Raw genomic sequence first — 64,078 nt, 5'->3', positions numbered from 1 at the left:
AGCAGGAAAGAAACATTCATTTGAGGTTTACCCATGTATTGTTTCCCTTATTTCTATTAATTTCAAGCAATATTAAACCAAAAGAACTAAGATTAGTATGGTAATTGTTTTTAAAAGTTTTCTCTTATGTGTATGGAGAGATATTCATGCAATGTTAGCAATAATTATTTCTGATTAATGAACTTTTGAACTGTGGTGTTGGAGAAGACTCTTGAGAGTCCCTTGGACTACAAGATCAAACCAGTCAATCCTAAAGGAAATAAATACTGAATATTCACTGGAAGGACTGATGCCGAAGCTGCAATACTTTGGCCACCTGATGCGAAGAGCTGACTCATTAGAAAAGACCCTGATGCTGGGAAAGATTGAAAGCAGGAGGAGAAGGGGACAACAGAGGATGAGAGGGTTGGATGGCATCACCGACTCAATGGACATGAGTTTGCACAAGTTCCAGGATATGGTGAAGGACAGGGAAGCCTAGCATGCTGCAGTCCATGGGGTCGAAAAGAGTCAGACACAACTGAGTGACTGAACAACAAATGAGTCTTGGAGTGGCTTTTAACTTTCTTATTTTTCTAAAATACATGAATCTTTTTGTTGAGCAAGTATAACTTAACAACAAAAACAACAAAGTAGAAAAAAGGTTGTACATTTCAGTGACTGGGTGAAGTGCTAATATTTCCCCTACCAAGTCAGCTTAAATTCTGTTGATATTCTGAGTACTTTAATTCACTTTAGACATCCCTGCCTCATCATTTAGTCATTAGTGTTCAATACTTAGCTTTCTTCCTAAAGGTAACGTACAATGAATAGAGGGGGTAAAAAAGAGAAAAAAACTCAAATTGTAATCTTGAGACATTTTCATTATAAAAGTAATTTCTTTATAAAACTTGAGTTATTACCGGAGATTCCTACTATAATATTAATAGCAACTGTACTCCAACCTTTTCTTGAATATGTAGCCAAGTATAGCAATGTGCTGTGCGGTGCTTAGTCACTCAGTCATGTCCGACTCTTTGGAACCCCATGGACTGCAGCCCTTCAGACTCCTCTGTCCACTGGGATTCTCCAGGCAAGACTGTTGGAGTGGGTTGTCATGCCCTTCTCCAGGGGATCTTTCCAACCCAGGAATCGAACTCAGTTCTCCCGCACTGCAGGGGGATTCTTTCCTGTCTGAGCCACCAAGGAAGCCCAAGTATAGCAATGAGTGTTGCATTTTCCTAATAATCAGCACTTGGGTATTATCGACAGCTGAACAACGAACAGATGAAGGCTCTGGGCCCATTGATCCTTGGCCGAAATTATCTCATGAAAAGTTTTAAGAATCAAATAGTTACTTCTGTTTTTGTCTTTAGTTTTTAATAAGCACCATTTCAACTGGACTAGGGTTCTGAATCTGTTATTTCCTCCATAATGTTTCATAGCTGTATCTAACAGATACAGGACACAGGACACAGATACTGCTCTAATACACCTCTAATAAGGTGGTCTACCAGGTGACAGAGTTAATGATCAGCTCTTCTCTTAGGTGAGTTCATACACTGACATTTGCTCCTCAGCAGATACTAGCCATCATTTTGTCTCTACAGTGTATATGAATTACCCAGTGGAAGCAAAAGTATTCAATTATTCTGATTTTCCAGTTTTTATTATTCTCTAACAGATCATGTCTTTTTGGCATTTTCATTTCAGAAACATAAAAGCAATTCATTACTAAGTAGAATGTTCTTGATTAATATGAAAAGACAAGACCATTGTCTTAGTCCAGTGCATTACATGAATAAGCAACATGGACAATAGGTAACAAGATATTTTGAAAGTAGCACCTGACTACCTATAGAAAAAGAGACCCTCAAAATGTTCACACCACTGTCTAGTCATCTATGCTTAAGTAGTCTATGTCAGCCATTCTCCAGGTGTGGCTCCAGGACTATCAGTATATTACCTGGGAATGTTAGGAATGCAAATTCTCAAGTCCTAATACTAACCCAGACCAACTGAATTGTGTTTTAACAAAATGCTATTGCATGCTGTTGTTGAACCATTGCCTAAACGGTGCAGTTTCTAGGCAAGGAGACAGCAAGGAGCTATCAGAAGGCAATTTGCTGTGAATCTCTTGCCACCTTTTCTGATCTCCTGTTCCCCCCACCTCAAACCCATCAAGGGCTGATGTAAATTCCAGAAGGAAAATGGCTATTTTGCTTATGCTCTGTGCAAGCCAACACTGTTAGTCACAAAGATCTCATACAGAGTTGACTGTAGTCTGTGAAGTCAAGCTCTCTGGTTTCCAATACTGGCTTCACTTTCCACCAGCTATTTCTCATCTCCTCATCTTAGTTTCCTCTATTTGTAAAATGACAGCTAATAATGTAATTACCTCAGGAGGTCATCCAGATGATTAAATGTAAAGTGCTTGGCATAAGTGATTCATAAATGATGCTATTATGTTACAAGGTTCCTCTCCTAGGCTGTACTTTGGTACAAGTATCAAGGTGGGCATCACTTCAGTTGTATAATTACATCATATTTAGTGTCATATTAGGTGGGAAAGTTAGGCAAACAATTATGAATTCACATGCTGCCTTCCTACGTATCATGTCAACAGAATTAGGGAAATAACGTTTATAGAACATGGAGTAGTTAACATTCAGCTTAGGTTTCCGTCTCCTGATGTAACAAACACATAAAGTTCAAGTGTTAAACTCAAAGCTGCTATCTCCAATAAAATCAGGCTAACTTTGAAGGTCACTTACTTGTAATTTTACATGACCATTATAAAACTTTTTCTATGTGAATACTGTCATGACCATCTGATCATTTAGAACAGTAACATTGAAGATGTGCATTAAAATCCACTTGATTTACCAGTGGACATTTTATCACATTCAGGCCTCAGTCAATGCTGTTCACTTATTCAAAGTATAAAGTGGATAATTAGCCTAGAAGATTCTCATATCTTTTTAAATCTTGAAATATTACTTCAAAATTTAATGTAGTAGGATCAGAAGCACTTACCTTTCCATGAAAGTATTTCTACTTTCAATATTAGGAAGAGGATTGCAGCCTATTTTTAATGGTAGGACTGTAAGATCCTTCTGTTTTTGTACATGTTCAAAAGGTTTCTAGGTTTTAAATTTATTGACATTGGGGTTCAGTTAGTTTCCTTTTGAATCCCAGAGGATACATGTGGTATAATAAAAAAATAAGTATCCTGGTTCCGGGCAATGAGCTCTTAAAACCCTTGTAATTTCCTGAGTGATATCTTCTGTTATTCCTCACGCCTCTACCTGAGTTTATGTAATGCAGCGACTTAGCTTCGGTCACCAGTCATCAACCATATGGATTAGAGGGCTAGAACTATCGCCCCGCCCCCAAGGGAAGTAAGTAAACAAGGTTAAGGGAGCATCTGGGCAAACACATCCATGTGCTGGGAGGGGGGAGCACCAGGCTAGGACAGGATGTGCTGTGCTCCCCCGCCCCCCACCTCACCCCTTTGCCCTATGGATCTCTCAGGCTGTTCCTGGTTTGTATCCTTTATAATAAACTACACTCCATAGTGCTTTCCTGGGCTCTGGATCATTCCACTGCATCATTTAACCTGGGAGGGAGTGGGAACATCTAATTTGTAGTTAACCAGGCACAAGTGTGGGTACCCTGGGGACTCTTTTTGGCTGGTGTCTTAAATGGGGGCAGTATTGTGGATGTTCAGTTGCTAAGTTGTGTCCGACTCTGTGACCCCATGGACTGCAGCATGCCAGGCCCCTCTGTCCTCCACTATCTCCTGAAGTCTCACATTCATGTTCACTGAGCTGGTAATGCTATCTAACCATCTCATTCTCTGCTATCCCCTTCTCCTTTAGCCTTCAATCTTTCCCAGCATCAGGGGCTTTCCAGTGAGTCAGCTTTTCTCATCAGGTGGCCAAAGTATTAGAGCTTCAGCTTCAGCAACAGTCATTCCAATAAATATTCAGGGCTGATTTCCTTTAGGATTGACTGGTTTGATTTCCCTTCTCACTTTCTGGAATCTGTGTTAATTTCAGGTACTGTCAGAATTAAAGGACAGCCAGTTGCTCTTTAGGAATCAAAGAACTGGTGTTGAACAGTGGAGCAGGGTAGATAGGAGAGGTTCTCCTATCATTTTCCAGTACTCTTGGGATTCCTGTGGGTGACCAACATCTGGCAGTACTACCCAGCTGTCACACTGCAGACCTAGCTAAAAACTCCAGTAGGAGTAAAGAGAGAACAAAACATCCAGTTCAGTACTTTAATATACATTATCGTTCCCTGGTGGCTCAATGGTAAAGAATCCATCTGCCAATGCAGGAGACTTGGGTTCAATCCCTGGGTCAGGAAGATTCCCCAGGAGAAGGAAATGGCAACCCACTCCAGTATTCTTGCCTGGGAAATCCCATGGACAAAGAAGCCTGGTGGGCTACAGTCCATGACATTGCAAGAGGCATGCAAAAAGAACATGACTTAGTGACTAAACAACAACATGCAAAATGCTTTAGGAACTGCAAGGTTTGCTACCAGTGGGTACCTTTCCTTGTCTTCTGTGATAATCTAATTTACTGGCATTTGGAGCACACACAGCCTTCAAACCTTTTGGGAAAAGTAAATAAACTCTATCTGTCCCTCAAACCTGCTTTGAAAGGTCTTGCCAAATCTGAAAACTCAAATGATAATTTTAATGCTTTGCTGTGCCTTTGTCCCTGATCTCTAAATTGCAGTCAGGGCTCTTGAAAAATTATGTTTAAAAATAAACCTTGTTTCATACCTTGGCTTAAGGGCACAGCATGAGTTATTTTCAGCATTCAAAATCCACTAGATACTAACTAGTAATTTATATACTTGAGACCACTGTCAGGAATTTTAACATTTTTAAAACTATAACTCAAGAACATGGACATCTTAAAGAAAACTGAAAATTTCAGTTAATTCTATCATCAGAATTTTCTGACTTCAAAGAAAAATACGTCTATATATATAAAACATAATTATGCCTTGTAGCATTATGCTTTGTAGCAATACCCAACTATCAAAGAGAACAGACTTGGAAATGCTCATACACTTCAACTACAGTCTCCTAATTCCTCTTATCTCTAAATCCATGAATTCTCCAGTCATGGAAAGCCACTCTCTTCAATATACTTCATAAATGTGATAACCATTTAACATCAGGGTTACCAAAATGTGTTACATGGAACTGACCTTTTAAATTTCACACACTCTAAGTGGAAAAAGGATTTTTAAAATAGGCTCTACTAAAATTCCACTGGTTACTGTGTCCCACCATGTAAAACAGCAAATATCAATCTCTTCCTTCTTTCTTTTGAATTGATTTTTGAGGATTGGAGATATATACTGAGAATGTTATATCTCAATTCATGTATCAGTCATATTAGTACAGATGAGAAGACACCTCTGATCACAAACCAAATTAAACACTGGTTAAATTGAAAAAAAAAAAAAAGAGTCATAAACACATCATTTTAAAGTTTACTTTAAAAATGTAAATATCTCCCAATATTTAACAGGTAAAGAAAATAGCATATTGGTTTATTTTCTGTAGTTGTTATATTTTATTTTCCAAGTAATACTGATTAAAAATATTTACACACCTACTTTTTAAGTCCACAGTTTAGCACTCTTATTTGTATGGCTTTAAAAGTTATAGCACAAAATCTTTACATTAAGGATTGGGGAAAAGATTCATTCAAAACAAAGCCTGATATATTATATACATGTTTTTCTCTGTACTTTATTTTAAATACATTAATTTTTAAATGATGCTCATCTTGTTTTCATCTGGTGGTAAAATTACTAGTGCAACTTTTCATCAAAATAAAGTTTACCACAGATATAAATGAATTTTCCCAATTGAAAATGGCCCTTCAGCTGCCATTAAATGAACTTTCTCAATCTAAGTGAAAAAGAATTGGTAGCTGTCATCATAGGAAAAAAAATATAAAGTACTACAGCATCACCTACACTGCTTACAACACAAATTTTGAAAGAACTAGAGATGCTTTATAGAAGTTTAGTTGGTTTTGAAAAGGCACATGGGTGTGTGTGTGTGTTTTTTTTTAAACATTCTAGAAATTCGCCACCACCACTCTGTTTCTGTTGCAGAGATGACATCTATTACTATCCATCAGGGCAGACAAGGATGTTGTTCAAGCTAAAGGAAGCCAGAAGCCAAAATTTAACTGCACAGTAACAATGCACTTTTCTTCATGCAGTCTTGTTTCCTATATATTCAAATTTTCTAACATGCATTAGAATACATAAACTTGTATTCTAATGATTTTACATTTGATTTTACAACATGGGGGGGGGGGGGGGGGACGGACGACTTGAGGAAGGACATGACCAGGGAAAGAGAGTAAGAACTCTTACCACAATGAAAATATACATTCGTACCCAACTATATAATAAGAATATAATCCATTTTAAGTTTTCTAGAAATATACTTCTCAAAGCTTCCCATTCACTTACGGGAAAGATCCCTCCTCTGTGGCAAAGTGGGGGGAAATCAGTCTGCTTCCATAGAAACAGTTCAGCACAACAGGAAAGTTTAACTTTGGTCCACATGTCTGTTAGCGTAAGGACAGTCACACTGCCCATCATCAGTTCAAAAACCCAACAGATAACTTTAAAAATATATGCATTTGTTATTTCATTCTAAAACTGGCATAGGTGTTCTGTTCTCATTTCCTGCCTTTTCGGCTTGGGAATCCACTGTTGATTTGGTCTCTAAAGCCTCAGCATCTTCGTGTTCTTCTGTAGCAGCCTCAGCAGCATCTGCCTGGGTAGGCTCTCTCTCCTCTTGGTTCATGATTTCAGGGGTCACTTGATCCAAGTCTGCTTCTAGAAGCTCAGTTTGTACTTCCACTGGCAACTGATTTACCCGTTCAACATGCAGCTCCTCTACATGGACTTCAGTACCTTCTTCAGTCTGAATTCGCCCCACTTCTAGATAACTTACCTGGACCTGCTCTGGAAGCTCACTCATGTGCGACTCGTGCACTTGGCTGTCCTGGAGCAGATCTGGATGGACCTGTTCCACAGTCACTTGTGCTGAGTCCACCTGAACCTGGAGCAGTGGTAACACATGCACCTTCCCAACTTGTTCTATAATAGTCATTGACGTCACAGGTTCAGTTTGCACACGTGTTTCTACTGAAAGAACTTCTTCAGTTACCAGGCGCTCTGAAATATTATGAGTATCACTGAGATGCCTCCTTAATTCATTTCCTTGCATAAACCACAAGTCACACAGAGTACAATGGTTGGGTTTATCTCCAGTGTGTATCACCAGGTGATCTTTGAACTGGTCCCAGCTGTTAAACACACTATTACAGACCTGCAACAACCAAATAGTTAGTATTAACACTTAACATTCAAACTGAAGAAAATACAGGATGTATTTAATCTGTGTAAGGAAAAAGTTGCAGATTTTTCAGAATATGTTATAAATATAATGTCTGTAAGATAGTCTAAGGGATTTCATAAATCTTTTGTTTATTTGACTTTTTAGCTGTTGTAGCTAACAACTTAAATCCTTTTTGGGAAACATTTTAATATTTCCTTCATTGTTTAAATGTCATAAATTTTAGGAATATAAAGGTAACACTATTATACTTTCTTACATAATATCAACATTAAGAACAATCTCACCATTTGGAATAAAAACACTAACCAAGGAAGAAGAGCCCATTACAGCTGGTGCCTCTTTCACCCCACTCCAGAATTCCAATGACTGCTCTATGGTTAAGAATAACCATAGTTTCACACTACCTGTTACTTAGGACATAATGTTAATAACATTGGTATCATCTAGAATTGGGTAAAAACAACAGTTTTCCTTATAAAAGCAAGACAATTATCTTCTTTAGTCTCATTTCTCTCTGAACTGTCAGTGCCATACTTTTGGTCTAGGCTTGTTACTCGTCACTTCTAACAATTTCAAACACAGACTTCTTTGCTCAGAATGGAGTACACCACATCCCCACATACCTGACATTCATAGAGCTTCACATACCTGACATTCATAGAGCTTCTTTCTCCCCTTTTTTGCTCCCACTCCAGTTTGGCATGCAGTCAAGTGACATTTGAGGGTACTATTTCTAGCAAATCGTTCATGACAATTTGGACATTCAAAAGGTTTTTCACCTGTTAGAATAAAAAAAAAATATTGACAAATCAAGAAAAACAGAAAATGCAAAACGTTTTTTTCTTTTTGGGTAATTCTGATAGGACTGTCTTGAATGGAAGAGCAGAACTTATAACTTTGATGTTCCTACCACATCTAAAAGACTATTCTAAGAGGTGGAAATACAAGTTTTTAATGATTCTTATAACTGTGCTCTGGCAAAAAAATAAAAATTTGGATCTGAATGTTGTTCCATGCTTTTTCATTTCTTAAAAAACTGTCTATTTTCCCTTAGATAAAAATCAAAGTCAAATTCCTTTTCGGGGACACGCAGGCCTCTCCATTCCACAGCAGTTTTTGAGCACTTATTGTATTGCCAAGCATGTGCTAGGTAATGAAGATAAATTGTCTTTATTTTAAAAAGTTTCATAGTATAGGCCAGGGTATTTCAGGAAGGTGAAATACATGGACATAAACAAATGCAATATACCATAGAAAGCCTGTTACAGAGAAGAGGGCAATGAAATGGGCTGTAGCAGCACAGAATGATGAATTCTGCCTAAAATGAACTAAAAGAAGTTCAGGAAAGAAAGTTTATTCCAGGAGGAGGCAGAGGGGTGTAAAACAGCATGGCGGGTGAGGAGTAAGACAGGAGGTATCATACTGACTCCCAGATTGCTGGTTTAGAACACCAATCAGAATAAAGAACAGAGATGTTTTAAGGAGGTGTGCAGTAGGATGTGCTGGGGAAGATTACAAACTAAGTTTTGAGTCTGGTGAGTTTGAGGTACTCAGAGCAAAGTGGCAAAGTCTGGTGGACAGAAGAACACTAAGGAAAGTTAAGGAAGAAATTTCAAGAAGATAAGGTAGTAAACAGTGTTCAACCGAACAGAAATGACAGGTAGGGTAACAACAGGGGGTTTGGGTCACGCTAGCAAGAACACTGGGAGTGGTACGGGGCAATCAGGAGCCATGCTACAGTGGGGGGTAAGGGAGAGTGAGTGAGGCAAGTCAATGAAAACAGTCAGTACAGAAATTCTTTCAAGAAGGCTTGGAAGTGAAGAAGAGAAGTGGCTCAATGGGGACAAGTCAAAAAGAGGTTCTTTCAGTTAGAAAAGAATCATTACTTATTTTCTAAGGAAGAAGGAACCAGTGGAGAAGGAATGACAGGTGAAACATGGTTTTGGAGAAGACATTGAGATGTGGGATTCAGGACTGGCCTTGAAAAACAGGAAAATATCTTTCTCTGTAATAAGAGGAAGAGACAATGAAGGAACCACACAGGTTTCTCCACAACTAAGTTGGGGTGTGGACGGGGGCTCGAGTACTGCACTGAAGGTCTAGAATGGCAATTAGGAAAGGAAAGATATACACCAGATACCAAAGGCCTAACTTAAGGTCTGATAAGACTTTTTGCCAGAAGTGCTCAGCAGGGAGCAGAAGTAAATGACTACAATAATTCCAGGATGTAGGGTTCAAAGCCAATGAAATGTGCTTAGAGCACAAGAAAAAGTGGCACAGGGAAGTATACAATGAGGATAAGATGAAGTAAGAAATGGGGCAATAAATGAGGTTTAAGGGATACAGAAGGACAGGCAGTCTAAATGAGGTTAAATGAGGTTGAGTCCCACATCCAGAGGAAGGAAAGCAGGAGAGAAGTCAAGAGAAAGGATGATGCCTGGAGAGAACAGGAGGAAGATTTCAGAGGTGGAGCCTCAGTGATGATCAGGTCCCAGACGTGACCCTCATACTCACGTGGAACCGACACAGTCAAGGAATAACTCTGAGCTGTGTTTTTTCCCTGAAAAAACAACTATAACTTATTTTTTATATAATTTTCATAAGATGAAACAATTAATGAGAAAAGATCTAATCACCTAGAATTACTGTTGGTACAGAAACTCTTTAACTAGAACGGTTTTAATAGTATATAATTTTTTACTATAAAATGAAGCCTACAAATAAAAATTGTTAACTTCTTTAAAGGGCAATTTGATAATATTTGCCAAGATTTAAAATGCACATATCCTTTAACTTGGCAATTCTGTCAAAAATTAAGTTACTTAAACATGTACACAAAAATTATGTACAGGTATGTTTGCTGCAGCACAGTTTGTAGTGAATGGCAAAAGACTAGCAACAACCTAAAATTGTATCATCACGAGTGATGAAGTAAATTAGGGCATGCAGGTAACTGAAATTCCATATGGTCACAGTGACCAAAAAAAAAAAAAGTACATTCATGAATGTTTCACATATTAAAAAGATTTCAAAATAAATTAAATGATGTAACACTGTACTGTATGTTGCTGTTTGTCTTTTTTTTTTTCCCCCAAAAGTTCTGTGTTCATGGTTACTTGAAAATGCAAAGAACATATCTAGAAAGATAAACTTAAGAAAATGAAGGCAGTAATTGCTTCTGGGGAGACCTATTTAAATAGCAAAGAGACTGACTTTTCAGTGCACATTATTTGAACTTCTGCTATTTAAAAACTTAATTTAATAAAGTCTAGAAAACAGTAACAAATTATACTTTAGATGTGTAAAAAGTACAATCTTCAAAGTGCTTTTATCAATTTCTCTTGTCATAACCCTATAAAGTAGGTGTCATTACTCTTATTTACACAGATAAGGAGAGAGATCCAACAATAAAGAGACCAGTCAAGTTCATCAGGCTGACAAATGTCAGAAATGGAGCCTGGGAATACCAGGGCTTAGGACTCCACGCTTTCACTGCGGGACCCAAGATTCAATCCCTGGTCATGGAACTAAGATCCCACAAGCTGCACAGTCAGGCCAAAACAAAAAAACTGGAGCCTGAATCTAACACTGGTTTCCAAACCCTTATTTTTTCCTAAGCTTCCATACTACCTCCCTGGAAAACTAGGGAACAATTATTTGAAAACATGGTTACAGGTCATCTTTAAGTTCTCTTTCACACTGGGTGTCCCACAGGTATAGCTGTCAGTATATCTGCTCTCTCCCCTCATCCCCCAATTTTACCCTTCTGTATTTTTCTTTCTAACTTATTAAACTTTCGATCACTAAGCCACCCAAATCAGAAAGCTGGGAGTCACCTTCTCTTTACCCCTTACTTGCTCAGTCATGTCCGACTCTTTGTGTTACCATGAACTGCAGCCCACCAGATTTCTCTGTCCAAGGGATTCTCCAGGCAAGAATACTGGAGCAGATTGCCATTCCCTTTTCCAGGGGATCTTCCCGACCCAGGAATCGAACCCAGTCTCCTGCATTGGCAGGCAGATTCTTTACTGTCTGAGCCACCAAGGAAGCCCCTCTTTTATCTCCACATCTCACCAGTCACCAAACCCTGCTGACTTTGCCTACTTCATGTTACGCCTTCAAGCCTTTACCATATTACTGCCTTTATTCAACCCCTCATCCTTGTTTAGATTACTCAAACAACTTCCTAATTAGATCCACTAGGCTTCACCCACTCCAATCCTGCCAGTTCTCTGTCTCTAAAGCATCAATTTAATCAGAAATCTCCCTGGGTTAAATTTCTTAAAAGTTTCTTAAAAGTGACCCCTCTTCCAAGATAAAATCTAACTCATGTGGAGCATTTATCTAACGTAACTCTACATGATCTTAGCCTCATCTCTCATCACTTTCTCTCTTCTGTCCTTGAACCACTGGCAGATGATCCATGATGCCAAAGTGCATGTCATACAGTCAGCCTCAAAACTCTTTAGCTGCATCTCCTGGCGTTCCTCTACTTGGGCCCAATTCTCTAGCCATAATAACCAGCTAACAAGTACTCCATGTGAGTGACTTTTCTCTCCTCATATGTGTACACTTAGCTTCTTTTGCTGGAGGGCTCGTCTTGTGGCTAACTCCTTTTCCTTTGAGAATCATCATAGGATAAACCCTCTAGGAAGTCATCCTTGTCCTCCACCATAAACAGCATAAGCAGGCATTCCCATAAGACTCTGTGCTTACCTCTATCAGCACTTAGCTGACTGTGCCTGCTTGTCTCTCTTCACAAAACTTTGAACTCCTTGAAGGTAGGTACTTTAAACCTCCATGACCTAAAGTACAGAAACCTTACCCTTTTCACCTCCCTGGCTGTCCACCAGTCCTGACATGTTTGCCTTGGAGAGATGAGGGACATGGGCAAATACTGCCTACCTATCTGCCAGCTCAAAACAGATAAGCAAATGTTCGCAAAGGTATAAACATGTTTGGAATTGTTTATAAATGTATTCATCTATGTAATGTGCTAACATAAGGCAGATAAAGTAAAAACAGTTAACAGTGAAGTTTCATAATTAAAATTTCATAATCAATAATCTTTAATAATAATCACAGTGTTTATGTATATCTTTTGAAAATACAAAAATTGGCAAGGTGTAAGAATGACAATTAACTTCAAAGTTAATACTGACTTTGCTTTGATAGCATCAATATCAACAAACTAGTATTATAAAAACACTGCTCGGCCTACACATTAGGAAACACATGAAATGGTTTCTATAATGCTAGTAAAAAAGAATTTAGACACTCAGCTTGAAGTGAGTGTGGAAAAAAAATAAACTTCTAATATAAAATATTTGTTACTTACCTGTATGTTTTCGAAGATGCTCTTTAAAATGTCCAAAGTGGTCAAACTGCTTCTCACAGTACTGACATATGTGTATTTTTTTCCCAGTTCTCTGCTTCTTACTGACTCCACCTTCTTCCAGGTGGTAACAACTGAGGTGCTGTTTCCACGCGCTCTCCCGAAGATACCTTTTATTGCATATTTCACACTTGAAACTCTCAGTGGAGTGTGATTTCATGTGTTCCTTAAAATGGTAAAACAATTTAAATGAACGGTTACATTTCTCACAATGGAACAAGTCCTTCACATGTGACAGCTGAAGTTCCACAATTTCAATACCTTCTACCTGTTTGCTTGTGGGGTCAGATGCACAGCCATCTTCATCTTTAATCTGCCCTTTTCTATCGCCTTGGCGGTACTTGCTGGTAATATCTGCCAACAATGCCAGAGCGGAATCATCAGAGGAACCTGTGCTCTGAATGTACTTTATGGACTGCTTGGCAGAAGCCACTTCCTCCAACGTTTCGATGCCTTCATCTTCCACTTCGATTGTGCCTTCGGCAATCTCCACCTCAATTTCAACAGGTTCAGATTCTGCAGATGGCAATGACTCAGTGATAACATTTGAAGTTTCTGCAATCTTTCTTTTTTTTGCTTCATTTTTCCCTGTGGTATTTTCCTCTAGTGGAGCTGAGTTTTCTTTGTTTCTGAAATACATAACACAGGGGTTTAAAAATTCTCTAAGACCAATCAATCCAACTAGGCTTTTTGGAAGAAATTTTTAAGCTGATAATAAAACTTGTATGGAATGGCAGAAAACAAGATTGCAAGACTTATATTAGCTGATATCCAGACTTATTACAAAGCTACAAAATTCAGACAATCTGACTGGCGAAAGGACAGACATGGAGATTAATGGAGTAAAAGTCCAGAAATAGACTACACGTGTATAGTTAATTGATTTTTGAAAAAAGGTTCCAAGATAATTTAATGGAGAAAACATATAACAGTAGTGTTGGAACAACTGCTATCTGTGTAGGAAAAATAAACCTTGACCCTTACTCACTTAACATACACAAAAAAAATTAAAAATGGATCACAGACTTAAATGTAAGAACTATTACACTTTCAGCAGAAAACTGGATAAAAATCTTTGCAACTTCAAAGATTTCTTAAGTAAAACGCAGAAAGCAAAAACTGTGAGTAAAAACTGGTAAGATAGTTTTCATCAAAATTAAAAACTTTGTCGTTTGAAATACATAGTTATTAACAGGAAGGCAAGCCACAGACCAGAAGCAAAATATTTGCAAACATATTTGTCAAAGCTTTTATATAGACAATATAAAAAGAATTCTTACAATTCCATAAACTCAATCTCTTCAGACAACTGTTGGGAAACAATTCCCCATGAGTCCCTCGTGTTTCTGCGTATCTTGTGAAGACAGCTTTGGTTCTGGATTATTTTTCAAAGGTGTTTGCAGAAAGGCCAACAGCCTTGGAATACAGAGTGGCTCCTCTGGAGAAAACAGCTTTACTTACTGTCCATATAATAATGTCCCTGATATGGGACAAAGGTCAGGCAGGTTTGTCTGCAGCCCATTCTAAAAGACTTTGGTTTCCCAAGCTGGGGCTTCTTCATCTGTGATGAAAACCAACCACATGCAAGCCACTCTATGTCGCCTCTGGGACTTGAGGAAGGGAAAGGTGGCACAAATAGAGTAATAAAGTTCTTTTTTCTGACCTACGAGTCCTGTTATCTTCTATCAGCATCCGTAAGATCATGGCAGATAATATGCTGGCATGCAAGTAGGGTACCATCTCTGATCCCTCACAGATCTTGCCAGATATTGGCAACCAAAAACAGGATGCTGAAAAAGATAAGACTTTATGGAACAGGAAGGATCAGACCTCACAGAGCAAATGGAATTTGAGGAAGTCTGCTGGAGCTGGCATCAAACACGTTTACCAAATTGTAAGGTCAACAATTGGTTCTCTACTGACTTGCCTACTGCTCTGAGCTGAACTGTGCGCCCTCAAAAGATATGATGAAGTCCTGACCCAGTAACTATGAACGGGACCTTATTTAGAATGTCTTCACAGATGTAATCAAGTTGAGGTCATCAAAGCAGGCCCTACACTATGTCCTCGTAAGAAGGACATTGGACCCAAAGAAGAAAAGGCCATATGAAAACAGGGGGAAGATGGCAATGTGAAGATGGAGGCAGAAACTGGAGTTATGCTGTCACAAACCAAAGAACACCTGGGGCTACCAGCCTACGAGAAAGGAGAAAGTCAAGTCAAGGAAGGAAGGATTCTCCTCTAGAGGCTCCCGAGGGAATGTGGCCCTACCAACAGCTTGATTTAGGACTTCTAGCCTCCAGAACTGTGTTAAGACATGCAGTGTGTGGTACTTTGTTACAATAGCCCCAGGAAACGAAAACACCTATGAATAAGGAAAGGTACACTCTTTTGAAAAAGCCATCACTGCGGAAGTCAAGTCTGAGTCAGTTCAGAGGCAAAAACCACGTGGCCCCAAGTGGAAAGCAATGTGGATGGGGCTGCTGAATCAAGAGAACCCCCAAACAGACACTGATGGGGTCTGCAACGACCTTTCTGCCTGACACAGGGCTTTGAGGGGGATGAAAACACTGGAGGTTTGTCTGGCTGAGCCACACGCAGCTCAGGTGCTGCTGGAAACCAAAATGTACCTTTCTCACTGGCACAGTCACTTTCTCTCTCCACAGCATTTCCCCTTCTACCTTTTCCCTTTGCCCCTAACTTAACTTTACCTGCTTGGAGAAAGAGAATTACAGTTGAAGCCAAAGTCTCCTTGCTCTCAAGGGTAAATAGTGAAGACACCATACACATCCAAGCATGCTAAGGAAAACTCAAGGATGGTAAAGACACAAATTGCCATAGCTCTATTATATTCCACAGATGTCCAACTCACCATTCCATCTCTCATCCTGAGAGGAGGTGGTTGCATTCCAGTGTTGGGAGTTTGGGCAAGGGCACAGAAGGAAAGGGAGGTTGTCTTTTGGGTGGGGCTGATGTTACAGAAAAATTCAAATAAACATTGTGGCCAACACAATATTTACTGTCATTGCTTTGACATCTGTATGCACAGCAGAGATTGGTATGGTATGGGCATTTACTACTTCCCCATAAGTACCAGAGATGGACCATTTCCATCGAGAAGAGCCACAAGTAGAGAAGAGGTACTGGAAGAAACTCCCCTGACATTAGCCACCAATAGCTAGGTCAGGATTTAGCATGAGTGTCTCTATCTCTTGATGTATACATTGCTGACATCCTATTGACTGGCAAGCCTGAAGTCTCAGTCTGAAAAGCCCTGACTATAGTGTCATGACACTTCTACCAGCAGAGACTGCTGGTAAGTGATTAAGTGAAACTCGCTCAGTTGTGTCCAACTCTTTGTGACGCCATGGACTGTAAACCACTACGCTCCTCTGTCCATAGGATTCTCCATTCAAGAATACTGGAGTGGGTTGCTACTTCCTTCTCGAGGGGTTGTTCCCGACCCAGGGATTGAACCTGGGTCTCCTGCATTGCAGGCAGACTCTTTACTATCTGAGCCAAGTCCAGAGACTGCTGATAAATCCCAACAAAATTCAGACGACTGCTCACCAAGTAAAATTTCTTGGGACTAGATAGGCAGAGTCACACATTCAATTCCCTCCAGCAGTAAAAACAAAACAAACAAAAAAACAGCTTCTCTACCTCCTCCCTCTTCCCACCAAACATGAGGCCCAGTAACTCACTGGATTTTTTAGGTACTAAGGAAAGCATGTGCCTCACCTGGGCACATCTATCAATACTTTTTTCTGTATATTACTCAGTCTGCAAAGCAGCACCTTTTAAGTGGGCCTCCAACCAATAGGCTGCACTGGAAGTTTCCATATAACTGTAGCACATTCCCCACCTTCAGGGACCCCCTAGTCTAATGACTTCTTTGAGCTCTAAGTCTGAAACTGATACTTTTTGCAGATTGTAGCATCTGCTACTGGCAGGCTGTCTCCACCCAAAGATATTCCTTGGATTTTGGACTTGCCAATTCCTTGACATGGCCATGAGGTACACTCACTCTGACAAGAAAGGGTTAGCTGCTATATGATTCTTGTTAAAAGTGATGCCTGATCCATGGAAGCTTTGAGGCTCTCCAGCCTGATATTGCCATTTCAGAGTGTTAACTAAAACTTTATGACTATCAAGGTAAAAGGTGCCCAACAAGTCTCACTGGTCCCAAAGAAATACTTACATTCAAGAAAGCAGTTGAACTCTTGGCTTTACATGAAAAAGTGGTAGCACCCCTGCTGCCCAAAGAGAGCCACTAGATCAGCGGGGTCTTTCATTCACTGGTGGCCTAGCTAAGCTGAAGGCTGATGGTATTCACTGGGCTGCCAGATGCTCAGTCTCAGCACCAACTTTGCAAAACCAAAAGTGGACACAGTTGCTCTGCTTAGAAGGCAGAACTCAAGGATGTTTTCGTCACTCTAGACGAATACACACTCTGGACGACACTCTCCACAATGAATCTTGAGATATTTTTACCGACTCCCAAGCTACTGCAAATGGCCAAGCTGTCTGGGAGACCTGGAAATCTTGGCAGATTAAAGACAACCATCTTGAGGGTCAAAACTATGGAGACAAAGAGCTGTTGATCCAACTATCTGAGTAAGTAGTTTAGATACTCATGGTAAAGGCCTGTTCTCTAATGATACCAACTGGAATCAAGTTGCTTATCAACCTACACTGTCCAGATTTCCATCACTGCTGCCTATGTCCCACATTATTCTGAACCTGGTGATACATCCACCATCAGAGACTGAGCAGAAAGTCAAGGACCCTATGCTTCTGATGGAGACATTACTATAGCATGTCAGACTTGTGACACTGGCCAAAAGTTGGCCTGTCTTATGGTGAACGAAGCCAAATCATACAGGGCTTTGTCTCCAACTGTTTCTGGCAGACCGACTACACTAGACCTTTGGACCCATCTCAGGGCTATATGCCTCTCAAGTACTGACACTTTTTCAGGTTATGCTGCCGCTGTTCAAGCCTGAGCAGCTGGTTCTGGCCACACCATCCGGCTCTTGGAACTGAGCTGTGTCATATGTTCAGCTTTCCGGACCATCTGTAGTCTGATACTGATGTACCAAATGCTACTCAATCGGCTGTTAGTCAAGGTGTTGTTAAACCTTTCAAGCTTTCTACCATCCAGATACTGGTGGTATAGAGAACTGCAGCAACTTTCTCAAACACTGACTCAGAAAACTTTCTGACTCTACTTCCCTCCCTTCTTCCTCATCCAAAAATCCAGTAGACAGTTTAAGTCATCAAATTCCACTATGCCCAGAATCATCTATTTTTGGCTGCCTGCTGGGTAATAACGATCAAGGCAAATGGAGTAGGAAGTTACATAAACCTCAGTGGAAATTCAGGGTCCGCTGCGACCATTCTTAGACATGATCTTCTTCCTTCTGCCCAATGGCAACCTGGGGTCAGCTTGGTCAAAAGTGTGCCTAGCAGATTTAAACTTAGTTCCAGTTCAGCTATCTGGATTCTCTTATGGAATGGACATCATCTTAGATCCTAAGCATAATGACTACTTGGTTGAATATACTGCTTGCCAAGTGTTCTTAGATTGGTTCTCATGACCCAAGGTGGAAGACATAATAGGTATCTTAAGTTTTAGAAAATGTCCTTGTCCCTGACCATTCCAGATGAAAGGTCTGGGTAAGAGAAGGAGAGAACTGGAAATGGGGTTAAGTTACAGCTACCAGAATGGCACACACTGGTTTTGTGGGAGTAGAGGGAGAACCATCACCCTGGAACCTGGAGAGAAAACCTCGTAGACTCCAGGAGGTACAGGGGAGGAAGGGACATTAAAGGTCTCTGTCCTTCAGGACCACTCTGAGTCTTCCTCAGGTAGGGAAAGGCTCTCGTCCAGGTTTCCTCAAGTGCTGCAACTTGCAACTCCTTGATCTGTTGTCTCACGCCAAGGGCTCTAACAATTCAATCATCATCTCAACTTTACCAGGAAGGATTCTGCAAAGAGCTGGGGATGGCAAAGACTTGTATGTCCCATGCAAAAACACCAGATGTTTGCCCACTACCATTACTAAAGCTGAGGCTCAGTTCATGAGGCACCTGACTGCCACTCAGCTGGCATCCAGGTGCGCATGATAAACAGAACGGATTAAACTGGCTACCCTTAGACATACTCTCCAAAAACAAGGCCTAGACACAATTATTGAAGTTGAGCTGGGAAAAGGAAAGGCCATGCTGGTGACATCATCAACCTGTGAGCCAACTGAAGAAGGTTGTCCCACTTTGGGGGCACAAACAAATTGTAAACACACTTTATTCCAAAAGCACCTGTGTGTTCCAAGGACTGTACTTCTTGTATGAAGTCAGGTACTAACTTCCTTCCCTCCCTATAAATGCCTTGCAACTCTTGATGGGAAGAAGACACCATCCAATGTTTAGGGAAACACCACTGGTGTATCAATTTAGTTCTCAGATGACCATGTATCTCTCCAAAATGAGGCTACTCAAATAAAAAGCTGGTACAAAATTTGTGCCAGACTCAATACAATGTGATCAATGATACCACTTGGGCTCTGGAAGGTATTCATTTTCACCTCAAATCACTAGCCAAGGTTATTACAGAGGCTACACTTGCCCTAGATGTCCTCCCTGTGGACCAATAATGAGACTGTGCAATTGCTAAAACATCTTGCTATACTCAGATTAATGCTTACAGCCAGATGGAAAAGCCAATACAGAAACTAAAAGAGAAAGCCACCTGGCTTTCTAGGGATCTACTCAGTCGGCTTAGTGCAGGACCTCAGGGGAGTGGGTGCACAGCTAAGCTTCCCACTGCAGGGTGGCCATATCCTGCTACTCAGAGTTCTGCTGAAACAGCTGTCTTAATTAAATCCAGTGTGAGAAAAACTGAATGGATTTGGTCCAAGTCCCCTATTGGTCAGATTAATCCAAGTGGTTACGGAGTAGCATTCTCATGAGAAAATTCACCAGAAGCTGAGTGTAGAAAAACCATACTGTGGAAGAAAATTCTCCACGGATCCCTCAGATTTCTGCATATCTTATACACAAACATAGAGCCAGTCTTGTTCTGTCTTCCGAGTTGTCTATATAGCCAATTACCTTACAAAATACAACCTTTCTACCTCCAGAATGGAGGACAGTTATTTATTGTCCAGAATAATAAAGACAATGGCCCCTCTGGGGAAAAACCTGGGCAGGTTTGCTTGCAACTCGTTATAAAAGATGTGGGTTTCCTAAAGCCCAGAGTTTCTCAGCTGTTATGTGAACCACTGCGCGCACAGTGCACACGAAGGTGATTGCACCATTCCGCACCGGACGCGGGGTACGGAGGCGAGAGGAACTGATGTGAACATGAACTTCAGGCTGGTCTGTACGCTGTGAGAGAAATAAAGTCCTTTCTGACTCACGAAGTTTCATGTCTTCTGCCAGCATCCATAAAACTGTGGCATGCCAACTTATTAGCTTGCAAATAGGATAAAATCTCACACCTGTCACAGTTCTTGACAATATCCCAACTTTAGAAATGGGCAAAAGATATCACAAAGAAGATAAACAGATGGCAAAAGAGCACATGAAAAAAGGCTCAACATCATTAGTCATTAGGGAAATGCAAATTAAAACCATTATATACTTACCAACTTAGCTAAAATAAAAGTCTGATCATATCAAGTATTAGGAAGGCTGTGGAGCAGTTGGAACTTACACACTACAAGCTGGAATGCAAAATGGCCCATCACTTTGGAAAACAGTTGGGCAGTTTCTTAAAAAAAAAAACACAAAACTAAACACATCCATAATACAACCCAGCTATTCCACTTCTAAGTATTTACTGAGAGAAATGAAACCATATATACAAAGACCTACAAATATTCATAGCCCTTTCATTTGTAACAGCCAAAAACGGAAAATAAAATCTAAATGTCAATCAACAGATGGTGTATGTTAGTCGCTTAGTCATGTCTGACTCTTTCCACCCCAAGGATGGTAGCTGGCCAGGCTCTTCTGTCCATGGAGTTCTCCAGGAAAGAATACTGGTTGGAGGTTGCCATTCCCTTCTCCAGGGGATATTCCCAACCTAGGGATCAAACCCAGGTCTCCTGCACTGCAGGAAGATTCTTTATCATGTGAGCCACCAGGAAAAGCCCAGATGGTATATTCATACAATGGAGTAACAGTCAGCAATAAAAAGGAACCCACAACAACATGGACAAACCTCTAAAGCATGAGGCCAAGTGAAACAAGTCAAGCATGAAAGACTACACAATATAGGAAGCCATGTATACGACATTCTAAATAAGCTAAAGCCACAGTGATAAAAATCAAGATCATTGGTTGCCTGGGGCTGGGGATCACGGCTGATTACAAAGTTATAGGAAAACATAGGGAGATGGGAATGTTTGTGGTGGTGGTCACACCACTGTGTACAATTAACAAACTTCAAACTTTACATTAAAATGAGTGAACTGTATTATGTGAATTATATTTCAAACGGCTGAGGAAGAAAACATCTATAAGGCAACTGCTGCTTCCTAAAAAGTAACAGGAACCTTCTCATACAGTTTTAAATAAAAACAATGATGCAATTTCAGCAAAATAAGGTCCGAGAATCTTTTCCAGTGCCATTCAAAAAGTTTACCACTGTATTTCAAAAATACATGCATACTGCAAATGCTAGAATAGCATTTATTCACCTTCTCTATCTGCAAAACAGTTATACAATAAGATTCTCAATATAGAGCTGCCTTCACCTGTTGACTTAAACACAACTAAATTATGCAATTTTTATCCCTAGATTGCATAATACTGACATACACATAACCTATTAAAAACAGCCAATATGTAATACTGCTACCTTCCTGAAGAACTCTTCAGACTGCACTGCATGTATAACTGGTTCATCAACAATTCAACATGCCAACATATTTATCTTGGCAAGCACTGATGGCTGGAATTACTGTAAGGACCTCAGTCTTATAATAAATCTTCTAAAGGTTCTAAATGGCTGTACCCAGCTGTTCTGACCTCTGACTAGACACATAAACTCAGTTAAATGCCTCCCAAATCCAACCTTGTCCACTGTCAGAGAATATGTTCCGATGTTGTGCTACTCAGGACTTTCCCTATAGTGAGATGCTACTCACTACCCCGAGCAGCAAATGGACCACACAGAACATGTTTTCAGAGAGTTCTTATACAGGATTTAACCAGAAATCTGATGTTGCCGAATCTACCTCCACTTTAATACAGTATGATCTAATCAGGTACATATCCACAACACATCTTTACTTTTGCCATCCAGATCTCAGCTCTCTCTGCAGAAGAATGCTGGCCTAGTTTTAATCGGCATGCACCATTCATCCATTCATAAATGTTTACTGCACACAAACCATGTGCCAGATACTAGTCACCAAAGAATATATACACACCAAGTTCCTATCAGAAAACTCTAATCTTGAACTCTGTCACCAAACTAATTAAAAGCTCATTAGGAAAAAAAGTATTTTTGGATATCTACAGTTCAAGTATTTCTAAATTATTTTAAATTACATCTAACTGAACCACATCAGTGAGTCAGACTAAATCATTTTGTCCCATGCAAAACTGATTTTTACCAAACTTCACCTCCATGTTTTACCAATGACCTATATCGAAGGTCCTAAGAAACAGAGCCAGGGGCTACCACCAGTAGTAATTCACATTTAGAGTCCTAAGTGCCAGACTCCAGGCTAAGCACTTTACATTCATCCATTCAACCCTCACACATAATCCTATGTAGAAAGGTCCTTTATTAATCCCATTTGACAGATAAGGAAACTGCAGAGCTGATAGGAGGTGGAGTAATTTCATTAAGGCCACATAGTGGCAGAGCTGGCATATTTTCGAGGCAGCCTGTCTCCAAAGCTCTTGTTCTTACTCACTACATTACAGTGCCACTATTCATTATGTAAGATGTTGAGGTATTTATTCATGATACCACTTAATGTCTTCCTAATAATTTCCTATGAGAAATTGTGTGTTTTAATACCAAGAATGGCTCCTAAGCAATTGATTTGTTCTCATCCTATAACCATAAATAATGTAACTGACATTCAGTCATGTCCAACTCTTTGCAACCCCATGGACTATCAAGTCCATGGAATTCTCCAGGCCAGAATATTGGGAGCAAGTAGCCATTCCCTTCTCCAGGGCAATCTTCCCAACTCAGGGATTGAACCCAGGTCTCCCACATTGCAGGCAGATTCTTCACCAGCTGAGCCAGCAGGAAAGCCCTCTTTTATACTAGGTGCTTCAGAACTCAGAGCTACATTTAGTCTATCTGGTAAGTACAGACTCAAATGGCATGTATTTTTGCCACCATATTTCTAACTTCACTGATTATCACCTCACCTGGCCTATTTCTTGTATCTTCACCAAATTTCTCACTTATTTTAAAAAAATACCATGTTAATCTTTGTAAGCCAAGCATTTTTTAGAATAAGTCTTGGTACAAATAATTAACAACTTGACTCCACAGAACAGTGCATAGGAACCCAGAGAACTCCTTAAAAATTGCCTAGCCCTCCTTATTTTATTGGGGCTTCCCAGGTGGTCCAGTGGTAAAGAATCCGCCTGCCAATGCAGGAGATGCAAGAGACATGGGTTCAACTCCTCGGTCAGGAAGATCCCTTGGTGGAGGAAATGGCAACCCACTCCATATTCTTCCCTGAAAAATTCCATGGACAAAGAAGCCTGGTGGGCTATAGTCCATGGGGTCACAAAGAGTCGAACACGACTGAACATGAACATGCCTTATTTAATTAAAAATAAAATATGCTATCTTTGTTAATATTAGGACAATTTTTACTGTAAGGACAAGAAATCAAGTGTGAGGGAAAGAACAATCAGCAACCAGTAAAACTTAAAGCGTGCTAAATCGCGTTGGTCATATAAGACTCTTTGCAACCCTATGGGCTGTAGCCTGCCAGGCTTCTCTGTTCATAGTATTCCGCAGGCAAGAATACTGGAGTGGATTGCTATTTTCTTTTCCAAGAACTTAATAGATCCTTAAATATATTCCTGATTTCAAACTATCAGTTCTTTATGACATGACACATACGATAAATTCTTGCCTAAGAGTCAGGGTGAACATGACTGAAAGTAACTATCTGCGCCTCATTAAGGAAATAATTACCTGACTTCAAGGGCTTTGATAGCTTCTAGCATCTGTAGAAACTCTGCTGCTTTCCATACATCATTGGCTTCTTCTTCTCCTTGTATCATTAACTTTGCTGTATATGTGAACTCAATCAAATGACGAAAGGCCATTTTACTAACACCTGTAAAAAGGATGTGCATTAACATGCATTCACATTGATTCAAATCTTACAACATTTAGTAATGGGAATAAAAAGAAGCCCAATGTTTGAAAACAGATTAGCATTTGTCATTTTGGAAGACAACTTCTGGGCAGAATTCTCACTTATAGCATAATACTGTAGCCAAATTCAACACTAACTAGCAAACTACTTTAAGATTTCCTTTCCCAAAAGATTTCCTAAGGTTCTTACAGAACAGTAAAATCTATCACTCAAATACACAAATGGGCTAACTACTACATCAGAAGTTCTCCCTCTTGCCAGGGAGCTGTGTGTCAACTCAACTCCAAAATCATCAATAGCTTTCCACAGCTTAGCAAGTAAAATTCAGTACCATTCTGCCTTTATTTCAAGGTCCTTTACATTATTTTTCTACTTGCCACTATTTTTCCGTTCCAAATTTTAAAATGTATCAAACCGACATTATATACTGATCCTCAAACAAACCTGTCACTTTCTAAGCACTTCCTTGCCCTTTAACACCCTCCTTTCCTGAATGCTTAATCACTTTATTTCTGGACAAATTCTATGACCCTTGAGGGTCCAATTTTAATGCCATGTCTTTAATGAACCTTCTTTAATACTCCCCTCAGGCTGAACTCTGTACCTAGTCTGATAGTTAAAATTCAGACAACTCTTGACTGCAAGTTACTTGAGGAGAATTTCTGTCTAAACTCACCTCCCGGTAGCTAACACAAAGCTTCCTAAAATGAAAGCACACAAATTTGGTACAAATAAAGGCTAAAGTCATTTTTATATTAAGCTTCCATAATTCCAAGCTTTCTTTACAAGTTCTATGTTTAGATTTTGGCCCAAAATGATACTATACTTCCCTGAGCTCTTCAATGCTATGTAATATTGCTTCAGTCTGCTAATGTGAGGTATGAAAAGCTACTGACAGGAACAAAGAGAAAACTTTTTGCAGGCTTTTTTATGCTAAGAAATGCCTAAGACCAAACTGCACACAATATGCACAATTACAAAACAAGAATGTCCTCTGGCAGTCCAATGGTTAAGACTCCAAGATTTCACTGCCAAGGGCATGTGTTGTTAGATCCCTGGTCTAGGAACTACGATCCCAAAAGCCACTTGGCGCAGCCAAAAAAATATAAAAATATTTTTATGTTTTTCCAATGCAGTTTATACACCTGAATGTAGCCTTCCAGACAACAGTAAGAAAGCTGATGGAATATCCATTATCCTCTGTGTAAGGAAAAATATCACTCAGGAAGTCAGAACTTTCAAGTTTTAGTCTAGGCACTCCATGACTTGTGCAATCTGAGACAAGTCAGAACCTCTGAGTCTCAGAAAACTCATCTTCAAATTGCCTGACAACAATGTGAATACTGAAAAGCACTATAGAATACAATGTAACTTGACGAAGTTACATGCTATCAAATAAGCAACTAAAAATAACTGATTCACTGAAGGCTAATTTTATTTGGGTCTCCTAAGTCTTTTTTCTCTTGGCCTTTTTTTTTTTTTTAATATTTAATTGTGGCACACATGATCTTCAATCTTCATTATGAACACAAGCTCTTAATTGCAGTATGTGGGATCTAGCTCCCAAACCAGAGATTGAACCTGGGCTCCCTGCATTGGGAGCACAGAATCTGACTGACTAGACCACCCAGGAAGTCCCTCTCCTGGTTGACTTTTGACAGTGTTAATTCAAGAGTAGCCTGAGGAACAGACAACTAGATTTTGCTTCCTTTTTTTTTTTTAAGATGTTTTGATCAAACATTTAAAAGTGAATCAAAAATTCTTCCTATAAACGATGTGCAAATTTTTCCTGAAGTGGAATGAAATTTGGGTTTTTAATTAAACACACACACATATATACATACTATATATAATCAAGCAGGCCTCTAAATACTTTAGAAAATTATCAACTGACTTAATATTCATAACAACCCTATGAGGTACTATCATAATTCCCATTTTAAAGAAATTGAGGCATGGAAAAGCTAAATAACTTGCCAAAGTCACATAGCTATTAAGTGATAAAACTAGAACCAAACCCAGATGGTCTGGCTCCGAAGTCCATGATAAAGATTTTTGAACATGATGATGCCAAGGAATATTCCTTCTTGGAAGAGTCTGAATACCCATGGTCTCTCTCACTACGGGACTGACTGCAATCTCTTACTCATATGTCCAAAGTCCCCCATATTTCTTAAAACCAAAAGTTCCCAATAAATGTGGCAGCAAAATTTGATCTGAACCAACATGAGGCTATTTATAATCTTTATCCCACTCACAGTAAATTTTAATAAGCTATGTTGCTTATTAATAATACACTGGATTATTACTTGGTTATAGGATACTGCCCCAGGCCCCACTGGGAGTACTGCGGAATACACATACTGGATTACCTTAGGAAAGTCTAAAAGTCAGGAATTTCAAGAAACATTTGACCTTCAAGGACCTTTGGATTTAGCTCCCAATCTTGGTTAATCAGAGTCACCTGTGACTTAAGCATGGGTTCCTCATCTCCAGAATCACAACTGAGGGAGTGAACTGTTTTTTATAAGCACCAAGGTGCTTCTTAGGTGGCTGGTCCAACACTGGTCCTAGGAATAAACCACGGACCTGACTAATTAGTTAACAGGAACCAAACTTATAACACCTGCCCAGGTAAGTGAAGGGTTGGTAGGTAATGCACAGCCCTGCGAAAATATTTTATACTCTATCAGGACTAGTAGGCTAACTTTCAAATTTCAGCCCATGTTTTCAATTCCTTATTCCTTTCAAAATATAAACGTGCAAGAAAATACAATTTTTTAAATGAGGTATCTAAGAAAAATGTTAATACGAACACCTCAACCTGGGTCATTGTTCCCACTCAGAAAGAGGCAAAGGGTTGAGGGGTAGAGGGCATTCTGGAATTTCTCTAGTCTATAGAATTCCCCAACTAGTGGAAAACTCCTACTCAACTAGGATGTATAAACATGTCCTTGCGTGTTTCATCCTTGATATTAGGAGCTAAAATTTTGGACAGAGTTGCTGTTTGAGAGAAACTAGGTGCTTATGGATCTGTGGTTTCAGGGGAAGTAAAGAATGGATTTGGAAAATTGGAAGCTTGGTTTAGAAGGCTGTTGTGTTCCAAACAAGGAAATCAATGTCTGTTGAAGATGTAATATGGTGTGAATCCAAGTCACAAAGCTTAGCTGGGATGCTTCTCAGTTGAAAAAATGATTTTAAGTCAAAGGTGAACTTGTAGTCCTATCAAAGATAACTCACTTCACCAAAGAGAGAAAAAGCAGAGAGAGAGCTGTGTCAGCTTGCATCTAATGACAGTTCATACTCATAGAACATAGTATAATTTAAATTCCCTTTATATACGCTTGTTTTACAAAACCCTAAGGCAGTGGTTCTCAACATTGGCTGCATACTGGACTTATCCTAGGGCAGAGCTGCCGTAACTTTGCTGTTCAAAGGAGTCATCTGAGGATTCTGTTCTAATTCAGTAGGACACTGGGTAGAGCCTGAGAGTTTCCAGCTCTCACAAGCTCCTAGGCGATGCCATGCATCCTCAGACCACACCCTGAATGACAAGGACCTAGAGAACTTTAAAAGACAGATGCTTAGACTTCACCCCTCAAATAGTGAACTGATCTGGAGAAAAACCCTGGCTATTAGTACTTGCAAAAGCTCCGCTGGTGTTTCTAATGTGCTGCTAAATATGAGAACAATCACTATTTTACAGATAGGAGTTCCAGTTTTAGCTACGATGAAGAAAGCATACTGCATTCTATCTTGTCCATTGATACAACTAAAGACCCTGGACAGAACATCTAACGCAAATATAAAAGGACTTTGAAGAAAAAATAGAAGAAAAGAGCCTGGGGAGAGAAACAGAACTCAAAGAAGAGCAGTGAGTTTCCTGTTTTATATTTTTGCTCCTCCATAGCACAGCCTGAGGACAGTGAAACTCCCATAACCGGGGAGTAGGTGCAGACAGAAACAGTTCCAAGAGGGACTGAGCAGAGAACTAGGAAAGGAGACGGAGCGTGTGTGGCGGTGGGAAAATAACTGGTTTTATTCCTCTCAGCTCTTCCCCAGTTAGAACGCTGCATAACTGTGGCGAGCTGCCACCAAGCAGGCACCTAAACTCTATGACAAAGTTCCTCTGGCTGAGACCTAGGAAAGAGACAATCATCTGAAGAGATGGAGAGAATACTTGTTATTTTCCTCTCTCACCATTTTACCCAGGAAATGGATCCTATCACAGAAAATGTAGGAGACCAGAGAGAGGCTAAATTCCCAGTTTTCCAGCCAGAGGAGCAGGAAAGGGACCTCTGGGGAGCTAAAGCACAGAGAAAATCAGGAGGGGTAGCTGGTGAAAAGTCCAAGTCTGTGTATGCAGTCTTGAGCATACTGCCTAGCTACAATAATGGGAGGTAGCACAGCGAAGGCTCTGAGAATTAGACTGTGTGTGGACTACCACCCAGGTCGGCACACCTGGGGCCTGAACAGAACAAAGATGTTAAGAACTAAATTGGAATTGGATCCACAGCCCACACAAGGCAGTTTGAACCTAATCAGGTTGACAGCCAAAACAAAATAAACCACAATCAAATCAGTAACAAAAACCAAAGCATTTCCCAAAGATTCTAACAGATCACAGAGTATCAAAACGTAATATTCAAAATGCCCATGACATCATACAAATTTACTTGACATATTTTGCAAATTAAAAGAGAAAACAAGAAAGATGTTCAGTGTTACACAACTAACCAACTGTAAAACTAAGACTACAACCCAGGTTTTCTAAGTGCATGCCCAGGGCTTTCTCCACAGCCAGGTAACCTAGCCAGATAGTAGTAAAGCAATTTCAAAGTTAAAGGCTTAAGAAGACACTGAGCCAAATTGATTCTTTAAACCTGGATCTGGCAAATAAAAACAAAGAATGTTTTTACATGTTTCCTTCTTACTTTCTATAGTTTAAATACTGAAGGTTGTGTGTCCTATACTATAATGGATCCTGACCCAAAGATCAAACCCAGTTCTCCCGCATTGCAGGCAGACTCTTTACCGTCTGACCCATCAGAGAAGTACCTATAATGGACATAGCACATCAGAAATAAGAAATAATTCCAAAGTAATTACTCTTGAGAAGAAAAGATCCTACTTCTTCAGGTAGGTCAGTATTCCACACTCCACCAGCAATACATATTCTAGCCCTGGCCACTTAACTTTTTGACTTAGGATTCTGCCCAGAAGTTGCCTCCTCTGTGAAATTCTTCCTCTCTCTAAGCTTCTAAACCACTCATCCTTCTTCTTCCCTTCTTACACCATTTTGCAATAAAATTCCCTGCAACATTTTTTTGCACTCTTCTACCTGTTGCCTACCCATGATTAAATTTGGAAAATCTTAAGGGCTGTCTTATTAATCAATTTCTCATTTCCTGGATCTGGCATGGTATTAACAGGTATTAAATTTGATAAATAGCCCCAATTTAGTAAACTTTGGCAATGCACCAATCACTACGCCAGGCTCTGCACATGTTAATTCAATTAATCATTAGTACAATCATACTTCTCAGATGAAGCAACAAATATGCAATTGAAGTAAAGTACCCTGCCTGGGGTCTGATACCTCAGGTGAATAACTGGATGCAACTTTGCCTTGTAATAGAAACAAATACCATGTAGGATCCTGGAGTCTCACTTTAGTATGTTTTAAGGATTTCTGTTATGCTTGTGCTCTCTCCTTCACAGATAACAAAAGATAATCTATCTATGAATACCAGTTAGAACGCTAGATAAGCTGGCATTATCAAAGAGGATCTTTTAACTCTACGTATTCTTTACTCCCCTAGGCACCAAATTTTTCCAAGGGAATACTGTTTCCAGGCAACCTGTTCATAACAGAGAATATATATATATAGTGAAAGAGATACAAAACCAAAATTCGAGAACCCCAAATTTATGTAAGAAAGCTGATTTATTTCCTACAGTTTTGGATTGGGGGTAGAGAGCAAGGTACTATAGTAGCAGAAAACAAAAGCATGGGAACAGCATAAACTGAATCCCTTGCTAGGTAGGCAACATTAGGTAAGTAACCTTTTACAGCCTGTTCCCTGGTATGTAAACTGAAAATAACTTACTTCAAAGGACAGATGTGAAACTCAGAAAATGTACACAAACAACACAGCATAATACCAGGCACTTGATGGACTATTATTACAAAAAAACCAAGTATAACAATTTCTATTTTAGGACAACATGTAGTGGATAACCCCTTCCATTCTAGACCTTCTACAACCACTTGAACTTCTTTTAAATGTTACTTCAGTTAATCTTTCCCAGCCTTTTCCATATTATAGCAGCCCATTTTACACTGTGCATGTCACGCTAATACACAGGCCTGCAGCATCCTGATCAGTCTAAAACATAAGGCCACTAAATAAGATGGAAATTCACTTTTAATACATTTTCAAAAGACAGTGACCACTGGTTGTAGCAATGAAAAAGACTCATTTAAGAGACCAACAAATACCATTTAACCTAAGTTTTTCCTGGAAGATCACTTTACCAAGCACGTTACTAAAAGTAAAAATTCTCAGGTGTCAAAAGAACAATTTATCCAGTCACCTAACGGGAACCATTGATACCTGTTTCCCATGGTATTTTACTAAATTACTGTCTAAAAAACTTCATCAAATTATAATGTTTACTAAACAATGTATTTGAAACAAGCATTTACCTTCTATCTCCACCAAAGGTTCCTGAGTAAACTCCTGAAAGAATTTATAGAAGAACTTGCTGCAAGCAGCCAAAACAGCCTTGTGGGCCTTAAAATGGTGTCCTAGAGAAAAAAAACGAAATCATCATATTCACAAAAAACAAAGTATAATAAAACAAGTTAAAAAATTAAACTAAAATCTTTCTTAATATAATTTTAAAAACCATATTCTGAGCAGCTATCTTGACAAATTTGAATCTCAATTAGACATGAAGCCAGATCTTTACCTCAAAGGCCTTACTTATTAAGTCAGTTTTTATAAAGGACATCTTACAACATTTCAGGAGGTATCACTTTCAGGCAAAAGCATATCCTATTCAGTTGAAACTGCTAAATAGAAACATAACTCAAAAGATTATATATCATTGGAAAAGGGAAGAAAAAGCCACAGAATAAGCACCAAGCTGGGTGTGTTTGCTATGAAAAACACTTTAGTATGCCTAATATTTGGAAACTCAACCTATAGCAGACCTATAACAAAGATTAGCTTGCCTTAAGTCTGTTTTCACTAAATAGAAAAGACACCTAAGCTGTGTTTGTCTCCACTGTAATGACAACTCTCAAGACTGGTAAATACCCCATTCTATTTTGGGGGTCACCAAAGCGGGTACCAGTCCTGGTAAGGAGTCTCTCACATTCTACCTCCAAGACCATTTGGGAAACTATAAAGAATCAACACTTACCAAATGACTCCTCTTAGTGACTGCTCAAAGCAGCTTAGGAGCAGAAATCTACTAACCCAACATTCAGAGACATCCTCCCTAACCCACGCCCTCATCTTGCACTAAAGTGTGCAATGGAAACACTTCAAAAGACTGCAAGAAGTTAAAATACCATGATTACGTTTAAAGTGTGACCAGCCTTCTGCAGCATGGTCTCCGTTAAGGAATACTGATAAGTGTCCTTGGGTCCGAGCGCGCACCCTCCACAGACTTTCGATAGGTAGTCTACAGAAGGTGGGTAAAAAAGGCGGGTGGGGGAAGGGAAGAGAGGCTCTGAAGGCACAAACTTAGCTCCTCAGCCCACTACCCTGCTCACCGTCGACAATCAGGGTGATGTCAGTAAACCGGTCCTGCTCTCGCTGTTCATTCAATCGGTCCAGGATCATTTTATGATGTTCAGGGAACTCCTGAAGGCATTCCATCGTCTCTTCGGCCTCCATGGCCGTCCGGTTGCTCTACAAAAGAGGAGCATGATAATGTACACCCATGAGCTCGGGCTGAGGAACAAAACCCCTAAAGCACAAAATAACAACAAAAAAAACAAAACCCCAGCAACGTGAAAGAAAGGGGGAGGGTGAGGCAAGAGGAGAGGAAGGCGAGGGAAGAAAGAAAGGCGAGCCGGGCGGCCGCCGCGCGTTGGGGGCCGGAGCCGCGGCCGCGGGACTCCGAGCCTGACCTAATTGGAGTCGGGAGACGCGAGCTGGAGCGGGGTGGGCACAGCACCGGAGGCTCCGAGCGCCGGGGCGCGCAAGTCCGGCAGGGGAGGAGACCCTACAGCCGCCGCGGCCCGCTAACGGCCCGCCAAGCCCCTCGGCCCGGCCCTGGCTCCCGCCTTCCCGGGACCCGGTCCGGCCCACGGCCCACAACGACTCCCGGGTCGCCTCTCCCTCCCCCGCCCTCCCTCTTCTCCCCCGCCCAGACCGGGCCGGCACTCACTCTGGGAAGGAGGAGCGGCCCGGGCCTGCGCGTCACTTACGTCGACGTGCTGCGTCACGACGTCGGACTCCGACTGACGCGAACGCCTCAGCGCAGACTAGAGAGCGGGAGGGCCACGCCCCCGCCCGCCCGCCCGCCCTCCTTTAATTGCGGGGCGGAGCTAACTGAGAGGATTTGGCGCTCGCGAAGCCTAGGCCTCTCGCGCAGGGAAGAGGAAGTCCAGCTGAGGCGTGGTGAGGCCGGTTTAGAGCTTGGCTTTGTCGGGGGTGGGGCGCCACCTTCCACTCACTCGCGCCACACTCCAGGTGTGAACACTTCCGAGCCAGACCTCAGAATAAACTCGCAACCGGTTCCGGTGTGCTTTATACCGCTGCCCCCCCCCTCCCCACGCCCCGCCCTGTCCCCTTTCCTCCCGAGGCCTAAGTCTGGCCGCCTTACCTAGCTCACGATCCTCCCTCTCTCCTTTCAGTCCCGAAAGCCTTTCCTTCTCTACTCTCCCCTCTCGGGGCGTAACTCGCCCCGCACTTTTCCCTACCCCTGAACAGCGCCTCTCCAGCCATTTCCTCGCCAGTGCCCGGGCGCTCCCTCTGCTCGGGTCCGGCCGGCGCACGTGCGCTCGCTCCGACACCCGGTCGGCCGCGGCGCGGGCAGCGGCGGCCACGGGCGCGAGCACGTTCCGGCCGCCTAGGATCTTCCTCCCGGGTGCCCGCCCTCTCTGTGTTCGGCGGGCAGCGCGTGTTTGCTAGACTTAGGTCCTGTGGCTGCTCGGCTTATTTCACGTGGTGCTGTTAAATGCAGCTCTCCATTTCCCAGGTCCTGCGCTTAAAGAGGCCAGTGACCCTTAGTCAGCCCCACGTGACTGGATCATTCATTCATTCCTCCGGGGGGTGGGGGGGGATGACTTTTTGAGAATGAGACAGTCAAGATTTACTCATAGTTTTCTCTATAAAGAGAGATTAGGATTAAGGATTAGGAAGAATTTAAATAGCTGTCTGCAGGGGTAAATGTCGCTCAGTCGTTTCCCACCCTTCAGAACCCCATGGACTGAAATCCATGGAATTCTCCAGGCCAAAAGAATGGGTAGCCGTTCCCTTCCCCAGGGGATCTTCCCAACCAGGCATCCAACCCAGGTCGCCCACATTGCAGGTGGGTTCTTTACCAACTGAGCCACCGGGGAAGCCCAAGAACACTGGAGTGGGTAGCCTATCCCTTCTCCAGGGGAATCTTCCTGATCCAGGATTCGAACCGGGGTCTCCTATCCTGCAGATGGATTCTTTACCGACTGAGCTACTGGGAATCTGGGCTTCCTTGCTGCCTCAGACGGTAAAGGACCCTCCTTGCCGATGCAGGAGACACAGGTTAGATCCCAGGGTTGGGAAGATCCCCTGGAGAAGGAAATGGCAACCCACTCCAGTATTCTTGCCTGAAGAATCCCATGGACAGAGGAGCCTGGCGGGCTACAGTCCGTGGGGTCACAAAGAGTTGGACATGACTGAGTGACCAACACTAAACAGTGCCTAGCACAACGTCGGCTCTTAATAAATGTCTGCTGAAGTAATCATTACATTTACCCTTGAAAGTGTTAGTCGCCCAGTCGTGTCTGACTCTTTGTGACCCCATGGACTGTAGCCCGCCAGGCTCCTCTGTCCATGGGATTCTTCAGGCAAGAATACTGGGGTGGGTTGCCATTTTCTTCTCCAGGGGATCTTCCCGACCCAGGTACTGAACCAGGGTTTTGACCACCAGGGAAGCCTAGGCACTATTTAAGGGTCTAGGAATTACAATGGTGAACAAGGCATATGTGGTTTCTGCCTTCCTGATCTTAGTATGATAGAGTAAATAGACATTACTGAACAGTGAATTTCCTGGGTGCTGACTGCTGCGTGTTATGAGACAGAACAAGCTAATCTGGAGGTCAAGGAAAACTAGTGAACATGTATGAAGTTTGAGTGTCCTTAGTCAATAATATGCTGAGGTGTGGGAGAGGCTAAAGCTCTCTGGAACTATGTTGCTGGACAGACCCACAAGGGTCTTGTAAACAGTGTTAAAGGCGTAGAGTTTCTCACGATGGCAAAGGGAAGTCTTGAAGATTGAGCAGGATAGTGACATCATAAATTTTACTTTGTAAAGAGAATTCTCTGGAGAATAGATTAAATGGGATGAAATAGAAGTAGAGATTAGTTGGGAGATTGTTAATAATCTAGATGAAACCATGGTGGCAAATGAGATTAGAAAATTAACAGAGGGAATTGGCTGATGGTCCAGTGGTTAGGGGCTTGCCCTAGTGATAACCTGCCTGCCAGTGCAGGAGACATAAGAGATCTGGGTTTGATCCCTGGGTTGGGAAGATACCCTGGAAGGGTAAATGGCAACCCACTCCAGTATTCTTGCCTGGAGGATTCCATGGACAGAGGAGCCTGATGGGCTATAGTCCATGGGGTCACAAAGACTTGATTGCAACTGAGTAACTTCCGCTCACTCACGCCATTGGTTAGGACTCCAGTCTTCACTGAAGGGGCTGTGGGTCTGATCCCTGGTGGGGGAATTGAGCTTCTGTAAGCCACCTGGTGAGGCCAAAAAGAAAAAGACAAGGAAGGCATTTTACATTTGGATCTGTATAGAGCTTGGGAGAGAGAGCTAACCTTAGAGATCTGGGAAATTTTAGCATAAAATAGCTATTGAAGCCATGGGAAATGATGAGATCGTTTTAGGAGAATCTGTGGGGATGATGGACTACTGAGCAGTTTCTAGGTTAACTTGAACTCCTGGTGTTTTAATATTATTATCATCATTATTATTTACAGAGTTTTTAAGATGAAGAAATTGCACCTAGAAATAGGCATTTTAGAAATTCCAATCTATATGGCCCCTTTCCTATAAAACAACAACTAGATTAAGCCAAACAGAGATTGCCATCTCTACATGGAATTTGAACTATCTAGTCCACCACAGCCCTATCACTTTTTAGAGTCTTAGACCCAGTGAACGCCATTCATTTTTACCTGCCTTTTTCTTAAAGCATTTGAATTTGGACTTTTGGCCTGCAGGATCAGAATGGACATGGGTGAAGGACTTTATACCTAAGAAGTATCAATGTCTATAGGCTTAGCAGTAAAGAAAAAACCTGAAAAGACAGTATGGCAGCTGGAGAAAGGAAAAGCAGAGGAGTATGACATCAAGGAGGTCAATGTTTCAAAGAGATGGTATGATCAGCAGTGTCAAATGCTACAAAGTCCTTAAGCTAAGTAAAGATTAGGACTGTTCCATGGTGGGTAGGGGGTATAGGAATAAATAAGTAGGTTAAGGAATAGTTAGGAAAATAAATTGAGTTGGCAATGATGAAACTGTCATTAAAAAATGAGAGAGGTCATAACCTTCCTTCCAAGGAGTAAGCATATTTTAATTTCATGGCTGCAATCACCATATGCAGTGATTTTGGAGCCCCCCAAAATTAAGTCTGACACTGTTTCCACTGTCTCCCCATCTATTTCCCATAAAGTGATGGGACCAGATGCCATGATCTTAGTTTTCTGACTGTTAAGCTTTAAGCCAACTTTTTCACTCTCCTCTTTCACTTTCATCAAGAGGCTTTTTAGTTCCTCTTCACTTTCTGCCATAAGGGTGGTGTCATCTGCATATCTGAGGTTATTGATATTTCTCCCGGCAATCTTGATTCCAGCTTGTGCTTCTTCCAGCCCAGCGTTTCTCATGATGTACTCTGCATAGAAGTTAAATAAGCAGGGTGACGTACACATTACTCAGCCATAAAAAAAAAGAACAAAATAATGCTATTTGCAGCAACATGGATGGACCTAGCGATTGTCATATTAAGTGAAGTAAGTCAGACAGAGGAAGACAAATATAATATGATATTGCTTATATGTGGACTCTTAAAAAAGGGTACAAATGAACTTATCTACAAAACAGAAAGAGAGTTACAGATACAGAAAACAAACATGGTTACCAGGGAGTGAGTGGGGAGCGACAAAGCGGGAGAGTGGGGCTGACGTATGCACACTACTATATATAAAATGGCTACCCCAGTGGCTCAATGGCAAAGAATCCACCTGAAGTTCAGGAGCCACAGGAGATGCAGGTTCGGTCCCCGGGTTGGAAAGACTCCCTGGAGGAGGGCATGACAACCCACTCTGGAGAATCCCACAGACAGAGGATCCCAGTAGGCTAGAGTCCATAGGTTCACAAAGAGTGCCAGGCTCCTGGTACGAAGATGAGTAAGACCGAGGCCAATGCAGGAGTTGGAGTCAGAGGAAGCAGGAGGTCCATCTGAATTAAGAGTTCATATACTTGAAAGGCCTCAGAGACAGAGTTACAGTGACAGGAATGCAAGATGGTGATTCTACAACTTTAACTTTTTGTCCCTGTTTGGCACTATCCAGTATCTTCTTTCTAAAAATCCTGTCATTTGAGGGAGAAAGCATAACTATATTATATTATACTTTTAACTTGCAAAAATCAGAAATTTGTTAAATCAACACTTTAAAATAGGCTACCGTTTTTGGAAACCTGTTTCAGGATTTCTTGATGCTCTAACATGCCAGAAACCTCCAAAAATGAGAGAGGCTGTGCCCTGTTGATACCTGAGAGCCCACCGAGAAGACAGAGTCTCAATCCTCAGGAAACTTCCAACCTAAGGGGAGACAGAGACACATTAACAGGCTATTTCAGTATTAGGTGGACCTGAAGCTTTCTTAAGCCCAGTGTGTGCATCTTTCAAAACAAACCAATGGCCACAACAACAATGGTTTGGCCAGTAACAGATACCAAGTTGAAGTACTTTAGTGCTCAGGGGAAAAATGCTAAATTTTTTCACTCCATTTACTGTTCAGTTTTCAATTAATTCCCATGTCCCATTCTGCTACTCCTATCATTTTATTGCAATAAGGGTTCAAAATGTATTGGAAAAGTTACTTTCCCAATTTTCTTCTAGTTAATGTCATCTTATGAAGTGCAATTATCAGTCACGAGTATTTTAGGGAAAGACAAATTATTTGGGTGGAAGTCCCTCCAAATTAAGAGTCTCTAAGACCATCCCAGGTCTCCTCCCTACTACAGGTTATAAACAGACTGGTCACACAACACAATCCTCAATGTCTTTCTTCATACCCACTATAACATTTTATATATATATATATATATATATATATATATATATATATTTTTTTTTTTTTTTAACTGACATCAATCGCTGGACTCTGTTTGCCTAATCCTCAGAGGGAGAAAAACAACAAAATAGGAGTTTAAAAGATTCAGAAGAAATCAGTGAACATATAAGAAAGTGCTTTATCAAGAGAAATAAAGCTCTGGGCTCTAAAGCTTACAAAAGGAAGTACCACATGGTGGCGAGTCAGGGAGTCTCATAGTACGCCCTTACTCTAACTCAGAGGTTTTCACTTAGACCTAAAAAAACCCCTCATTTATCACAATCACCATCAGGCTAGCCTGGACATAGGCATTACTTTCATTATTGTGCCAAGTGGCTGCTAAATCTTGAGTGTTCAAGTTTAATTTTGGCCCCTTCTTGGAATAGCAACAATATGAAATGTATTAGCATGTAGATGTGGAACTGGTTACTATTCTCCTGGAAGTTGGAGAAACCTCTGAATGTTTATATTGTCTAACAGTCTTTGAGGATCCAAGTGTTGCTGCTCTCATTTTTAAATTTTTATTGCAAACAAGGAACTTACTGAACCCTCCCCGGTCTCACTGTGGATCTTCCTCTTTTCCTTAACTTCTTAATGTTGGAGTACCCCTGTGTATTACTTAGTCATTGTAATATATTTGGAGTTAAATCTATTATGGTAACATTTGTTTTCTATTTGTCTTACTCTTTTGTGTTACTTCTGTCTCATTTCTTACATTATTTTGGATTGATGTTTTTCTCAATTATTCCAGCCTCTATGATGACTTCCAAATAGGACTGGAAGTAGGGTGAGGTGAAGGAGGTGATTGCCTAAGTTGCCAAATTTAAGAGGGGATCAAAACTCAGAAATCAAGATAAATAATATTCTTACACATTGTTTTTAGAAAGCATAATGAATGAAAGACTTCCACTGCCAGAGAGTAAATGTACCTTTCACTATTTCTGTCACTAAGCGCACACACAAAAACCCCTATACCTTATGTAAAAAACAAACATAAGAAGACTCTGAAAGATAAACAGAAGAAAGGAGGCTGAGTCGGGATCTCAGAATCTGAGAAAAAACACACTGGTAAGTTTCTGGAATTTTCTTTTGGCCTACGTATCCCAGATTTGTAGGCAAAGAACCCAGCAAATCAGAGGTGCCAGTGAGCCTAAGGGAAAAAAAGCCTGCTCAACAAACCCCTGCTGTCTCTAGTTGAAGCACCAAGAAAGGGGCGGCTTCACAAGACATAAAACTTTTAGGAAAAACAAAACAAAACTCTATTGAAGCCAAAACATCACAGGAAAGAATATGGTCCCGTCTCTACCCACAGAAGCAAAGCTGAGTAAGGAGCCGAAACGTTTGCCATCTCAGGGCCATAATGAGGAATCCCAATTCCTCTTCTCTGATGGGGTGGTGTCAGAGAAGGCCAAGCAGGAGCCCAGATTTTTATTCACACCCAGCAGTAACAAAGTCCCCCTAGCTCTTTCCCTGCAGTGATGTTACAGGAGGCCTAGTGGAGCATCAGGGCTCTCACCATTATTCAGCAGTAAGAGGCCACCTCCATGGCCCTGTCAGTAAAGACCATGTAGGGAGCCAGAACATCCATTCCTGCCCAGTAATGACAAGGATCAACTTCCTCCTTGGGTGTCAGTGGAGGCCAAGTGAGGAACCTGGACTTCTGCCTCCATTGAGCAGTAATAAGTTGCTCTTTTCCTTTGTAGGAGCTCTGTCATTAAAAAAAACCAAACAGTCAAAACAGAGGGTTTAAATAAAATTCAGAGTCATAACTTGTAAAATATCCAAGTTTCAATTTAAAAAGTTATTCATCCTAAAGGAAAAAAATCACTTATTCTACTAAGCAAGAACCAATAGATTTCAAACTATTTTCAATCAATAGATGCCAACAAAAGATGACAGAGATGTAAGAATGAGTATACAATTTTATCCATGATGAAAATGTTTCAAGAAGCAATTATGTACATGAGTGAAATAAATGAAGAAAAACACAAAGCCTCAGCAAAGTAATAGAAGATAGAAAAAAAGAACCAAATGGAAATTTGAGAACTAAAAATTCAATAACTGAAATAAAAAGCTCTATGGACGGGTTCAGCAGAAGAACTAAGAGTACAGAGAAAAGAATCAGTGAAGATGGAAGAATCAAAAATAACCCAATTAGAAGAACAGAGAGAAGAAGAAAAGTTAAAAAGAAGAAAGAAAGAGAGAACAGAGCTTCAGGAATCTATGGGGACTACAGCAAAAGATTTAACATTCATGTCAGCAGAGACCCAAAAGGAAAGAAGAAAGAGTGAGGCTAAAAAAGTATCAATACTTGAAGAACTAATGGCTGAAAACATCTCAAACTGGATAAGAGGTGTAAACATATGGATTCAAGATGAATAGCAAACTCCAACCAGGTAAGTCAAAAGAAATCAAAATCAAGATACATCATAATCAAACTTATGAAGTCTAAAGACAAATTCTTAAAAGCAGCCAGAAAAGTAAAAACTTATAAGGGAAAAACAATTCAGATGACTGTAGATTTCTCATTAGCAATCAGAATGTCAGAGGGATGTGGCATAGTATTTTCCCTATTCCTTCTGTTCTATTTGCTGGCTTCTTTTGAGTTTCCAAATACGTGTATATTAGACTTTCTATTTGCATTCTTGATTTTTTTTTTTTCTTTTTTTAACCTCTTCTGTATTTTCCATCTCTTGCCTTTTCTCCTTGCTTTCACATGGACATTTTCTTCTGATCTTGCAGTGCACTGATTCTCTGCTCAGGTGTGTCTAATCTTTTAATTTATTGAGTTCTTAATTTGGTTGTTTTTTATTTTTAGTTATTTTTACCTTTTTGTTATCATTTCAAATTCTCTAAGTTTCTCAATCGTGTCTTTAATTTTCTCTTTACACATTGAGTGGTTATTTTACAGTCTATATCTCATTGTCTGGAGACTCTGTTTCTTTGTTGCTTCTCTTAATTTTTTTTATCATGTTTTATTTCCTTATTTCTTAATTATTTTTTCTTTAATGCTGATATTATGTGTGAAAATTTTTATAAATAATTTGAGGCTTTATCTTCCTCCATGAAGTGATTTACTTTTGCATTTGGCAGGTAGCTAAGGACATTGGTAACTGGGATAAGCTTTTCTAGTGTTAGAGACAGAGATGATTCAAACTGACTTCTTGCTCTTTGAGGAACAATCTACTTCCTGTTCTCTTTTGTCTAGGGTATAGGTTCTTCTGGTGGCTCAGGTGGTGAGGAATCTGCTTGCAATATGGGAGACCTGGGTTCAATCCCTGGGTCAGTAAGATCTCCTGGAAAAGGGAATGGCTGCCCACTTCAGTATTCTTGCCTGGAGAATTCCATGGACAGAGAAGCCTGGTGGGCTACAGTCTGATTATGTATCTGTGGTAAACTTTGGGGCTTCCATGGTGGTTCAGAAGGTAAAGAATCCGCCTGCACTGCAGGAGACCTGGGTTCGATCTCTGAGTTGGGAAGATTCCCTGGAGGAAGGCATAACAACCTACTGGTATTCTTGCCTAGAGAATCCCATGGACAGAGGAGCCAGGCGGGCTATAGTCCATGGGGTCACAAAGAGTCAGAAAAGACTGAGTGACTATGCACAACATAGGTTCTTAACTCACATCAAATCTTCTTCTTTGTTAGAATGCGGATTTGTTCTCATTGCTGGTATCTAGAATGTTATCACCAACCACATATACGTTATCACCAAAGACTTCTTTAAATATTCCGTAACTGTCTATGCTGGTAATATTTTGTCCTTCCTTGAGCCAGACAGAGTTAAAGGGGAAGTAATGCCTATGTCCAGGCTAGCCTGATGGTGATTGTGATAAATGAGGGGTTTTTTTAGGTCTAAGTGAAAACCTCTGAGTTAGAGTAAGGGCGTACTATGAGACTCCCTGACTCGCCACCATGTGGTACTTCCTTTTGTAAGCTTTAGAGCCCAGAGCTTTATTTCTCTTGATAAAGCACTTTCTTATATGTTCACTGATTTCTTCTGAATCTTTTAAACTCCTATTTTGTTGTTTTTCTCCCTCTGAGGATTAGGCAAACAGAGTCCAGCGATTGATGTCAGTTAAAAAAAAAATATATATATATATATATATATATATATATATAAAATGTTATAGTGGGTATGAAGAAAGACATTGAGGATTGTGTTGTGTGACCAGTCTGTTTATAACCTGTAGTAGGGAGGAGACCTGGGATGGTCTTAGAGACTTAATTTGGAGGGACTTCCACCCAAATAATTTGTCTTTCCCTAAAATACTCGTGACTGATAATTGCACTTCATAAGATGACATTAACTAGAAGAAAATTGGGAAAGTAACTTTTCCAATACATTTTGAACCCTTATTGAAATAAAATGATAGGAGTAGCAGAATGGGACATGGGAATTAATTGAAAACTGAACAGTAAATGGAGTGAAAAAATTTAGCATTTTTCCCCTGAGCACTAAAGTACTTCAACTTGGTATCTGTTACTGGCCAAACCATTGTTGTTGTGGCCATTGGTTTGTTTTGAAAGATGCACACACTGGGCTTAAGAAAGCTTCAGGTCCACCTAATACTGAAATAGCCTGTTAATGTGTCTCTGTCTCCCCTTAGGTTGGAAGTTTCCTGAGGATTGAGACTCTGTCTTCTCGGTGGGCTCTCAGGTATCAACAGGGCACAGCCTCTCTCATTTTTGGAGGTTTCTGGCATGTTAGAGCATCAAGAAATCCTGAAACAGGTTTCCAAAAACGGTAGCCTATTTTAAAGTGTTGATTTAACAAATTTCTGATTTTTGCAAGTTAAAAGTATAATATAATATAGTTATGCTTTCTCCCTCAAATGACAGGATTTTTAGAAAGAAGATACTGGATAGTGCCAAACAGGGACAAAAAGTTAAAGTTGTAGAATCACCATCTTGCATTCCTGTCACTGTAACTCTGTCTCTGAGGCCTTTCAAGTATATGAACTCTTAATTCAGATGGACCTCCTGCTTCCTCTGACTCCAACTCCTGCACTGGCCTCGGTCTTATTCATCTTCGTACCAGGAGCCTGGCACTCTTTGTGAACCTATGGACTCTAGCCTACTGGGATCCTCTGTCTGTGGGATTCTCCAGAGTGGGTTGCCATGCCCTCCTCCAGGGAGTCTTTCCAAACCGGGGACCGAACCTGCATCTCCTGTGGCTCCTGAACTTCAGGTGGATTCTTTGCCATTGAGCCACTGGGGTAGCCATTTTATATATAGTAGTGTGCGTACGTCAGCCCCACTCTCCCGCTTTGTCGCTCCCCACTCACTCCCTGGTAACCATGTTTGTTTTCTGTATCTGTAACTCTATTTCTGTTTTGTAGATAAGTTTATTTGTACCCTTTTTTAAGAGTCCACATATAAGCAATATCATATTATATTTGTCTTCCTCTGTCTGACTTACTTCACTTAATATGACAATCGCTAGGTCCATCCATGTTGCTGCAAATAGCATTATTTTGTTCTTTTTTTATGGCTGAGTAATGTGTATGTCACCCTGCTTATTTAACTTCTATGCAGAGTACATCATGAGAAACGCTGGGCTGGAAGAAGCACAAGCTGGAATCAAGATTGCCGGGAGAAATATCAATAACCTCAGATATGCAGATGACACCACCCTTATGGCAGAAAGTGAAGAGGAACTAAAAAGCCTCTTGATGAAAGTGAAAGAGGAGAGTGAAAAAGTTGGCTTAAAGCTTAACAGTCAGAAAACTAAGATCATGGCATCTGGTCCCATCACTTTATGGGAAATAGATGGGGAGACAGTGGAAACAGTGTCAGACTTAATTTTGGGGGGCTCCAAAATCATTGCATATGGTGATTGCAGCTATGAAATTAAAATATGCTTACTCCTTGGAAGGAAAGTTATGACCAACCTAGATAGCATATTTAAAAGCAGAGACATTACTTTGCCAACAAAGGTCCGTCTGGTCAAGAATATGGTTTTTCCAGTGGTCATGTATGGATGTGAGAGTTGGACTGTGAAGAAAGCTGAGTGCCGAAAAATCGATGCTTTTGAACTGTGGTGTTGGAGAAGACTCTTGAGAGTCCCTTCGACTGCAAGGAGATCCACCAGTCCATCCTAGAGGAGATCAGTCCTGAGTGTTCATTGGCAGGACTGATGCAGAAGCTGAAATTTCAGTACTTTGGCCACCTCATGCAAAGAGTTGACTCATTGGAAAAGACCCTGATGCTGGGAGGGATTGGGGGCAGGAGGAGAAGGGGGCAACAGAGGATGAGATGGCTGGATGGCATCACCGACTCGATGGACATGGGTTTGAGTAAACTCGAGGAGTTTGTGATGGACAGGGAGGCCTGGCGTGCTGCGATTCATGGGGTCGCAAAGAGTTGGACATGACTGAGCAACTGAACTGAACTGAATGTGTATGGAAGCATGAAAGACCATGAATAGGCAAACTAATCTTGAGAAAGAAAAATGGATCTGGAGGAATCAGGCTCCCTGACTTCAGACTAACCTGCAAAGTTACAGTAATGAAAACAGTGTGGTACTCACACACACACACACACACACACACACACACACACAAACAGAAATATAGATCAATGGAACAGGATAGACCCCAGAGATAAACCCATGCACCTATGGTCACCTAATCTATGACTAAGGAGGAAAGATATACAGTTGAGAAAAGATAGTCTGTTCAATAAGTAGCACTGGGAAAATTGGACAGCTGCATAAATGAATAAAGTTAGAACACTCCCTAACACCACACACAAAAATAAACTCTAAATGGATTACAGACCTAAATGTATACTAAATGGATACTATGAAACTCTTAGAGGAAAACATAGGTAAAACTTTGACATAAATCACAGCAAGACCTTTTTCAATCCACCTCTTAGAGTAATGAAAAAAACACAGAACCAAACTAAACTTAAAAGATTTTGCACAGCAAAGGAAACCATAAACAAAACAAAAAGAGAACCCTCAGAATGGGAGAAAATATTTGCAAAAGAAGCAAACAACAAAATAGTAATCTCCAAAAATATACAGCTTAAACAGCTCAAAAAAAAAAAAAAAAATCAAAAAATAGGCCCAAGATCTAAATAGACATTTCTCCAAAGAAGACATACAAATAGCAAACAAGCACAAGAAAAGATGCTCAACATTACTAATTTAGAGAAATGCAAATCAAAACTACAGTGAAGGGGATTGAACACACTGGATTTGTGTGGTCCAGTGGCTAACAGTTTGCCTTCCAATGCAGGGGGTATGGGTTCAATCCCTGGTTGGGGAGCTAAGATCCCCATGCTTCAAGGTCAAAATATATATATACATATATATATATATAAAGAATATTATAACAAGTTCAATAAAGAGGTTAAAAACTACAATGATTTATTACCTCACATTGGTCAGAATGGCCATCACCAAAAAAATCTATAAACAATGAATGGTAGGAAGTGTGTGGAGAAAAGAGTACCCTCCTACACTGTTGATGGGAATGTAGATTCCCTAGCGAGGAATGTAAATTCCCTACAAAGCCACTATGGAGAACAGTGTGGAAGTTCCTTAAAAAGAAAATAGATACATGATGGAATATTACTCAGCTGTTAAAAGGAATGCATTTGAATCAGTTCTAATGAGGTGGATGAAACTGGAGCCTATTATACAGAGTAAAGTAAGTGAGAAAGAAAAACACCAATATAGTATACTAACGCATATATATGGAATTTAGAAAGATGGTGACAATGACCCTATATGTAAGACAGCAAAAGAGACACAGATATAAAGAACAGACTTTTGGACTCTGTGGGAGAAGGCAAGGGTGGGATGATTTGAGAGAATAGCATTGAAACATGTATATTGCCATATGTGAAATAGATCACCAGTCCAAGTTCAATGCATGAAACAGGGCACTCAAAGCCAGTGCACTGGGACAACCCTGAGGGATGGGATGGGAGGGAGGTGGGAGGGGGGTTCTGGACGGGGGACACATGTACACCCAAGGCTGATTTATGCCAGTGTATGGCAAAACCACTATAATTTCATAAAGTAATTAGCCTCCAATTAAATAAATTAATTTAAAAAAAGAATAATAGAGCTACCACATGATCCAGCAATTCCACTCCTGAGCATATATCTAGAGAAAATCATAATTCAAAAAGATACATGCACCCCAATGTTCATTGAAGCACTATTTACAATAGCCAGGACATGGAAGCAACCTAAATGTCCATCAATAGAAAAATGGTTAAAGAAGATGTGGCACATATATAAATGTAATATTAGCCACAAAAAAAGAATTAAATTTGTTTTTAAACTAAACTCTTTCTTTAAACTGACTCATTTTGACTTCTCAAAGTTAGGGTACCAAAATATGAATTTCACATTCCACTGCTAGGACTCCCAAAATTCCATTTTACACATAATTTTGCAATAATGCAATAATGTTTCTAGACTTCCAGTGCATAATTTTCCCTTGTACTTTCCTATCATGATTGAAAAATCTTAGCTGGAAAAAATCTAAGCTAAATTCAAAGAATGTATGAGCATGTGGAGGGAAAAGGGAGGAAGTAAACAAAATCTATACATCAATTTTGACCCCATAAGCCAATTTGATTAGTGATAAATCCAAGGGATAACTCAATCAGGGAACTTCAGAGCCATCTTAAGTGAATGTCAGAGTAGATGGAAACTCTAGATTGTCCTAGAAATATACCACCCATCCCCCAGACTGGAGAGTCCAAGGCCAAGTCTCTGGGACAGTGCAAATTTGCTGAAACTCAGCTTTTATCTTTCTCTTATTCTACACACTCTAGCTAGGTGATCTCACTCTTCGTCTTGCTTAATATAAAATCCAGACCCAAATCTCCAGCTCAGACATTAATGTTCAGCTCCAGGCTGATGGCTCTGTTGGGATGCCCATGGGGTACCTCAAAACCATATTTTTGTGTATCAAACTTACTCCTTTCACTGAATTCTATTCTTGTTTATTGATCTTTGCATCTGCCCATTAGTAGAACAAGTCATAAATCTGAGAAGCATCCCTTTTTCTTTTCTCTCACACTTTTCTCTGTCTTTCATATACACATACATCTAATCAATGTATTACCACGTTCTGTTTATATTAAGCCCCTAACAACTCAGATCATTGGTTAACAAAACTCCTGGAAAGCCATTTGGCAACCTTTATGAAGAGGCGTTGACAGTTTCATATCCTTTTACAAACTGTATAATGTATGTAAGTCAAGGGTACAATAAAATCCCGAATTTTAAAACTATATATATGTGTGAATGTAGGCATCCCCTTCATGGATCACAGCCTCGTCATGGAGGAAGCGCCTTTCAGTCCCAAAGAAGGGCAATGCCAAAGAATGTTCAATCTATTGTACAGTTGCTCTCATTTCACATGCTAGTAAGGAAATGCTCAAAATCCTTCATGCTAGGCTTCAGTAGTATGTGAATCAAGAACTTCCAGATGTACAAGCTGGGTTTAGAAAAGGCAGAGGATCAGAGATCAAACATTCACTGGATCATAAAGAAAGCAAGGTAATTACAGAAAAACATGTACTTCTGCTTCATTAACTACGCTAAAGCCTTTGGCTGTGGATCACAACAAACTGTGGAAATAGCAGCCTACCTTACCTGTCTCTTGCAAAACCTGTATGTGGGTCAAAAAGCAACAGTTCCTTACATGGAACTACTGACTGGTTCAAAACTGGGAAAGGAGTCAACAAGACTGCATATTGTCACTGTGCTTATTTAATTTATATGCAGAGTGAAAGTGAAAGTGTTTGTCCCTTAGTCATGTCCAACTCTTTGCTACCCCATGGACTGTAGCCCACTAGGCTCCTCTGTCCATGATTTTTCAGGCAAGAATACTATAGTGGGTAGCCATTCTCTTCTCCAGCAGATGTTCTCAACCCAGGGATTGAACTCAGATCTCCTGCATTGTAGGCAGATTCTTTACTGTCTGAACCACCAGGAAAGCTGCGAAATGCTGGGCTGAATGACTCACAAGTTGAAATCAAGAATGCAGGGAGAAATATCAACAACCTCAGATATGCAGATGATACCACTCTAATGGCAGAAAGTGAAGAGGGGCTAAACAGCTTCTTAATGAGGGTGAAAGAGGAGAGTGAAAAAACTGGCTTGAAATTCAACATTCAAAAAACTAAGATCATGGCATCTGATCCTATCATTTCATGCAAATAGAAGGGGGGAAAGTGGAAGCAGTGACAGATTTTATTTTCTTGGGCTTCAAAATCACTGCAGAGGGTGACTGCAGCCATGAAATTAAAAGACTCTTACTCCTTGAAAGGAAAGCTATGACAAACCTAGACAGTGTATTAAAAAGCAGAGACATCACTTTGCGAACATATCTCCATATAGTCAAAATTATGATTTTTCCAGTAGTCATTTACAGATATGACAGTAGGACCACAGAGAAGGCTGAGTGCCGTAGAATTGATGCTTTTGAATTGTGGTGCTGGAGAAGACTCTTGAGAGTCCCTTGGACAGCAAGGAGATCAAACTGGTCAATCCTACAGGAAATCAACCCTGAATATTCATTGAAAGGACTGATGCTGAAGCTGAAACTCCAACACTTTGGCCACCTGATGCTAAGAGCTGACTCAATGGAAAAGACCCGGATGTTAGGAAAGACAGAATGCAAAAGGAAAAGGGAGTGACAGAGGATGAGATTGTTAGGTAGCATCACCAACCCAGAAGACATGAATCTGAGCAAACACTCTGGGAGATAGTGGAGGAAAGAGAAGCCTGGTGTGCTGCAGTTCATGGGGTCACAAAGAGTCGGACATGACTCAGTGACTGAACAACAATAGGCAAAGCAAAAAAGTGAACTAAAAATGCATCAAAATGTTAAAAACTCACTATCTTTTGTTGGTAGAGTGATAGACTCTTTTTCTTTTCTTCCTTACAAGGTTTAGTATTTTCTAATGTTTTACACCAAGCATGTGCTATTATCAAATGTAAGTTCCATGAAGACAGATGTGTTTTTTGTTCCCTTATGTATTTGAAGTGCCCAGAACAGTGTTTTGCATATAGTAGGTGTGTAACAAATAGTTTTAATTAATTAATTAATTTAGTTTTGGCTATGCTAGGTCTTCGTTGCTGTGCATGGCCTTTCTCTAAGTGCGGCAAGCAGGGGCTACTCTGCACTGCAGTGCTTAGGCTTCTCACTGCGATGGCTTCTGTTGTTGCAGAGCACAGGTCCTAGGCACGTGCGCTCAGTAGTTGTGACACATGGGCTTAGCTGCCTTGAGACATGTGGAATCTTCCTGAACCAAGGATCAAGCCCTTGGTCCCCTGCACTGGCAGGCAGGTTTTTAACAACTGAACCACCAGGAAGCCCTTAATAAATATTTTTGAATTAATCTTTATAATATAAAAAATAAAATGAAGAATAAATATATTAAAATGCCATTTCTTGTTCTTTCTGGATTGTATATAATATTCATCCCTTCCTTTAGACCACCTGTGGCTAAAATGGTCAGCAGTGGTCATACCTGCAGAGTCATACCTAGCTCTTGATTTTCTTTTTCTGCTCAACTTTACAAAGACTTGCCTTCTATTCTTTCCTTTCACCTCTCCCAGCAGACATTGATAGGAAGAATGGTACAGAGGAGTTTCCAGAAATTGGCATCACAATCACGGTGGAATAAGATGTTTCTTGTTTTTGTCTGCCCCATCAACAACATTAGTTTGGCATCTGTTTACAAACAAAGGTGTCTTTGTGGGAGCAGTGGGATACAGCACCATATGCCAAGGGGCTCAGGAGAAGTTTTTCCCACTGTGTATCAGGTAATATGCGTTTAGACCTTGATTCTGGCTACTGGACCCTGCAGTGATCTGTGATCTAGCTCCGGCTTCTCTTGGTTGCGGCCCAGGAGCCCCTGGAAAGCACTGTCTTAGAAAATCACCAATGGATGACAAGAGCCTTTTGTGGAAGTCCAAGTTTCCAGAGAAGTTCTAGCAAGTTACTGGATGGGGAAAATATGTGTGTGTGTATTTGTGTGTGTGTGTGTGTACACATAGATGAGTTTAAATGTATCAAAGGGGGTAAGAATACAGCTTGACTTTACTTGCATCTCCCATCCCCCAAAGTAGCACAGTAAGGCCAAGAGAGGTCTTCTTGGTCTATGCTGTTTTTTGAGGGAATGAGAGCCTGTGAGTGAACACCGCTTCCCCAGCTCTGAGATACTGACAAAAACGCCCTATCCCGCTGCGGCAGAAGGAAGGCGCTTTGGCAGATGGCAAGTGAGCATGCGCGGAACGCTGGCCCAACTTGGCGTGCCAGTGTATGTCCAAACTTGAGCTTGAGCTCCACCTTTGGGAAAACCAGAGAGAGGCAGTCAGCCCTAGGCCAGGTTCATTGCAGAATCCAGTTCAGTTCAGTTCGGACACTCAGTCGTGTTCGACTCTTTGCGACCCCATGGACTGCAGCACGCCAGGCTTTCCTTTCCATCACTAACTCCAGGAGCTTGCTCAAACTCAAATCCATTGAGTCAGTGATGTCATCCAACCATCTTATCCTCCGTCGTCCCCTTCTCCTGCCTTCAATCTTTCCCAGCATCAGGGTCTTTTCTAACGAGTCAGTTCTTCGCATCAGGTGGCCAAAATATTGGAGTTTCAGATTCAGCATCAGTCCTTTCAGTGAATATCCAGGGTTGATTTCCTGTAGGATTGACCAGTTTGATTTCCTTGCTGTCCAAGCGACTATCAAGAGTCTTCTCCAACACCACAGTTCAAAAGCATCAATTCTTCAGCACTCAGCTTTCTTTATGGTCCAACTCTCAAATCCATACATGACTACTGGAGAAACCATAGCTTTGACTAGACAGATGTTTTTCGGCAAAGTAATGTCTCTGCTTTTTAATATGCTGTCTAGGTTGGTCATGGCTTTTCTTCCAAGGAGCAAGCATCTTTTTATTTCATGGCTGCAGCCACCCTCTGCAGTGACTTTGGAGCTGCCCAAAATAAAGTCTGTCACTGTTTCCATTGTTTCCCCATCTGCTTGCCATGAAGTGATGGGACCAGATACCACGATCTTAGTTTTCTGAATGTTGAGTTTTAAGCCAACTTTTTCACTTTCCACTTTCACTTTCATCAAGAGGCCCTTTAGTTCTTCTTCGCTTTCTGCCAAAAGCATAGTGCCATCTGCATATCTGAGGTTATTGATATTTATCCCAGCAATCTTGATTCCAACCTGTGCTTCATCCAGCCTGGCATTTTGCACGATGTACTCTGCATACAAGTTAAATATGCAAGGTGACAATATACAGCGTTGACATACTGCTTTCCCAATTTGGAACCAGTCCATTGTTCCATATCTGGTTCTAAATGTTGCTTCTTGACCTGCATACAGATTTCTTAGGAGGCAGGTCAGGTGGTCTGGTATTCCCATCTCTTAAGAATCCAGAGAAGGCACATAAACTGAAGAATTCAACCACAAGAGGGAACAAGAAGAGTGGAGTAGGTGTGTCCATAGCCTGGCTGAGAGAGCCTCAGAATCTCTAGGGGGGCTGACAGAAGACATTTATCTTCACAAAGTAAAGCCTGGTGGAGGTGTTTGCTGTTTCAAATGAGAAGCCAATGATGCAACTTCAAAGAACATGAAAAATTGAGAAGGAGCATAAAACCCTGAGAGCACACAACACACTGAGTAAGGTTAGTGTACAGTCAAATTCAGAATACTCTGAATAAAGTATTCTATTCTAATATATTTTAATATTCTATTCTAATATACTATTCTATTCAAATAGAATACTCTGACCCTGTAATTTGGTGGTGTGTTAACCGCTTAACTCTAGAATAAAGTTTAAAGGATAAGAGTGTTAAAAAATAACTATAGCTACAATAATGTGTATGAATACGCAGTATAAAAAGAGGTAAATTGTTAAAAACATTAAAGGGGTGTTAAACAGGTAGTTTATGTATGCAATCAGTTATGTGGCTATAATAATAAGAGACTGTTCTTTCTATAAGATGTTTTATGTTAAACCTCTTGGTAGCCACAAGGCAAAAACCTACAGTAGATTCACAAAAGATAAAGAGAAGCAAATCAAAGCATACAACTACAAAAAATCACCAATCGACAAAGGAAGGTAACAAGAGAGGAAGAAAGGAATGAGGGAACTTCAAAACAGCCATAAAACAATAAGATTGCATTAATAAGTTCTTACCTATTAATAATCCTCTATTTGCAAGTAGATTAAATTCTCCAGTCAAAAGTCATAACGGCTGGATGGAAAAAAAAAGAACCAACTATATGATGCCTATAGCAGGCTCACTTTAGATTAAATAACATATATAAGCTCAAAATGAAGAATGGAGAAATATACTTGATAGAAATGGAAACCAAAAGAGAGCAAGGTGAGCTATATTTGTATCAGACAAAATAGACCATTTAAGCCAAAAGTAATGACTAGAGACAAAAATGGTTATGTAACCATAAAAGTGTCAATTCACAAAGAAACTATATCAACACATACCTACCTAAACATGTTATTCAAATACTAACAGATCTGAAGGGAGAAACAAACAGCAATTCAGTAATAGTAGAAGACTTCAATACCCCACTTTCAACAATGGAGGGATCCTCCAGAGAGAAAATCAGCAAAGAAACATTAGACTTGAACTATACTTTACTCTGAATGAGGCTCATAGACATATACAGAAGACTCCAACCAACACATTCTTCTATCTGGGACATTCTCCAGGACAGCTCATATCATAGGCCATAGAACAAGTGTTAACAAATTTAAGAAGATTGACATTATACCAAGTACTTCATTATCACAATGGTATAAACTAGAAATGAATAACAGTATGCCAACTGGAAAAATAACAAATATGTGGAAATTAAGCAACATAGTACTGAAGAACCAATGATCAAAGAAGAAATCAAAAGAGAAGTAAAAATATCTTAAACCAAAATTTAAAAAACAAATAAAAAAATACCAAACATATGGGATACAGCAGAAGCAGTTCAAAGAGGGAAGTTTATAGTGATAAGTGCCTTCATTAAGAAAAAAGAAAGATCCCAAATAAGCATTCTAACTTTACAACTTAAGCAGCTAGAAAAAGAAGAACAAACCAAGCCCAAAGTTAGCAACGAAAGGAAATAAAGAATAGAGCAGAAAGAATGACATAGGGACCAGAAAAACAATAGAAAATAGAAAAAAATCACAGAAACTAGGAGCTGTTTTTTCAAAGGTAAACAAAATTGACAAACTTTTAACTAGACTAAGGAAAAAAGAGAGAAAAGAAATAAAAAGTCAGAAATTAAAGAGGAGACATTACAAGTGATACCACAAAAATACAAAAAATCATAGGAAATTACTATGAACACCAACAAACTGGATATCCTAGAACTGAAAAATTCCTAGAAACATACAACCTACCAAGAATGAATCATGAAAAAATAGAAAATCCGAACAGACTGATAATAAATAAGAAGATTAAACCAGTAATCCAAGACCTGCCTAAAAAGAAAAACCCAGAACCAGATGGTTTTGCTGGTGAATTCTACCAATCATTTAAAGAATGATTAACACAAATCCTACATAACTCTTCCATCAAAAAATGAGGAGAAAGGAACAGTCACAGAATCATTTTATGAAGTCAGTTTTACCCTAATGCCAAAGCCAGATAAGGACACTGTAAGAAAAGAAAACTACAGGCCAATGTCTCTGAGGAATTCAAGTGCAAAAATTCTCAACAAAATTCTAACAAACTGAATTCAGCAGCACATGAAAAGGATCCTATACCATGATCAAGCAGGTTTTATCCCTGGGGTATAAGGACGTTTCAAGATACACAAATCAAAACATGTGACACACCACATTAATAGAAGATAAGATAAAAATTACTAAATAATTTAATAGGTTCATATAATAATTTGACAAAGCACAAAATCTTTTTATGACAAAAACTCTCAGCTAATTTAGTATAGAAGGAAATGTGTGTGTTCTAAGTTGCTTCAGTCATGTCCGACTCTTTGCATACCTATGGACTATAGCCCACCAGGCTCCTCTGTCCATGGGATTCTCCAGGCAAGAATACTGGAGTGGATTGGTGTGCCCTCCTCCAGGGGATCTTCTCAACCCAGGGATCGAACTCTTATATCTCCCGCATTGGTAGATGGATTCTTTGCCACTAGCACCATCTGGGAAGCCCATAGAAGGAAAATACATCAACATAATAAAGGTCATATATGACAAGTGAAGTCGCTCAGTCATGTCAGACTCTTTGTGACCCAATGGACTGTAGCTTACAAGGATCCTCTGTCCATGGAATTTTCCAGGCAGGAGTACTGGAGTGGGTTCCCATTTCCTTCTCCAAGCCATGCTAATATCATGCTCAATGGTGAAAGGTTGAAAGCTTTCTCTGTAAGATTAGGAACAAAACAAGATGCCAACTTTCACCACTCTTATAAATATAGTGCTGGGAGTCCTAGCCACAGAAATCAGGCAAAACAAACAAACAAAGAAACAAAACAAAAACAGCAATAAATATCCAAACAGGAAAGTTAGAAGTAAACTTTCTTTGTCTGCAGATGGTATGATCTTATACATACAATCCTAAAGCCTCCACCAAAAAATTGTTAGAACTAATCTACAAATTCAGTGAAGTTGCAGGATTAAAAAATCAACATACTGAAATCAGTCGTGTTTTTATACCCTAACAACAAATGATCTGAAAAGTAAATAAAGGAAATAATCCCATTAACCATAGCACTAAAAACAAGAAAATATTTAGCAATAAATTTAATTATGGTTGTGAAAGATCTGTATATAGAAAACTATAAAATAAATCAAAGAAGACACAAATAAATGGAAGAATAGCCAGTGTTCATGGATCAGAAGAATTAATATAGTTAAAATGTTCATACTATACAAAGCCTTCTATATATTAAATGCAACCCCTAACAAAACCTTATTGACCTTTTTCACAGAAGTAGAAAAAAGTCCTAAAAACCATAAAATTTGTATGGAATCATAACAGACCCAAATAGCAAAGCAATCCTAAAAGAGAAGAACAAAGCTGGAGGCATCACATTGTACTACAAAAATTCAGTAATCAGAGCAATATGGTATTGGCATAAAAGGAGACCAGTGGAACAGAATTGATAGCCCAGAAATAAACTCAAACATGCACAGTCAGCTAATATTTGACAAGGGATCCAAAAATACTTAGTGGGGAAAGGATGGTCTCTTCAATAAATGATGTTAGGAAAAATAGATAACCGCATTCAGAAAAGTGAAATTGGATCCTTATCTTACTTACACCACTCTCAAAACTTCACTTGATTCCTAGTCCAGGAGGATCCCCTATGCAGTGGGACAACTAAGTCCATGCACCACAACTACTGAGCTCACTCGTCGCAACTCCTGAGGTCTGTGTGCCTAGAGCCTGTGCTCTGCCACAAGAGAAGTGGCTGAAAGAATGGAGTAGTAAATGGTAGAAATGAACAGTAGCCCTCGATTGATGCTGCTAGAAAAAGCCCACGTGCAGCAACAAAGACCCAGTACAGCCAAAACCAAATAAATTGTTTCAAAAAGACTTAAACAGAAAACCTGAAACTTAAAACTTAAAACCAGGAATCATAGAGGAAATCTCCTTAACATTGGGTCTTGCCAATCATGTTTTGGCATATGACACAAAAAACCCAAGCAACAAAAGCAAAAGTTAGTAAGTGGGATTATATAGAAAATAATGATTCTGTATCACAAAGGAAACAATCACCCAAATAGAAAGGTAAACCTATAGAATGTGAGAAAATATTTGCAAATCAAATATCTTATAAAAGGGCTCATATCGAAATACATAAAGAACTCATAACTATAGCAACAAAATCTAATTAAGAAATAGTCAGAGAACTGAACAGATATTCTTTCCTAAAGTAGACATACAGACGACCAACAGGTACAAGAAGAGATACCAACATCACTAATCACAAGGGAACTATAAACCCAACTACAGTGGGATAGAACTTTACACCTGTTGGAATGGCTGTCACCAAAAAGAGAAGAGGTAACAAGCGTTTGTGAGGATATGGATGTGCACTGCTGATGGGAAGGTAACTAGTTGCAGTCACTAGGGAAAGGAGGATGGAGGTTTCTCAAAAGCTAAAAATGGAATGACTATATGATCCACGCACCCCCCTCCTGGGTATGTATATCCAAAGGAAACAAAATCAGGCTCCTGATGAGCTATCTGCACTCCCGTGTTCATTGCAGCGTTATTCATAATAGACAAGATATGCAAACAACCCTTGTGTCAGTCAACGGATGAATGGACCAAAGAAGACGTGGTACATTCGTGCCTGTGCTAAGTTGGTTCAGTCATGGCTGACTCTTTGTGACCCTATGGACCGTATCCTGCCAGGCTCCCCTGTCCGTGAGATTCTCTAGGCAAGAATACTGGAGTGGGTTGCATGCCCTCCTCCAGGGGCTCTTCCCAACCCAGGGATTGAACCCGTGTGTTACATCTCTCGCATTGGCAGGCAGGTTCTTTACCACTAGCACCACGTATATATACTCAATGGAATACTCCTCAGACATGAGAAAGAACGAAGTCCTGCCATTTGCAACAACATAGGCAGAACTTCAGGGCGTTATGCTAAGTGAAATGTCAGACAGAGAAAGACAAATACTATATGACCTCACTTACATGAGGGATCTAGAAAAGCTGAACTTAGAGAAAGAGAGAGTAGAATGATAGTTGCCAGGGCTGGGGTGTGGGGGAGAAGAAGAGAGGTCAAAGGGCAAATTTGCCAGGAGAGTAGATCTTAAATGCTCTCATCAGGAAAAGAAATGGTAATTATGTGAAGCGATGAAAGTATTAACTAACGTTCCCATAGCAATTATTTCACGGTATATAAGTATATTAAATCAACACATTGTATACCTTAACTTACAAAATAAATGTTCACTATATATCAATAAAGATGTGGGGGAGGGACGGGAAGCAAAATGTTTTCACTTTCACTTTTTGAGAAAGCGACACCACTTCCCTGGTGGCTGAATTTGGTTAATTGGTTAATCCTCTCAGGACTGAGCCTGTAGCTTTAGGCCATTGCAGGTTCTAGGTTTGCATCTGAACCACAGCGTTTGGGTTTGTGTCAGGGGCAAATCACAGTGTTGACGCCTCAGTCACGGTAGAGCCTGGCTTCCTGCTGCCCCCTAGTGGTCAGTGGGTGGCAAAGGACCCACTGCTTTTCTTCCAAGACGAGGGAGCCCCAAACTTCCAGTCTGTGTGTGTGTGTGTTAGTTATTCGTCGTGTCCAACTCTTTGCAACCCCATGCAGTGTAGCCCGCCAGGCTCCTCTTTGTACATGGAATTCTCCTGGCAAGAATATTGGAGTGGGTTGTCATTCCCTTCACCAGAGGATCTTCCTAACCCAGGGATCGAACCCAGGTCTCCTGCTTTGCAGGCAGATGCTTTACTATCTCGGAGAAGGCAATGGCACCCCACTCCAGTACTCTTGCCTGGAAAATCCCATGGACGGAGGAGCCTGTTAGGCCGCAGTCCATGGGGTCGCAAAGAGTCGGATACGACTGAGCGATTTCACTTTCACTTTTCACTTTCATGCATTGGAGAAGGAAATGGCAACCCACTCCAGTGTTCTTGCCTGGAGAATCCCAGTGGGGGAGCCTGGTGGGCTACCGACTATGGGATCGCACAGAGTCGGACACGACTGAAGCTTCTTAGCGGCGGTGGTGGCAGCGGCTGTATCTGAACCACCAGGGAAGCCCTAACATCCAGCCTGGAGGTTAACAAAGGCTGAAATTGGCTGGCTTCTGAAATCCATCACACCCAGTCTACTCCCCTCAACCCTCTCCAGATAATTGAGTCAGGCAGGAGGAAGGGTCAGGCCCAGCCCTGGGAGGGTGGGCTGAGATGGGATCCCTCAACCGAGGTGCCAGATCTGAGCCCTTTCCTGGTCAGTACCATCTCCCTACTTGCAGGGATGTGAAAAGAACATGACATAGAAGGTGGACAGAGTGGACCTTCTGGCAGGAACCCAAGTCTAAACTGTGTGGGAAATTTTTATTTGTTTGTTTTTGTTTTATTTTACTTTTGCAAATGAATTTTGTTGGCTGTCAGTTTTAGAGGGGGCAACTCTAGTGGACAAAAGTGTGCATTGTAGTTTGGTTCAACTCTCAAGTCTACAGGATTTTTTGACTCAAAGTTTCCTTTCTTCTCCCTTTTTCTTTCTTCCAACTTACTTTTCTTCCCTGCATTCACCTGCTCTGATAGCTCCGAGCCTCTGCACCATCGTCATATTTTCTAAGCCTAAAACCAAGATCCTTGTAGCATTTGAGGGATATGGCATAAATGTTGTTTTGTCACTAAGTAAAGTCTGACTCTTTGCAATCCTATGGACTGTAGCCAGCCTGCCTCTTCTTGTCTGGATTTCCAGACAAGAATATTGGATTGGGTTGCCATTTCCTCCTCCAGGGGATCTTCCCCACCCAGGGATTGAACCTGAGTCTCCTCCATTGGCAGGCAGAAGAGGGACGAGGGGAGGGTTGACTTGAGACTTAGGGGGAAAATTCCATGATCTGAAGCTGCTAAAAGTTTCTGAGAGTCAAACACTACTATTTTATTTTCTTCCACTTGCACTATCTCCTGTTCCCCCTTTCCCTTTTCTTCTCCTTCCCTTTTCAGGGAAGGGGTGTGAGTAAATGAGGAAAGAACGGGGTTAATCATGAAGTCTTTGTCTCTTTGATGATTTTCCTTCTTGGACTAGCTAAGGAACTGCACTTTGGTCTTTAGTTTCAGATCCTTTCAACTGTCCACATCCACTCCACCACTAGGCTCAGCCTCTCATCACATCACACTCTGGATGCCCCAATCTCTGGACTACTTCAGTGCCTACCAGGGGTCTGAGTAGTTCCTTGCTCCTGCCCCAGGATTCCTGTGTTTAAAAGATTAAGGCAAACAAAAGACATTTAAATATATTTATTAGAATGGTTTATTTAATTTGTGGTTGAAAGATGTGTAAGAAAGGAAAGGTAAAATTTCAAGATAAGGTGTTGAGAGACAATTTTCATCTTTTAACATTATGATCTCACCTAAAAACCCTGATATAGAGACTTCCTTGGTGATCCAGTGGTTAAGAATTTGCCTTGCAATGCAGTGGACATGAGTTCCATCCCTGGTTTGGGGCAACTACTCAGGCCACACACACAATGAAGATCCTGTGTCTGGCAACTAAGACCCCAGGAAAGCAAATAAATAAGCATTAAAAAAAAAAAAAACTAATAAATATAAAACAAATATTCTCAAAATATCCTGAAAACAAAAAGAAAAATTTGAATATTTACATGTTTTTAAGGAAATCTAGATTTATTCCACTATGATTGTTAAACAGATTGCAATAAGCTGTTTGACTTGAGCTGCTGTTGTATTTCTTTTTATGGTTTTTAGGAACAGAAATGGAATAGCTCAATCATGTAAACGTAAAATAATTTATTAGGAGATAACACATAATTTGCGGGGTCTCCCCCAGGGCACCACACAGCGGGCGCGAGGGCCTCAGTGTGCAGCTGGGGGCTGGAAGCTGGATGCTGTGGAGCCAGGGTGCATGCTGTGCCTGGAGACCCAGAGTCCCCGCTGCCTGCAGGTGGAGTACCTGACCATGCGCCTGAGTCCTGAGTCGGAAAAGGCATCCGCTTACTACAGCCTGGAAAACATGCATTTCCATTTACCATTCAGCGTCCATCTGAACCTTTGGTAGCCTCATTCATCGGGAAATATGCAAGTATTCAGTACTGTGTGAGAACCCCTGTATTGAAAGCTCAAGAGAAAATAGTTGGCTGTTGGGTTTTTTAATTAATTACTTTTTTCCATTTTATTTCCTTTTAATTGGAGTATAATTGCTTTACAACGTTGTGTTAATTTTTACTGTACAACAGCATGAACCAGCTATATGTATGCATATATCCCCTCCCTCTTCAGTCTCCTTCCTATTCTCCCACCTCCCACCCCCTGTTAGCTTTTCACCTCTGGTCCAATTTCACTGAGTGCCAAGACTAAAGGAAAGGGATCCTGCAATGGAGAAACTATTCCAATCTATGCAGAAGTAGAGAATTGCTGCTCTCATCTGATTGATCCCAAAGTGGCGGTTTTCCAGATGCAGACACACCTGGCCAACAGAAAAACAAAGACTGAGGTTGGAGGTGGCCAACGTGACCGGAAACCACCGACAGCTGGAAAGGGAAGATCCTTAGGATCCCGCCAGTGACGCCAACCGTCCAGAACTGCTGGAGCATAAAGGGGACTACTCTTTAGCTGTGTCTGTTCACATTCCTGGTGCTAAAACAAACTGATGCTTGAGCTGCTGTTACTGATTAGCATGATTCCATTACTAATGGTTTTGGCAGCAGGAACTCCGGAATATCCAGGTGGTTCATCTAAGCTGGTTGACACTGACTCCGCCAGATCAGCCGGAAGCACCACCAAACTATGAAGACGAGGCATGGGAGGAAGAATTCTCTAGACACACTTCTTACCTTCAACCCCCTGTGAGAGGGAGTCAGGCCATCCTTTGTTTATCTTCCCTCAGGAATCAGATTTTGGACTCCGCCTCTTTATTCAGAGGTAAATTCACATCCTAGAGATGTAGAAGAGACCCAGCCTGTTTCCTTCATTCTCTGAAAGTATTTCAGAAATCACTATGTTAATCATCAAAGTAGAATGTTGGTTCTTTACCCCTGCCCTTTTGAGGAAGAGGGAGGGAAGATGAGCTTAAGGACATAAATATGTATCAACACTGAAGATGACAAAAATTAAAGAATTTGTCACTTACCAGTGGGGCAACAGGATTGTTGCATAAGTTTGTGATGTGGTCTTGGGTCCCTTTTGAATGAGAGGGTAAAGATGTGAAAAGTCACAGAATGTGATGAAAGTCCTGATGTGATAAAGTGGAGGGGTGCCTGTGTTGACCTAACAGAAAGTGCCTATATATAGTGGAAACACTATGTAAGCATATCTTTAAGGAGGTTTCTCAAAGGGGAAACGCTGTATCCTAAGCTTTAAAGTGGTATGGGTGTATTGGGAGGAGATAATTTTGGAGAATATAGCAGCACAGTGGTGTAAATGAACAGGAAAGGGGCCCACTCTCAATACAAGCTGAGGCCCTCTGGTGTCAGGGTCTTTGCATTCCACTGGACAACTGGAAGAACCATAGCTTTGACTAAATGGACCTTTGTCAACAAAATGATGTCTCTGCTTTTTAATATGTTGTCTAGGTTTGTCATAGCTTTTCTTCCAAGGAGCAAGTGTCTTTTAATTTCCTGACTGCAGTCACCATCTGCAGTGATGTTGGAGCCCAAGAAAATAAAGTCTGTCACTGTTTCTGTTGTTTCCCCATCTATTTGCCATGAAGTGATGGGACCAGATGCCATGATCTTAGTTTTTTGAATGTTGAGTTTTAAGCCAGCTTTTTCACTCTCCTCTTTCACCTCCATCAAGAGGCTCTTTAGTTTCTCTTTGCTTTCTGCCATTAGAGTGGTGTCATCTGCATTTCTGAGGTTATTGATATTTCCCCAGGCAAGCTTGATTCCAGCTTGAGCTTCATCCAGCCTGGCATTTTGCATGATGTACTCTGCATAGAAGTTAAATATGCAGGGTGACAACACACAGCCTTGACATACTCCTTTCCCAATTTTAAACCAGTCTATTGTTCCATGTCTGGTTCTGTTTCTTCTTGACCTGCATACAGGTTTCTCAGGAGACAGGTAAGGTGGTTTAGTATTCCCATCTCTAAGAATTTTCCAGAGTATGTTATGATCCAAAGGCAAAGGCTTTCATGGTCAATGAAGCAGAAGTAGATGCTTTAAACTGATAACCTTACATGAATTGAAGATATGCATACACAAAACTATGCCACATATTACAAGTCTGATACAAAACCACATGTAGAAAATAAAATAGTTCTTTAATAGGAAGAACTGCAGTGGAAACAGGGAGAGCAGAGAGAAAGAGGAGCCCGGAATAATAGAATGAACATAATTACATAAGAAAGGATAAGAGTTCTCAAATAACAAAAAAGAATGAAAGAAAAAAGTCTTGGAAATGTGTCATTAACTCAAGGCATTTGTGAACTAGGTATGAAAACCATAGTATATATGAAGTCTTCCTTTGATTCAGATCATCTGCTGTAGAAAAAAAATAGGAATATTACAATTCTAAGTAGGCATGGGACTCTCCTTTTCCTCACCCCTACATGATCACTCGCTTCCTCTTTTCCTTTCCTGATGTGAAAGCAAGAGGACCTGGAATCTCAGGCCAGCTCCAGCATGAAGCAGCTGTGGGCTTTGGCAAAGGTGGAACGTGGGACTGAGCCTTCTCTCTAACACCAGCCCATCCCCTCTCATCTGCTCAAAGAAGAGAAACTCAAGTGTGATTTGACCAGTCCTGCCTCCCAATCAGAGAGGCTTCTTCCAGTGAATGGCAACTGCCAGGGACCTCTTCTTCTTCCAGCCCATTCTTTTAACCCAATCACCAAAACCCAATCAGAATTTCCATGCCCCTCCCAGAACGATGTGGTTTTCACCTCAATCCCCAGAGACCCCAAAGTAATTTGCAAGGCAAATGAATGTGTATCCCACCTATCAACACCAGGGTTTCCCAAAACCAGGTCAGGCAGCCACTATAAAATGCACACTCCGCACCCAACTGAATCATTCAATCTTTCGTCCCTGTGGTTAGACCCACTGCGCTCTCGGCCTGGTGAGGAGGCTGAAGCCTTGGAAGCGCACGCACACTGCGCCTTGAAAGCGCAGTCTGAGAGGAACGCGCACTGCTCCTTGGAAGCGCAGTCTGAGAGGAGCGCACGTCCCGAGCCCCACTGGCCTCCGGGCCTGAACCGAGAACAGGCCTGGGCCTGGGCTCTGGATAACTTCCCCGCGCTGAGCCGCCCCTCCTGCCTAAGCCCCGACTTCTGCGGGGACCCGCACTACTGCGCCTGTGGGCTGCCTCGCCACGTTTGCCCCGGACACGCGGACGGTCCCCGCGTCGAGAGCGGCCAGAAACGCTGGCGAGACCCGCAAGTCCAGGAGCCGGCTGCTAGTCCGGGCTGGAGCGACGGTCCCCTCAAGAAGAGGCCAAAGCCACACAGCGCGGGGCCCAGGAGGGTCTGAACCGCCAGCAGATGCCAGCAGCTGCGGAGGCCGCCAGACCCGCAGCCAGATCACCTCCAGGAGCCCAGCAGGCCCCCCACCCCACTACCACACACCCCGAGGCTGCGGAAAACAGAGTTGAAACCCGGGGGAACCCGGCAAGGAAAGGAATAGTAGCCTCCTGCCTGGCCCACAGCACCCCTGCAATCACCGCCCTGGACTGGAGCCTGAGTCACCCCAGCCGAGGCCCAATCTGCCGGGCTGGACCTCTCCCCTCGGCTCCTCCTCTTCTCTGGGACGAGCCTGGAGATATCTGTGGGGCAGAACATTCCTTCTTTGTCCTTCCTTTCTTAAATTATTGACGGACTTTTCAATTAGAAATCTCTTCAGCCATAAAAAAAAGGAGCGCATTTGAGTCTGGTCTAATGAGGTGGATGAAGCTAGAGCTTATTATTCAGAGTTAATTAAGTCTGAATGAGAAAGATAAATTTCTTATACTAACGGGCATACATATGGAACCTAGAAAGATGGTACTGATGAATTTATTTGCAGGGCAGCAATGGAGAAACAGACATAGGGAACAGGCTTATTGACAGGGCAGGGGGAGGAAGGAGAGGGTGAGCTGTATGGAAAAAGTAACAAGGAAACATATTAGCATATGTAAAATAGATAGCCAATGGGAATTCGGTGTATAACGCTGGGAACTCAAACTGGGGCTCTGTAATAATCTAGAGGGGTGGGATGGGGAGAGAGATGGGAGGGAGCTTCAGACCAAGGGGGGACATATGTATACCTATGGCTGATTCATGTTGATAGTTGGCAGAAAACAACGAAATTCTGTAAAACAATTACCCTTCAATTAAAAAATAAATTAGAAAAAAAGAAATCTCTCTTTGGGAATCTATGCTATCAAGGAACTTTCCTGTCGATGTACTCAGAATTGTCATGTTTCTTATATTAATTCCAATTTGCACAATGATTAAAACATGCTTCCCTAAAAAAAAAGGAAAAAAGCTTCCCTATTCTCTGCTTGTGGATTGATTTGGGTGGGTGGGGTCAGGACTGGAAGTGGTATTGGGATGGGGGGGTCTTTGAAAGAACTGAGACCCAGGTCAGGTCTCCAAAAGATTAAAGAAATACAAAATGAAACCATGACATATAACCTTGAGTACGTTGGTGGCCTATATTAATCTTTTTCATTTGTTCAAAT

The 64,078-nt window shown here is 40.9% G+C and overlaps 1 protein-coding gene, 1 long non-coding RNA gene and 1 pseudogene across 10 annotated transcripts; 2 read left to right on the top strand and 1 right to left on the bottom strand.

Moving 5' to 3' along the window:
• Positions 1 to 5,529: 5,529 nt before the first annotated feature.
• On the bottom strand, positions 5,530 to 33,270 carry ZNF131 (zinc finger protein 131). 9 transcript variants are annotated; one of them, XM_070476645.1, is made up of 8 exons: positions 33,008 to 33,263; positions 31,950 to 32,088; positions 30,873 to 30,974; positions 23,977 to 24,121; positions 13,060 to 13,420; positions 12,735 to 12,957; positions 8,045 to 8,175; positions 5,530 to 7,366 (listed from the first exon to the last, which is right to left on the bottom strand). In XM_070476645.1, exons 2-8 carry the CDS (start codon positions 32,071 to 32,073, stop codon positions 6,680 to 6,682), a joined length of 1,773 nt encoding a protein of 590 aa, XP_070332746.1. In that variant the 5' UTR covers positions 32,074 to 32,088; positions 33,008 to 33,263; the 3' UTR covers positions 5,530 to 6,679. The 9 variants fall into 9 exon arrangements, with proteins under 9 accessions (XP_070332746.1, XP_070332741.1, XP_070332748.1 ...); XM_070476640.1 differs by having other exon boundaries at positions 12,735 to 13,420; positions 33,008 to 33,270; XM_070476647.1 differs by having other exon boundaries at positions 12,735 to 13,420; positions 33,105 to 33,256.
• Positions 32,702 to 45,105, top strand: LOC139038254 (uncharacterized). The gene is made up of 3 exons (XR_011491206.1): positions 32,702 to 32,802; positions 42,342 to 42,478; positions 42,574 to 45,105. It is a non-coding gene; the product is annotated as an uncharacterized lncRNA (long non-coding RNA).
• Positions 45,106 to 55,746: 10,641 nt separating this feature from the next.
• On the top strand, positions 55,747 to 60,403 carry LOC110147318 (arrestin domain-containing protein 4-like; annotated as a pseudogene).
• Positions 60,404 to 64,078: the final 3,675 nt, after the last annotated feature.

The sequence above is a fragment of the Odocoileus virginianus genome, chromosome 14, assembly GCF_023699985.2.
Source record: "Odocoileus virginianus isolate 20LAN1187 ecotype Illinois chromosome 14, Ovbor_1.2, whole genome shotgun sequence".
In the NCBI taxonomy this organism is placed as follows: Eukaryota; Metazoa; Chordata; class Mammalia; order Artiodactyla; family Cervidae; genus Odocoileus; species Odocoileus virginianus.
This window is presented reverse-complemented; position numbering and strand designations above follow the sequence as displayed.

Excerpts from the sequence above, each read along its gene's own strand:
- ZNF131 (XM_070476640.1), bottom strand. The coding sequence starts at position 32,073 with ATGGAGGCCGAAGAGACGATGGAATGCCTTCAGGAGTTCCCTGAACAT. Across the intron at positions 13,421-23,976 it reads ATCAAAGCCCTTGAAGTCAG|AAACAAAGAAAACTCAGCTC; the intron begins GTAATTATTTCC and ends TATGTATTTCAG. Across the intron at positions 8,176-12,734 it reads GCATCTTCGAAAACATACAG|GTGAAAAACCTTTTGAATGT; the intron begins GTAAGTAACAAA and ends TTATTCTAACAG.